Here is a 71,223-nt window from a genome sequence, read left to right as displayed (position 1 = left end):
CCCCCCTATCTTCCCTCTTCCCTTCCCACCCCCCTCCAAACCCATTAAACGTTCAACATATCCAATACAATAAACCCATTAAACCCACACAATGAAAATAAACAAGAAAATTGTGTCATCTACTTTTACACACTGGATCAAGTCATTTTGTCTTCTTATCATTTTATCATTTTAGGGGGTGGAGGTCCGAGGCAAGCCCTCTCTGTTATGTTCCATGAATGGTTCCCAAATTTGTTCAAATAATGTGACTTTATTTTTGTTATTTTTACCAATGGAATACATTTATTAATTTCTATGTACCATTGTTGCACTCTCAGGCTCTCTTCTGATTTCCAAGTTGACATTATACATTATTTTGCTACCGCTAAGGCTATCATAATAAATCTTTTTTGCGCTTCATCCAGTTTGAGGCCTAATGCTTTACTTCTTATATTACTTAGAAGAAAAATCTCTGGATTTTTTGGTATGTTGCTTTTTGTGATTTTATTTAATACCTGATTTAGATCTTCCCAAAACTTTTCCACTTTCTCACATGCCCAAATTGCATGTACTGTTGTTCCCATTTCCTTACAGTGAAAACATCTATCTGATAATGTTGAATCCCGTTTTTTTTAACTTTTGGGGCGTGATGTATAACGTGTGTAACCAATTATACTGTATCATGTGTAACCTTGTGTTTATTATATTCTTCATAGTTCCAGAGCATAACTTTTCACGTTTCATTTTTTATCTTTATGTTTAAATCTTTTTCCCACTTTTGTTTGGGTTTATAACTTATTTCATCATTTTCCTTCTCTTGCAGCTTGATGTACATGTTCGTTATAAATCTTTTTATTATCATTGTTTCTGTAATCACTTATTCAAAGCTGCTTCCTTCTGGTAATCTCAGTCTGTTCACCAATTTATCCTTTAAGTAGGCTTTCAGTTGATGGTATGCAAACATTGTTCTATGAGTTATTCCATATATGTACTTCATTAGTTCAAAAGTTAATAAATTATTTCCCAAAAAACAATTTTATATTCTTTTAATTCCTTTTCTCTCCCATTCTTTAAAGGAAAGGTTATCTATTGTGAAAGGGATTAGCTGATTTTGTGTCAATAATAATTTTGGTAGTTGGTAATTTGTTTTTTTTCCTTTCTAAGTGAATCTTCTTCCATATATTGAATAAATGATGCAGTACTGGAGAGCTTTTATATTGCACCAGCTTTTCATCCCATTTATAAAGTATATGTTCTGGTACCCTCTCTCCTATTTTATCTAGCTCTATCTTAGTCCAATCTGGTTTTTCCCTTGTCTAATAAAAATCTGATAAATACCTTAATTGTGCTGCTCTATAATAATTTTTAAAGTTTGGTAACTGCAAACCACCTTGTTTGTAGCACTCTGTTAATTTATGTAACGCTATCCTCGGTTTCCCCCCTTTCCATAAAAATTTCCTTATTATTCTCTTTAGTTCATTGAAGAATTTCTCTGTTAAGGGAATTGGTAACGATTGAAATAAGTATTGTATCCTTGGGAAGACATTCATTTTAATGCAATTTACCCTCCCTATCAACGTTAGTGGTAATTCTTTCCAATTTTCTAAGTCTTCCCGCAATTTCTTTATTAATGGCCGATAATTTAGATTGTACAGGTGCCTTAAGTTGTTATCTAAGCTAATACCTAGGTATCGGATTGCTTGTGTTTGCCATTTAAATGGTGATTCTTTTAAAAATTCTGAATAATCCGCGTTACTCATTGGCGTCACTTCAATTTTATTTGCATTGATCTTGTACCCCAATATTTCTCCATATCCCTTCAATTTCTTATGTAGTTCTTTTATTGATATTTCTGGTTCTGTTAAGTATACTATGATGTCATCTGCAAATAAACTGATTTTATACTCCTTCTCCTTTATTTTCATCCCTTTTTTAAAATTTTCTGTTCTTATCAGTTCTGCCAATGGTTCTATTGCTAAAGTGAACAGTGAGGGAGATAGTGGATATCCCTGCTTAGTTGATCTACTGAATTAAAATTGGTTTGATACATATCCATTTACTGTCACTTTCGCCAATGGTCCATTATATAATGCTTTAATCCAATTAATTTATTTTTCTGGTAGATTGAACCTCTGTAATACTTACATTAAATAATTCCATTCTACCCTGTCAAAGGCTTTTTCTGCATCTAAAGCAACAGCCATTGTTGGCATCTTATTTCCTTGAACTGCATGAATTAAATTAATAAATTTACAGACATTATCCGCTGTTCGTCTTTTCTTAATAAATCCAGTTTGATCTTGTTTTACTATTTTTGGTACACAGTCGGCCAATCTGTTTGCTAATAATTTTGCTATTATGTTATAATCTGAATTAAGTAGAGATATTGGTCTATATGATGCTGATGTTAGTGGATCTTTCCCCATCTTTGAAATTACTGTAAATATTGCTGTCTTGCACAAGTTTTGTGTTTCTTCTATCTGGTTCATTACTTCCAGGAGAGGAGAAATTAATAACTCTTTAAATGTTTTATAGAATTCTATTGGGAATCCATCTTCTCCAGGCGTTTTATTGTTCGGCAGCTTTTTTTAATATATCCTGTACTTCCTCTATTTCAAATGGTTTTATCAGCTAGTTTTGCTCCTCTTCTTGCAATTTTGGCATTTCAATTTTAGCTAAAATCTATTTTATCATCTTTCCTTTCATTCTCAGTTTGGTATAATTGTTCCTAAAATTCCTTAAAGTTCTCATTAATCTCCATTGGATTATATGTAATTTGTTTGTCCTTTTTCCTTGATGCCAATACAACTCTTTTAGCTTGTTCTGTTTTAAGTTGCCAGGCTAATATTTTGTGTGTTTTTTCTCCTAGCTCATAGTACTTTTGCTTTATTTTCATTATGTTCTTCTCCACCTTATACGTTTGTAATGTTTCGTGTTTTATTATTTGTCATCCAATTCTCTTCTTTTTGTTATATTGTCCCTTGTTGCTAGTTCTTTTTCTGTACTTACTATCTCCCTTTCCAACTGTTCTATTTCCCGATTGTAGTCTTTTTCATCTTGGTTACATAACTTATTATCTGCCCTCTAATGAAGGCTTTAATTGCATCCCATAATATAAATTTGTCTTTCACTGATTCCGTATTTAATTCAAAGTACATTTTAATTTGGCGTCCAATAAATTCTCTAAATTCCTGTCTTTTCAGTAGCATGGAGTTTAATCTCCATCTATATGTTCTTGGTGAGATGTCCTCCTGTTCGTTTGCTAATAACAGGGGTATGTGATCAGATAGCAATCTAGCTTTATATTCAGTTTTCCTAACTCTCCCTTTAATATGGGCTGACAACAAAAACATATCAATCCTTGAGTATGTTTTATGCCTACTTGAATAATATGAGTATTCCTTCTCCCTTGGGTGCTGCCTCCTCCATATATCCATAAGTTTCATTTCCTGCATTGATTTAACCATAAATTTGGCCACTTTATTCTTTTTGCTTCTCTTTTGTCCAGTTTTATCCAACATTGGATTCAAATTAAGGTTAAAATCCCCTCCTATCAATATATTCCCCTGCTTATCTACAATCTTAAAAGAAAAATATCTTGCATAAACTTTTGATCCTTTTCATTAGGTGCATATACATTGACCAAATTCCAGAATTGTTGATATCCTTCCTATAATTTGGAGACCAGAACTGCACACAGTACTTTAAATTTGGCCTCACCAATGCTTTGAACAGTTTCAACATCACCTCTCAACTCCTGTATTCTATGCTTTGATTTATAAAGGCCAGCACACTAAAACCTTCTTCACCACCCTATCCACATGAGATTCTGCCTTCAGGGAATAATGTACCATTATTCCTAGATCTTTCTGCTCCACTGCATTCCTCATTGCCCTCCCATTTACTATGTATGTCCTGTTTTGATTATTCCGACCAAAATGAAGCACTTCATACTTCTCAGCATTAAACTCCATCTGCCATCTTTCAGCCCACACTTCTACACAGTCCAAATCCTTTTGTGATCTTTGAAAACCCTCTTCATTATCCACAATTCCACTATTTTAGTAACATCTGCATATTTACTAATCCAATTTACTGCCCCATCCTCCAGATCATTAATGTATATGACAAACAACAATGGACCCAACACAGATTCCTGAGGCACACCATGTCACTGGCCTCTAGCCTGACAGGGACAGTTATCCACTATGACTCTTTGGCATTGCCCCTTCCAGCCACTGTTGAATCCATTTGACCTCTCAAAATTAATACCTAACGATTGAACCTTCCTAACTAATCTTCCATACGGAACCTTATCGAAAGCCTTACTGAAGTCCATATAGACAACATCCACTGCTCCACCCTCATCAACATTCCTAGTCACCTTTTCAAAAAATTCAACAAGATTGGTCATACATGAACTTCCACACACAAATCCGCGTTGAGTATTCCTGATCAAACCCTGTCTCTACGAACCCTTTCCATTTATTTACCTACCACAGACATCAAACTTACAGACTTATAACTGTGAGGCTTGCTCCTCAAACACTTTTTAAACAAAGGAACCACATGCGCCACACGCCAATCCTCCGGCACTATACCCGTCTCTAATGACATTTGAAAAATCACTGCCAGAGCCTCTGCTATTTCCTCACTAACTTCTCTCAAGGTCCTGGGGAAAATCCTGTCAGGACATGGAGAATTATCCACCTTTATATGCTTCAAAAGCTCCAGTACTTCTTCTTTCTTAATCACTATAGTCTCCATAATTACCCTCTTTGCTTCCTTTACCCTGCACAATTCAATATCCTCTCCTTAGTGAATACTGAAGAAAAGAAATTGTTCAAGAACTCCCCATCTCTTTTAGCTCCACACACAGTTGTCTGCTCTGATTCTCTAAAGGGCCAATTTTATCCTTCACTCTCCTTTTGCTATTAATATATTTGTTGAATCCCTTTGGATTTATTTTCACCCTGCTTGCTATAACTACCTCGTACCTTCTTTTAGCCTTTCTAATTTATTTCTTAAGATTCTTTTTGCATTCAATGTATTCTTGAAACATCTTTTTTCCTTGTTCCTTATATTTATTGTAGGTGTTGGGTATAAGCCTACCCTCTTCTGGACATCATGACGCCCATATCATGATGTCACCCTTCCATACATATAACCGTGTCTCAGTAGCCATGTTAGTCTAATAGAGGTAAAGAAGAGAAAGCATCACGTCTTTGAGTCTCAATTATGTGAGTGCATACACAACAGTGGTGAAGAGGAAAGAAACAACCCCTAGACATACTCCATGCATCAACCATGAGAAGGAAAACAGAAGGGGAGATTACCTAACAAGCCCAACAAATTCCCACAAAAAGTTCAAGGAGAAACTGCACCAAGATAGCAGAGGGAAAGTTTGGGGAATTGAACAAAGTAGAAGAAAGTTGTGATAACTATGTAGAATGGTTTAACTACTACTGCGTAGCCCATAATATTATAGAAGGTCCAGTAAATCACAAACGTGCCCTCTTCCTCAGTACTCAGTATAATGGGCAGCAAAACATTCGACCTGCTTTGTCCCTGGCCCCGGAGGATCCAGGGACAAAGACATTCAACAAATTATACACAGCTCTAAGGAACCATTTAAGACCCAAACCACCAGTTATGGCAGAAAGGCAATAATTCTATGAAAGGAGACAAGGACCAGGAGAAACAGTAACTGAATACCTGGCTTCATTGCCCAAACTGGTGGAGCACTGTCATTTCGAGCAGTTTCTAAATCAAGCACTGCGAGACAGATTGGGGCTGGAAAATCGCCAAACAAGACAAAAATTATTAGCAATGGATGAAGACATATGTTTCAAATTGCATACAGGACTGCCTGCAGTTCTGAAATGGCAGATAAAAACTTGGATGTAGGTCAACCAGACCTACTGGTCGGTAGGTCTTCCCGCCAGCAATGCTTCCGTTGTTGGAAATGATACCACCAACCAGAAAAATGTTTATTCAAAAATTCTAAATGCAACCATTGCAAAACAGACCAACAGCTGACCTTCAAGCTTCTGAAATTTCAGCTTCTTTCTTTCAAGTCACCACAGAGAGCCTTTTAGTTTCTCTTATTCCAAGAGAAATATTAGACAGCCAGTCCTCTCCTCTTGCATGAACCACACAAGGGCTTTGATCAGCTGAACTAAGCACTCACAACTGTAGAACTGATCTGTGTCTCTCTCTCTCTCTCTCTCTCTCTCTCTCTCTCTCTCTCTCTCTCTCTCTCTCTCTCTCTCTCTCTCTGTACATCGTAGATACCCAGGGAGCAGCACTTTTTGGAAGAAACTGGCTACTACATATTCCCCTAGACTGGCTGGAAATTGATTCAATACTCAAGCTGAGTGGGGGGGGGGGGGGGGGGGGGCGCAGAGATGGTTGCGGAGCCTTGGAGTCCAGTGAGTAGTCCAGTAACTAAGACACGCAGCCAGGAGTGCAACGAAGATGGGCAGTCGCCGCCAACACGACTGCCAACCCGATTATCTACGGGTCCTGAGCAAAAACCGGCAGAGCAAACCTGGCCGAGGTGGTCCAAAAGAGAAAGAAGACCACCTGACTGCTTTAAGGACTATGTGCCCTTATTATTATTCCCTTTTATAATTATAATTACTCATGAGATGTATTCTAATTCTTACTTGTAGTCTTGGGCCCAATGTAATCTTATTAGTTCGAAGGGGCCCAGTCAGTATTTAGCGAACGGGGGGAAGGGTGTTGGTATAAGCCTGACCTCTGCTGGACTTCATGACACCCACATCATGATATTACCCTTCCATAAATATAACCCTATGTCTCAGTAGCCATGTTAGTCTAATAGAAGTAAAGGATGAGAAACCATCACGTCTCCGAGTCTTAATTGTGTGAGTGCATACATAACAGTAGGTCTCCCTCTTTTTTCAAACCAAGTTTCTAACGTGCATTGAAAACCATGGTTCTCTCAAACTTTTGATCCTGTCTTTTAACCTATCAGGAACATAAAGATTTTGTACCCTCAGAATCTCACCTTCAAAATACCTCCATTTCTCTACTATATCCTGCCCATAAAACAAATGGTCCCAATCCACTCCTTGTAAATCCTTTTGCATCTCCTCAAATCTAGCTTTTCCTCAATCGAAAATCTCAACCCTAGGCCCTGGCCTATCCCTTTCCATAATTACATTGAAGCTAATGGCACTATGATCACTGGACCCGGAGTGCTCCCCAATATCATCTGATCTATCTCATTCCCCAACAGTAGATCCAACACTGCTCCTTCTTCAGTTGGTACCTCTACTTACTGCTGTAGAAACTATCCTGCACACATTTCCAAATTCTAATCCATCCAGCCCTTTCACAGAATGGGTTTCCCAATTGATATTTGGAAAATTAAAATCTCCCACAATCACAACCCTGTGCTTATTACAAATATCTGTTATCTCCCTACAAATTTGCTTCTTTATTTCTCATTCCCCATTAGGTGGTCTATAATATTATAACTTAAAGGTGTAATTTTAATTTTGCTAGTTCAGAATCAAGATTTATTGCCATGAACAAGTCATGAAATTCAGTCTTTTTGCAGCAGCGTCGTAGAGCAAATATTCATATTATAACCATCTTATGACATTAGTATAAAAATAAAATAATAATAACAATAATAGAGCATGAAAAATAGGGCAATGTCTTTGGTTCATTGATTATTCAGGAATCTGATGGCAGCGGGAAGAAGAAGCTGTCCTTGTGCCGCTGAGTGCTCGTCCTTAGCCTCCTGTACCTTTTCCCCAATGGTCACATGGCCTGGGTGGTGGGGGTCTTTGAGGATAGAAGCTGCTTTTTTCAGACACCGCCTCATGTAGATGTTCTCGATGGAGTGAAGTCTGGTGCCTGTGATGTCGCAGGCTGAGCTAACAACCCTTTGGAGTTTATTCTTGTCCTGAGAGTTGGTGCCTCCATACCAGACAGTGATACAACCAACTAGAATGCTCTCCACAGTACACCTGTAGAAGTTTACGAGAGTCTTCGGTGACATATCAAACCTCCTCAGACCCCTCTCAAAGTATAGACGCTGGTAAACCTTCTTTGTGATTGCATCAATGTGGAAGATCCTTGGAGATGTTGACACCCAGGAATTTGAAGTTCTTGACCCTCTCCACTACTGAGCCCTTGATGAGGACTGGGTCATGTTCCCCTGACTTCTTCCTGAAGTTCACAATCATCTCCTTGGTTTTGCAGACATTGAGCACAAAGTGGTTGTTGTCACACCATTCAACGAGCTGTAGTGTTTATCTCACAACTACTGCCATTACATTCAGTGATATATGGGAATTACAATTTACAAGTAACATTAGAACAAAAAACATTACTAGGATTCTATGTGGTCTGGTATGGATGGAGGTTTATGGGGGGTATGGGGTGGTTTGACACCATGAGTTACCACATTGGGTGACATCAACCCTAGTGACACCACTGTACCTATCCTTGTCCATTTATTATCTCCTTTCCTCTCTTAGGATATTATAACCATATAACAATTTACAGTACGGAAACAGGCCATTTCGCCCCTTCTAGTCTGCACCGATTTGTTGTGAGTCATGTATACTATAGTAGCTGGTGTATCCTACGTACTTGTTTGGCTGCATCAAGTTAGAATTTTAAATTAAATTATACATTAAATGTATGAATGTGACAACTTTAAGGATTAGAAATAAATTCCGTGTTTATTCCATTCTTGCCCCAACTGGATGTCATTTGATGCTCTGGAGTTGCCAACAAAATTTCAACATCTTTAAATGCCATCCATCCTTAGACAACATTTGCACAGCATCTGCACTGAGGGCATGACCAGACCTGCTTGGACTATCTAAAACAGCTTGGTTTAAGGCCAATATACTAATAGATTTAAAATATGACAGAAAATCATAAAAATAGGTTATATCTACAAAAAGGAACACAATAGGAATGTTTAAGGTGATTTTCATGATCAGCAGACCAAATTCCATAAAATACACCCAAAAGTGTTCAGAAAGCAAATTCTTGGTTGTGCAGTGTAATTTACTAACCAACCTTTTGGAAATTTCAGTTCATCAAGTGATGTTTACCATGCTCTCTTCCAAAGCACTGATGCCCTAGTTCTTCCACCTGGGCTTATCTTGGCTCTTCTGGTTCATTAACCAACAAAAGGGGAGGCCTTAATGGATCTCGTACTGGCTAATGAATTTGGTCAGGTGATAGACCTTTCAGTGCAGGAGCAATTCAGGGACAGTGACCACAACTCCCTGACCTTTAGTTAATACAAGCCCCACATTGTCCATAGGAGGCAAAGATATATAACAATATTTTAGGCCTGAGCCCTTTGTCAAGGTATGAGCAGAAAGCAGACAGGCACCTGAATGAAAAGGCGGTGGGAGGAGGGAAGAAAGGTCAGGGTGAGGAGCACAGACTAACAGCCAAGAGGCCAAAGGTTTTAGTAAGGCTCTGACAAGGTCCTCCATGGTAGACTCATTCAGAAAGTCATGAGGCACGGGATCCATGGAACCTGGGGTGTGTGGATTCAGAATTGGCTTGCCTATAGAAAGCAGAGGATAGAAGTAGATGCAGTGTATTCTGCCTGGAGTCCACTGACTAGTGGAATTCCACAGGGATCTGTTCTGGGACCCCTGCTCTTATCAATGACCTGAATGAAGAAGTGGAAGGATGGGTCAGTACGTTTGCAGATGGCACAAAGATTTGAGGGGTTGTGAATAGTGCAGAAGGTTGTTGTAGGTTACAACAGGATATAGACAGGATGCAAAGTTTGGCAGAGAAATAGCAGATGGAGTTCAATCCAGATATATGTACTTTGGAAGGTTGAACTTGAAAATGGGGTACATGGTTAATGGTTGGACTCTTAATAGTGTGGAAGAGCAGAGGAATCTTGGGGTCCAAATCTGTAGACCTCCCACCATTGTTGCACAAGTTGCTAGGATAGTTAAGAAGGCTTATAGTATGCTATCCTTCATTAGTTGGGGAAATGAATTCAAGAGCCGTGAAGTAATGTTTCAGCTCTATAAAACTGGTTAAACCCACTGGGAATATTATGTTTATTTTTGGTCACCTCATAACAGGAAGGATGTGGAAGCTTTGGCAAGGGAGCTGATGAGATTTACCAGGATGTTGCTTGGATTGGAAAATTTGTCTTATGAGGCAAAGGTAACAGAGCTAGGTCTTTTCTCTTTGGAGTGAAGAGGGATGAGAGGTGACTTAATAGAGGTCGACAAGATAATAAGAGGCACGGATAGAATGGGCAGATAGTACCTTTTTCCAGGGAGAAAGTAGCAAATACCAGAGGACATCTGTGTAAAGTGAGGGGAGAAGAGTTTAAGGGAGACATTGGGGGTGTTTTTACACCCAAAGTATAGTGGGTGCCTAGAATGCACTACCTGGAGTGGTGGTGGAGGCTGCTACACTGGGGAAAAATAGAGGGTTATGGGTGTGAGGGATGGAAGGTTTCGTTTGTTGAGTAGGTTTATATAGGTCGACACAACTTTGTGGGCTGAAAGGCCTGTACTGTGCTGTAATGTTCTATGTTTAATGCGCTCTACATTCTTTTGTTCTGAACAATGCTCAGATATTGTGGGAAAACTGCATCTGGAGTTTATTCTTGTCCTGAGAGTTGGTGCCTCCATACCAGACAGTGATACAACCAACTAGAATACTCTCCACAGTACACCTGTAGAAGTTTACGAGAGTCTTCGGTGACATATCAAACCTCCTCAGACCCCTCTCAAAGTATAGACGCTGGTAAACCTTCTTTGTGATTGCATCTATGTGGAAGATCCTTGGAGATGTTGACACCCAGGAATTTGAAGTTCTTGACCCTCTCCACTACTGAGCCCTTGATGAGGACTGGGTCATGTTCCCCTGACTTCTTCCTGAAGTTCACAATCATCTCCTTGGTTTTGCAGACATTGAGCACAAAGTGGTTGTTGTCACACCATTCAACGAGCTGTAGTGTTTATCTCACATCTGGAAGGAAAATTGAAAGGTATGAGTAAATCCTGGACTGCACCTGTTTTCAAGTTAAATTTCCTTTCACTGTTGTGTAATACACAAAAGGAAACTGTCATATATTTAATCTAAAAATACTGCTCTTGCTTGCACCAAAACATGCTGGCACCCTGCAGCAAAATGACTTTGGGTGAGGCCTTGCCATTTTGTTCAATCAAGAGTTTTGTTTCTTTGCATCCAGTGTTTTATTTGATTTTAAATGCTTTTTAACTTCCACTAATTTCTTCCTTCCAATTTCATTCTGCATTTTTCCTTTGAAGCATTTCCTCTGGCCTGAAACATTTGTTTTTGAATTTCCATTCTTTCCCTCAATGAACTGGAGACACAACTTCAACTATCCTATTTTTTCCCTATATTATCTCATGTTTCTACCCCTATTTATACTAAAATCTCCCTTGATGATAGGATGCAACAATTTTTACAAACCTGGGACATTTGATGTTTAGTTGAATTTGGAGGTTACAAATCAAATAGGCACATGCACAGTCCAGGGACGTACGAGCAATTCTGAGTGGGTGTGTGGGGAGAATTTTTTGACCCAGGGAAGGTCCTATTACTAACAATGCCTCAGAGATAATTTTGGAAAGTTAACAACTTTGACGTTTGTCACTGTTATGAAGCCCAAGTCACCGTGAGGTTTCGCTTTATCAACAAGCACCCATAAAACTGCACAAAAATCAAACTGCTGCTGCAAAGAGGCTCCTGAATGGGGTGCTTGAAGAGGTCCTTGTGGGAGATGTGCACAGAAGCAGAGGCTGGAATATTCTGAGGAGGAAAAGATCTTTCCAAAAATATAATTCAATAAAAGTTCTGGCATATTTTAAGCACCGTGTAAATTGGCAGAGAAGGCCTGTACATGTTCCATCATAAGAAATTAGTGCCCTTTGCAGCACATTGCAAGACTATGCTTTTCACCTGTACCCAAAGAGTAGGCAGAGTCTCCAGCCACATCCTCCACCCAACTTAGGATCCCATTCAAGATTACAGTCGAGGACACCAAAGCAAACAGTGCTACCTGCGTAATTTATGCCAAGTAAAAAGTGCTAAAATTGTTCTCCACCTATCTGCCCCCCCCCCACCTCCCCCTGCTCCGCAACAGCCTCTAAAAGTAAATCATTCTAATTCCGTCACTGTAAGTCAAATATTAATTAGGTTTAACATGACTTATTAACCCCCAGTTAGATTTTTTACCCATTTTACTCCAAAAAACTTTGAAATGATTTACATTAACGTCTTCATTGAATGGGAACTTGAAATTCAATTACGTAGAGCTGATTGATCAAGATCTTTTTATATTAATCTTGCTCGGAATTTGGGCCAGCGGTCTCCATCATTAGTGAACCCTATCAATTCCCAGCTACAGCAGTGCACCAAAACCCCACCCTAATCGCTCTTTGATTGCATTTTTAAAATCCCTCGAATCCAAGGTCCAGTCACCCTATCTGCTAATATTTAATGATACACTGGTGCTAAAAATTCCCCTCTGCCCCAGCCACAACGTCATCATTACTAGAAATCTCAATTAATCCCCTCTCTATCTATTAGTGGTGGAATCTCCCCTTCTCTACCTCTAACTATCCATCAGTGATGGAATCTAACACTTACTTGCTTATTCTCAGAAATTCAGCAGGTCAAACAGTGTACTTTATCTAGCAAAGATAAAGATACATCACCAATGATATGGGTTTGAGCCCTTCATCAAGGTATGGACCAAATGGGGGAAGGTGCCCAAACAAAATGGAGGGAGGGCAAGGGGAAGAACACAGTGCTACAGGCAGGAGGTAATAGGTGGATGAGGGAGGGAGGGAGGGAGAGCACACCAGCAAACAAGGTGAGGGGGATAGCTCTGTGAATGGAGAGGTAAGGAGATGGAGAGGGAGAATGGGGAGTGGGCCGGCAGAAACCAGAAAAGTCGATGTTAATGCCATCAGTTTGGAGAGTGCCCAGATGGAAAATTAGGTGTTGCTCCTCCAATTCACAGTGGTCTTGGTTTGACAGTACATGAAGCCATGGACAGACATGCCAGTGCAGAAGTGGAGCATAGAATTTAAATGGTTGGCCATTGGGAGATCCCTGTCACTGATGCAGATGGACCAAAGCAATCTCCTAGTCTGCATCCAGTCTCTCCAATGTAGAGAAGGCCACAACAGGAAACATGGAAACAGTTTCCTGATCCCTCAACATATTTTCAAGGAACTTTTATATTTCCATAATGGAGGCATGGGGGGTGGGGGGGGGGGCTGTTTGGGCACTGTCTGTATATGCATTATCTGCATCAGTAGGGTAAGTAGAGGTTTCCCTTCAGAAGCAACATCCTGTAATATTTCAAAAGGTAACGTTTATGTTTTTTAGATAGACTTTGCATAATTTTACTGATCTGAAGAATGTCTGACATCGTGGCATTAGTTGTTCACACATGAACGACCCAAACTCCAAATCTCCATTTCATTACACGAGTTTAGACAGCTTACTGGAAATGTGCTTTACGCATCATCACACATCATCATTCATCCTATTCACTAGCCCGCTGTTCACAGAAGCCCGCTGTTCACAGAAGCCCGCTGTTCACAGAAGCCTGCTGTTCACAGAAGCCCGCTGTTCACAGAATGCCTGAAGTTCACTTTAGACTGCAGGCATTCCAGGAAATTTACAACGGGGCTAGGGGGTAAAATGTCAGAGCGGGAATGGCACCCTTTTCCCAGTTACGAGCTTTTTACACAGCATGCATTCCATGAAAATGGGGATGATTTCCTGGAACAAAGCGGCCGTGTAAAAAACATACTTGAAATAGCTTACCTGGACTCAAAGTGTCCTTGGCTTTGAAATTGCAGCAATCCAAGAGAACATTATAATGAAAAATATGTGAGCTGCAGGAATGTCTTCCTCCACATTTTGCATTGTTACCCTGCTAATATTATGACAGACTGGTGATCCTCCTCGATTTGCAGCTATGGCAACAATGCATCCATGATCCATTCTCCCACTCAGCCTATTCCCCTGCCTTCTCCCCATAATCTTTGATATAATGATTAATCGTGTAACATACTCTTTAAGATGATAACAACACAGCAGCCATAAAGGAGCAGTAACCCTTACAGCTAGTTTCGCATTCTCATTTATTATGGTTATAATCTTGAAGAAAGAATTAGGCTAAATTCATTTAGCAGATATCAGAACTCCCTGCACTCAGCCTTCTAAAATGTGGATACATTGTAGTATCGTGATATGTATATATGTATATACTGCTGCTGCTCTGTACATAAGTGGCTGGCCTGCCCACTGATGACTTGACCCCATGTGACCTGGCCATAAAGGTCGACCTCCCTGCTCTCTTCTATTCATTTGAGCACTTGGAGTTGGGCCGGCTGAAATTTAATGTGTATTAAAGCCTATTCCTCACTCAGTCTTTAGAGTCATTTATAGTATGTATCATACATCAAGACTGTGAATGATAGATTTTATTGTTAAAGTTAACCAAGGATTTCCAGGAAAAGTGAGCGAATGAACTTGAAGCAGACACAAGTCAGGATCTATTTAAATTTAGAGAATTGTCTGCAGCTCAGTGGTCTTTCCTGCCTTTAATACCCTTTATTCCCATTTACTCCCATGTACTCTTGAAATCACATAAACTTTCTTCACAGTTAACCATGCTGCCTCTATTGTGGTGTCATATGCAAATTTTAATGCTGTGCCCTGTACCCAGTTTCAGGTCACTTTACAGATATTGAGTACGACTGTCTGGGCAGTGATTATTCAGGTACATTCCCATTATGTCTTTCGAATCTTGGGCAATGGTCCACCCACTTTCAAGTAGTTATTGGGGGTCACAGCTGAAATCAACAATCTAAGGGATATTAATGCTCTCTTGCAAATAGAACATTTGCATATTGCTGTGTTTACCTGATATTGATTTTAGGGGCAACTAAAATGTAATTTTTGAAAAGTAAAATAGTACATGTCAAGATATTAATTTGCCAGCAAGGCAATAAGGAAAGAAATTGTGTATCCATTGTATGTTGAGTTAAATGTGAGCTGAGGTGATATTTCCTCATTTCTACCTCCTGTATTTCAAAAGGCTTTTTCAGGTACATTCTACTCTAAGAATGCGCGCCTGAAGAAGCAGAAGCGGCCCTCTAAATTGCCATTCAGGTGGCAGAGTTTAAAGCGCAACGCTGGCTGCCTGAAGGACACAGCTGCACAGGATGCAGCTCTGAGCACACTCCAGCTCCTGTCCAGTGTGATCAGCAGCCTGACCCTTTAACATCCGCTTTCAGCCAGTTGCATTCAGGTGGCTGGGGGAGCCACTGAGCTGAGCTAATGATCCCTCTCAGAGGAGGGTACCGTAGCTCGCTTCAAGAGTGCCTCCTGCACATTCAGGTGGCCTCAAAACAGCCGCATATTGCCTAAACATGCGGGGCAATTGGCCACCTGAAAGTGCCTAAAGTTAATTCTGATCACTTTGCAAAATAAAGTGGTATTTGTTATCACTACATCAAGACCAGTATCTTTATTGATTCACTTTCTCTATTTGCAGCAGTATCTTCAAAGTTTGGGCCATGACATGTCAAACAGGCTAATTAAGAGATTTGAATACAACTCATGTCAGTCTTCTGGTTCAACCTGACTTCCAATTTTGTACACAATATAAATGGCATTTGCCCGCATGTGCAATAGACTCTCAATTGGTGGAGGTGTTCTTCTTATGAGTGGAGCCATTTGTTTTGCTTGGTGGAGTGATAAAGAATCACATCTTTCGACAAATCCAGGAACTTCATTCAACAAACAAGACAAGACTGACACCCATCAAATCTTCTTGAGGTCATTGTTGAGATTAATCAGTGTTCTGTTTGGCTTGATTGGAGGACTCTTGCTTCTTTTTGGCCTCCTATGGTCTGCAAAACTGAATAGACAAATGTCCAGCGAATGCATTCACCAGAATAGAACAACCTCATACATTAATATCACAGAAAGGAGAGCTAAATACAGACACAGGTAGGGTCAAAATTCAGAGTGGGGGGACTCTGATAATTTGATTAGCTATACTTTGTGAGGCACTTTTTTTCAACATAGTTAATGATAATTGAGTCAAATCATGTCAAGTTTATTGTCATCTGATTGCACAAGTACCACCTGATGAAACAGCTTGGTGCAAAACATGCAAACACACAACCAGACATAACACACAAACAGACAATACAAATACGTGACAAATATTCATATATATATAAATAAATAAATAGATGTTTTTTAAAAGCTATTTTGCTTTGTAAATATGAAAGTCTCAGGATGGTTAATGTGAGAGAATCGGGAAAGATGCTGTGTGTGGGGTGGAAAGAGTCCTCAACATTTGTGCACACACCCTTCATGCCGATGGAGTGGGGTGGGGGTGTGGGGTGGAAGACTCCAGGGATCCTCTCTGCCACTCTTATGCTCTGGTGCATTGACCTCCAATCTATTTATCTGCAGCAATCGTACCACACTGATGGAGCCAACCAGTACGCTCTCGATAGAGCTTACTGGAGAAGGTTGACATCATGGTGGCTGGTAGCCTCGCCCGCTTCAGTTTCAGGAAGTGCAGTCACTGTTGATCCTTCAAATGAGGAGATATTGAGTGTCAACAACAGGTCACTTGTTAAATGAAATCCAAGGAGCTTGGTGCTCTCCATTCTCTCCTCTACAGGGTTGTTGTGTAGTGGAGGGCGGTCATTGCAGGTCCTTCTGAAGTCCGTGATCATCTCATTCGTCTTGTCCACATTGAGGCTCAGGTTGCTACTCTCACATTATATCATGAGATTTTCCACCACTTCTCTATAGTGCAACTCATCGTTATTACTGATGAGGCCGACTACTGTTGTGTCATCTGCAGGCTTGATGACTCTGTTGGGGTCAGATGCGTGAACAGGATCAGGCTGAACATACAACTCTGATGTGCACAGAGCCAGTGTGATGGTGCTCAGTGTTTTGCTACCAACCCAGACAGTCTGTGGTCTTTCCATTAGCAAGTCCAGAATCCAGTTACAGAGAGGGGTGTTGAGTCCCAGCGAGGACAGCTTCTCCACCAGCTTCTGGATAATGATTGTATTAAATGCCAAGCTGAAGTTGAACAGCAGCCTGGCATATGAGGTGTCATTCTTTAGGTCGGTGAGGACGGAGTGAAGGAACAAGGCTGCAGCATTGTTTGTGGAATGGTTTCTTCTATGAGCAGTGTCTCCGGGAGGTGAGCTTTGATGCGTTCTATCACCAGATGCTTGAAGCATTCCATAATGGTGGAGGTCAGTGCCACAGGGCTGTAGTCATTGAGGCCTATTTTTGTTGCCCTATTAGGTACTGGGATGATGATGGGTGTCTTAAACTGTGTGGGGTTAGAGATGATAAATAAAAATTGCCCTCAAAGAAATACCTAAAACCTGTACTTAAATTTTTTTTTACAATATAATGATGATATTTAAAGAATAATTGCTCAAATTATAAAATAGATATTTAGAAAGAGAAGGAAATCTGAACTCTTCATTAATTATGGAGAAATAGTGATAAATATGCAAAAAATGTCTACAAGCCCTAATAAGGTTTCCTGAGCTGGGAATGTTCAGCATTTGTCATGGTAATGGGTGCAATGCTCACTTCACTTCCATGGATCAACGCTTTCAACACAATTATGCTTTTCTGCAAGTTTCAGGTATGCTTCAAAGATAAGTATCCTAATGTTTAGATCTTACCGCAGTATAAAAGATGGAAAAGTAATTATTGTATGTATTTGATATCACAAAATTTTAAAATGAATAACATTGTGACATTTGTACTATAGATAGTTTTTGAACTAGTAGTTTTAAAACAGAGTAAACATTCGTCCAACACACGGCAGAATAATACACTTAATCACTGTATACGTATAATTTGTCTAAACTTGTAGGCCCACACCATTTCTCCATGCTGTCTATATCTGCATTTTTTTTTGGACACTAACACTGTCAATCAATTTTCGCGTGGACACAGATTAGACAGGGCAACAAATTTTTTCCAAAATTTTTCTTCCTCAAAAAAAATTTGGGACTTCAAGCTGAACACAGATAATTTTAGATTTGGTGAAGGAAGTTGGAGAAACATTAAATTAACTTTTATTGAATTTAGCCTGTTTAATTGCATTTTCCGCAGTCGCACTTGGACTTTTCCCTGCCGATCTCGATGCAGTCAGTGACGAAAACGGTGAAAGGTGTAGCATATAACGCATAGCATATAACCATTACAGTACGGAAACAGGCCATATCAGCTCTTCTAGTCCGCACCGATTTAAGAGAACTCCATTAGTTCCACCTACCTGCTCCCTCTTGACCAGGACATTGCGACCATGGCAAAGTGATATCTAGGTAAGTGGAATCCATCAACGCTGTCACATTGCATTAAATCAACTGACCTAAAAAAGTCTAGCTGCTGATTTTCATTTGTACTCAGCCTCTGGTGTCAATGTCCAACAATAGATGGCCAGCATTGATGGATTCCAGTTGTCTAGATATCACTTTGCCATGGTCGCAATGTCCTGGTGAAACCTTTCACCGTGTTCGTCACTGACGGCATCAAAATCAGCAGGGAAGAGGTCCAAGAGTGAAGGCAGAAAATGTATTTTCAATGACATATTGCACTTAATGGTTTGTTTACGCTTGAAGCTTGTTGTCGATCAATGGATGTAGTTTGGTGCTCCATAGTTGCCAAAAGAGTACGTAACAGGAACATTTTAAGGTGATTTTCCTGATCAGCAGTCCAAACTCCATAAAATACACCCAAAAGAGTTCAGGAAACAAAATCTTAATTGTCTAGAGTTATTATATTACCAAATTATCAATACATAACAAAAATAATTAATTTACCAACATTATTATTACCACTTATGTATTTCAAGAGAAATTTCTATTTTTGTCTTAAACATTTGTTGTTCTTCCTTTTCTAGTGGTCCCGATCATTTACAAGCCCCTTTGTATGACGAGGCACTCGACTCAAGATCAATGATGATGGTGCAATCCAATAATCTTCTGATTCCAGTGGCACCCAAGGACTCAAATCTTCCGCCATCATATGAAACACTGGCAAACCTCAGCAGGGTTCAGCTTCTACCCTGCAGGCCTAGTCTGTCCGATAGCGCAATTGCTCAGAAGGAGCTAACTCAGACGTGGCAGAAGGAAGAAAGTATGCCAGACTCACTGTCATCAAGCACCAACATTACCCCTCCACCCAGTTACGAGAATCTCCATTTGCATGTTTGTTGATATCTGGAAGGACAAAATTCTCAGTAACCATAAATACACCATTTCAAGGTTCTTAGAGGGTCATTTTTGTTTATTTTGAAACTCAATGGGTATTCTTTTTATTTCCTAGGGTGACATGGTTAGCTTAGCTTTTAGCACAATGCTGTAATACTGCCATTTATCTGGGTTCGAATCTGACACTGGCTATGATGTTATGAGCCCTAAGGACTCAAAAACCCAGCAGCAACAAGTCAAAGGGTACTTAAACAAAATTGGTTTTAGGAGAGGCATGTGGTTTGGCAAGCAGAGAGAGCCAAACAGGCTTTTTCTCTGTGTGTGTGTGTGTGTGTGTGTGTGTGTGTGTGTGTGTGTGTGTGTGTGTGTGTGTGTGTGTGTGTGTGTGTGTGTGTGTGTGTGTGTGTGTGTGTGTGTGTGTGCGCGCGCGTGCGTGTGTGTGTGTTCAAGATGGTTCTTCTTCACTCTCCAGTCATTTACTGTTCACTTTTCCAAGTTTACTGGTATTAGGCAGTTTCCTGTACTGGGCACAGAATTAAACAGTCATTACATTCAACTGGCTCTGGTGCCTTAATTTAAGTTGTTACATATCAGGATGGAGTTTGGTGGGTGCATAGAGATGCTCATTGTTTGTTGGACATGCAAACTGATTTCTTTCAATCGTTCCAAAGAAACGTGTCTTCTTCCAGGTTACCACAAAGAGATCTTCTTTTCCCCTATTTCCGGAGTACCAGAACCACCAGCCACTACAGAGATTTCGAATAGGCTGAACTCCGAACTCAAAACCCATCTTGAAATGGGGTCTTTCGCAGGCTTTTTCATTTTTCCAGCCTTTTATCTACCCCCCCCACCCTTTTCTGCTTCTCTTTCTGTTTTTGAAATGTGATGTTTGATGGTAAAAAGTGACCTAAATTACCTAATCTTATTTCCCCTTTTTAAACATATATTTTGTTACCTTATTGCATTACATTAAGGACTTTGTTCGTTCTCCCCGTGTCTGCATGGGTTTCCTTCAGGTGCTCCAGTTTCTTCCCATCCTTCAAAACGTATGACTGTTGTAGATATATTTGGGGGGCATGGACTCAAGGACCAGAAAGACTTGTTACTGTGCTGAAGGTCTAATTTAAAATGTAAGTTAGACTTTCATAATTCCATCTTGTATATGTATTTTTTACAGATAATGCTGAAACATCAATTTTAGGTAGTTAGTCTTCACAATGTTTCTGTTAAGCAATGGAAAATACCATTGCCAACACAAACATGGCTTGTTTTCTGGATCAAAGTAGGTACTGAGCTAGGTTGTTAGATCATAAGAATTTGAATTCTACTCATGTGTAGAATTATAGTTATACAGCACCAACAAAAATGGCCCATTGCATTAACCCACCCATGCCAACCATGTTGTCACTCTGGGCTAGTCCTATTTGCCTCCATTTGATCCATATCCTTCTCAGCTATTCCTCTCCATAAATCTGTCCAAATGGCTTTTGATTGTCAAAATAGTATCCCATTCTACAACTTCTCTGGTAACTTGCTCCTCAGGTCTTTGTTAAACCTATCCTCTCTCATCTTGAAACCTATTCTCTCTAGTTCAAGAATCACTTACCCTGGGGAAAAGACCATAAGCATTCAAGTTATCCAAGCCCCTGATGAACAACAAGATCACCCGTCAACGTTCAGTATCCTGAAGAATAATCTCGTGTATCTAGCTTCTCCCTTTAACTCAATCCTTCTAGTTTTGAAAGACACTGGTGAAACTTCTTTGCATGCCTTCCCATAGCGAGGTGTCCAGAACTGCTCACAATACCCCAAGTATGGTCTGCTCAACACCTCGTGCAGATGAATCACAAGGACCTATTTTTTGTACACTATCCCCTGCCCAATAAATGCCAGCTTACCAAATACCTTCTTTACTACCTTCTCTTCAGCTGTCACTTTCAGGGAACTATGCATATGGTATGCTAGGTACAGTTCAACAACAGGATCTAACTCCCTACCTTTCACTGTGCATGTCCGAATATGACATCTCACACATGTTAGAGTTAAATTCCATTAGCCATACCTGGCCCACCATCAGTTATAAATATAGATATCCTTCCTTGCTGTTCATGATACCACCAATTTAGGTGTCATCTGCAAATTTGATAATTATGTCAACAACATTGCCATCCAAATTAATAGCAGCACATCACTGGTCACAGGCCTCCAATCAGAACAAGATCCCTCCACTACTACCCTCTGCTCTCTGACTCTTTCCACTAAGCTAATCTTGAATACAATGAGCCAGCTCCCCTTGGATCCCAAGTAGTCTAAACTTCCAGACTAGTTTGCCATGCGGGACCTTGTCAAAAGTCTTGCTGAATTCAATATATATAACATCACTTGCTCTGCTCTTATCAATCCTCTTTGTCACCTCTTAAAAAGAAACTCTATCAGATTAACATGACTCAAACTCCAACATACAAAAGTCACTCTGATGACCTCCAATCTCTACCTATCCAAATGCTGGTAGATCTTGTCCCTCAGAATCCCCTCCAAGATTCTCCAATCACTGGTGTCAAGCTCACTGACCTGTAGATTCCTGGCCTGTCCTTGCTGTCCTTTTTTATGATGGAGGTACATGATACACCCTCTGGACTTCCAGCACTTCTCCAAAGATGGTGTGTAATGAAGTAGTATTTATTTATGTTGTTCCAATAACTAGTTTTGTTTTAATTTAATTTAAATTCACTTTACAATATTTTAACCAAACCTCGGGATTATTCCATACCAGAATCTCTTGGTTATATCACTTCAAAAAAATCTCCTCTCATGTTTGACTTGAACGATTGGCTAAAGTATTAAATGCTGTCTCAGAAAAAAAAAAGTATTTCCTGATTACCTGCCTCTATTTTCTGTATATTCTGATCTAATCTTAGAACCATAGAACACTATAGCACAGAAACAGGGCCCTTCTGTGACAAACCATTTTTTTGTACCATCCATGTACCTGTCCAAAGGGTTCTGAAATGTTAAAAATGAGCCTGCATTCACCACTTCAGCTGGCAGCTCATTCCATACTCCCACCACTCTGTGTGAAGAACTTCCCCCTCGTGTTTCCCCTAAACTTTTCCCCTTTCACTCTTAACACATGTCCTCTGGTTTCCATCTCAATACATTTACTCAGTCTATCCCCCTCTCATACTTTTAAATACCTCTATCAAGTAAATCTCCCCTCATTCTTCTTCATTCTAGGGAATAAAGTTTAACATGTTTAACCTTTCCCTGTAACTCAGTTCCTGAAGTCCAGACAGCATCCTAGTAAATCTTCTCTGCACTCTTCCTATTGATATCCTTCCTGCATTTAGCTGACCAAAACTGCATACAATACTCCAAATTTGGCCTCACAAATGTTTTTTACAACTTTACCATAACATCCCAGCTCCTCTACTCAATACTTTGATTTATGAAGGCCATTATGTCAAAAGCTCTCTTTACAACCCTATCCACTGTGATGTCACTTTCAGAGAATTATCTATCTGTATTCCCAGGTCCCTCAGTTCTACTGGACTCCTCAGTGCCCTACCATTCACTGTGTATGTCCTTTCTTGATTTATTCCTTCCAAAATGCAACACCTCACATTTGTCTGCATTAAATTCCATCTGCCATTTTTCAGCCCATTTTTCCAGCTGGTTCAGATCCCTCTGCAAACTTTGAAAACCATCTTTGCTGTCGGCAACTTCCTCCAGTCTTAGTGTAAGATGCAAACTTGCTGATCTTATTTTCCACATTATCATCCAGATCATTCATAAAGATGACAAGTAACAGGAAAGAGGCACACCACTAGTCACAGGACTTCAGTCAGAAAAGCAATCATCCACCACTACTTTCTGGCTTCTCCCATCCTGTCATTGTCAAATTGAGTTCACTACCTCACCATGAATACTTAGCATCTGAACCTACCTGAATAACCTCCCATTTGGGACCTTGTCAAAAGCCTTACTGAAGTCCATGTAGATAACATCCACAGACTTTCCTTTGTCAACTTTCCTGATAACCTCCTCGAAACACTCTATAAAATTGCTTAAACACAGCCTACTTCGCACAAAGTCATGTTGACTATCCCTAATCAGTTTCTGGCTATCTAAATAATTATATACTCAATCTCTTAGAACACCTTCCAATAATTTACCTACTACTGACATCGAGCTCATCGGGCTATAATTTACAGGGTTACTTTTGGAATTTTTAAAAAAAATAATGGAACAACATGAGCTACCCTCCAATCTTCTGGCACCACACCTGTGGCTAAGGGCATTTTAAATATTTCTGCCAGAGTCCCTGAAATTTCTACACTAGCCTCCCTCAAGGTCTGAGGGAATATCCTGTTAGACCCTGGGGATTTGCTTTATGACTGCAAGCATCTCATCCTCTTTAATCTGTATAGGTTCCATGTCCTCACTGCTTGTTTTCCATACTTCCAATGACTCAGAGCCTGTTTCCTGAGTGAATACTGATGAAAAAAAACATCATTTCAGATCTCCCCCTTCTCTTTTGGCTCCATACAAAGCCGACGACTCTGATCTGCAAGGGGACTAAATTTGTCCATTACTGTCCTTTTGCTTTTACTATTCCTGTAGAAACACTTAGGATCTTCCTTCACATTGTCTGCCAAAGCAACCTCATGTTTTCTTTTAGCCTTCCTGATTCTTTCTTGAGGTTTTTCTTGTATTTTTTATACTCCTCAAGTGCCTCATTTGCTCCATGTTGGCTATACCTGTTATACAGCTCTCTCATTTTCTGAACAAGATCCCCAATATCCCTTGAAAAACCAATGTTCCCTATGTCTGCTAACCTTGCCTTTAATCCTGACAGGAACATACAAACTCTATACTCTCAAAATTTCACCTTTCAAGGTCCTCCACTTACCTCGCACATCCTTTCCTAGAAACAACTTATCTGAACCCACGTATCTAGATCCTTTCTCATTTCCTCAAATTTATCCTTTCTCCAATTTAGAATCTCAGCCCAAGTCCAAGACCTATCCTTTTCCATCATTAATGAAACTAATGGCATTGTGATCACTGGATCCAAAATGTTCCCCTACACATACTTCTGTCACCTGCTCTGTCTCATTCCCTAAAGGAGATCCAGTATTGCACTCTCTCGAGTTGTTACCTCTATGTATTGATTTAGAAAACTTTCCTGAACACACCTGATAAACTCCAATCCATCCAGTCCTTTTACAGTGTGGGAGTCCCAGTCAATATGTAGAAAATTTAAATCCCCTACTATCACAACCTTATGTTTCCTGAAGCTGTCTGCTATCTCTCTACAGATTTGCTCCTCCAATGCACATTGACTATTAGGCGGGCTATAATACAACCCTATGAGCATGGTCATACTTTTCCTGTTCCTCAGCTCCACCCATTTAGCCTCAGTAGTCTAGCCTTTGGTTGTCCTGCATAAGCACAGGTACGATATTTTCTCTGATGTACAATGCGACTCCTCCCCCTTTCATTCCCCCCTAACTCTCCTGTTCTATTGCATCTAAAGCAATGGAAGCCCTGAACATTGAGCTGCCAATCCTGCCCCTCCTGCAACAGTTTCACTAATGGCCATAATGTTGTAATTTCACATACCTTTCCGACAATTCTTCTTGCATTGAAATAGATGCACTTTTGAAAATTTCCACCTTGTTCAACCCGTTGACTTCTAATAGTGCATGTAATTTTCACATCATATATTCCATTCTCCACTCTATCAGCTCTGGCACTCTGGTTCCCATCTGCTGCAAATCAAATTTAAACCCATTAGAGCAGAACTAGCAAACCTTCCCGCAAGGATATTAGTCCCCCTCCCTTTGGAACATGTCCCAACTTCCCAGGAAGGGAATGCAATGATCCACAAACCTGAAGCCCTCCCTCCTGCACTGTGTCTTTAGCCATGTGTTAATCCTCCTATTTCTAACCTCACTAGCTCATGGCACAGGTAGCAATCCTGAGATCATAGTCCTGCAGATTGTGTCCTTCAACATGATGCCTAACTCCATGAACTCTTCTTGCAGGACCCCCTCACATTTCCTATCCACATATTTGTTCCTATATGGACCACGATATCTGGCTGTCCACCCTCCCTCCTGAGCATGCAGTGAACCATGGAGGTAATATACCATCTGGGATACTCAATCTCTTTCACAGAACCTCCTATCTGTCCCCCTAACTATGGAATCCCCTATCACTAAAATGTGCTTCTTGTCTTCCCATCCCTTCTTCATCATAGGACCAGACTCTATGCCAGAGACCTAATCGTGTGGCTTAATCTTGACATTACCTTAACCAATTAAACTTCTTTATATTGTTATGAGCCCAGAGAACTCCAAATCCCAACAGCAATAGATATTCACCAAGGCAAATGGTTACTTAAATAAAAGTTGCTTTTAATTATCTTTAAACATGAAAATAAAATCAAACTTAAGCTTATCAGTATTGATTTACTTAACCTAACTTAACCCCCTTCTAATTCTAAGCGCACGTATATTGTAATGTGTGTGTAAGTTCAGAAAGGTTCTTTGGTTTACAGTCCAATTTGACTTCTCATTCCTCCAAGTTCACTGGTTGCAGACAATTCTTGTACTGCGCATAGAATTTAACATTAATAAAGTTCACCAGGCTTTGATGCTTGAAAAGTAAATGGTTACCACTCAGGAAGGTTCTTGTTGGTTTTTAGAGAGAGATTTGTCGTTCCAGGACATCCACAACTGATGTACTTCCATCAGTCATCTCAGTGTCTTGCTGATGAAACTTGCCCCTTCAGGGATCTCCAGCTGATAACCTCTTTCTTTCAGGTCACCACAGAGTTCCTTTTTGTTTCCCTTATTCCAAGTGAAACATTAGACAGCATGAACCACAAGGGCTTTGACCAGGCTGAACTAAGAATACTTAACCTGTCTTCCAAATGGGGTTTTCCACAAGCTTGCCAGCTTGTCCTGTTCCAGTCCCAGCTGCTGTTGCTGAACTGTAGAACTGTGGAACATTCTCTCTCTCTCTCTCTCTCTCTCTCTCTCTCTTTCTCTCTCTCTCTCTCTCTCTCTCTCACACACACACACACACACACTCACACACACACACACACACACACACACACACACACACACACACACACACACACACACACACACACACACACACATATATACAGAAAAAACCTGTCTGACTCTCTCTGCTTGCCAAATCACATGCCTTTCCTAGAACATCTCCAGACAGAAGAGGGTCTGACAAGCTCTTTCATCTGTTGCCTTTTTGTAAACAACAATCCATTAGTGTGGTCTCTTTGGCACTCTCCAAAGCTCTTGCAAAGACTGTGAGGCCCCAACATGTCTAGCATTATCAGAGCTCCAGTATTTCAAATAAGATCTGTTTTAAAGTGCTTGTATGTGATCTACTCTAACAAACCTTTCCCAATTTATCACCTAAAAACATATCTATATACTCTGTCACAACATGCTTGAAAAAAGTGTGAAAATGAAGTTTTTCTCTATTCTTAATGGCATGATGTCCAAAATAAAATAAGATCATCTGATCAGATCACTGTGATGTTTTAAATATATATATTATATATATATATATATATATATATATATATATATATATATATATATATATAAATATCTATATTGTTTTCAAGCTCCAATAGACTGTATTTTATATATTCTGCTTTATTATCTCCAAGCCCCTGTTCTAGACTCCTTGGGATATATTTCACACAATATTTACTTTCAACCCATATGTATTCAAATTACACTAATACTTTGCAAAGGCTCAGCTGTATAATAACTCTGAACAACGAAGATTTTGCTTACTGAACACCTTTGGGAGTATTGTATGGATTTTGGGTGGCTGATCACAAAAATCACCTTAAAAAATTTCTTTCACGTACCGTTTTTTAGATATAGCCTATTTTTGTGATTTCTTGTCATATTTTAAGCCTGCTTCAAGCAGACAAAACATGAAGCACAGCACGTCCTTGAAAATTAATTTTCAGCATTTGCACTTGGACTTCTTCTCTGCTGATCTTGGTGCCGTCAGTGACAAACATGGTGAAAGGTTTCACCAGGACATTGTGACCATCAAAAAGCAGTAGCTGGGCAACAGGAATCCATCAGTGCTGGCCGACTATTGTTGGACACTGAATCGGGAGGCATCAAATGCTGAGTACAAATGAAAATCAGCGGCAAAACCTTTTTTAGGTCCATTGAAATAACGCAATGTGTCAACATCATTCTATGATTAATCAAGCTAAATTCAATAAAAGTTAATTTAATGTTTCTCCAACTTCCTACATGGTACAGCAAATTGGAAATTATCTTTGTGTTCAGCTTGAAGTTGTCTATCATAATCCCAATTTATTTTCAGGAAGCAACCCTTTTGGAAAAAACTTTGTTGTCTAGTGTATTCAAAGGGCCTGAAATTTTGGAATGCTGGTCTTTAATTTTTCATTCTGGGTGTTCTTACTTGTGAGTTAGGAGATCATTGTTATAAACCCAGAAGAGCCCAAAACCAAGCAGTAACAGAAATTCACCAAGACAAATAGTTAAACAAAAATTGCTTTTAATTATCTTTAAACATGAAAACAGGATCAAACTTCATCTTATTGCTATTAACTTAACAACCTAAATTAACCCCCTTCTAATTCTAAGCACATGTGTTTGTAATGTATATGTAAGTTCAGAAAAGTTCTTTGATTCACAGTCCAATCTCACTTCTCGTTCCTCAAAGTTCACTGGTTGTAGGCAATTCTTACACTGTGCACAGAATTTAACATTGATGAAGGTCACCAGGCTTTCGTGTTTGAAAAGTAAATGGTTACCACTCAGGAAGGTTATTGTCAGTTTTCAGAGAGGGATTTGTTGTTGGCTCGACACAAACTGATTCCTTCTAATCAACCATGTCAGTGTCTTGCCTAAGAAACTTGCCCTATCAGGATTTTCTAGATGATAACCACTTTCTTTCAGGTCACCACGGAGTTCCTTTTTGTTTCCCTTATTTCAAGTGAAATATTAGGCAGCCAGTCCTCTCCTCTTGTATGGACCACAAGGACTTTGAACAGGCTGAACTAAAAACTCACAACCCATCTTCAAAATGAGGTTTTTCCACAAGCTCGCTGGCTTGTCCTGTTCCAGTCCCAGCTGCTGTTGCTGAACTGTAGAACTGTGGAACATTCTCTCTCTCTCTCTCTCTCTCTCTCTCTCTCTCTCTCTCTCTCTCTCTCTCTCTCTCTCTCTCTCAGAGAAAAATGTCGTTTGTCTCTCTCTGGTTGCAAAACCACATGACCCTCTTAGAACACCAACTGTACTCAGACAACCTAATCCTCTGAATTCTTTCATTTGTTGCTTTTCAAAACAACAATCCGTTTGTGAAGTCCCTATATGACCTCCCCAAAGCTTTTGCAAAGACCCTCAGAGCCGGAATGTCTGACTTGAGCAGAGCTTCAGTATTTTAAATGAGATTTGTTTTGAAATGTTTGTATGTGACCTACACTAAAAGAAAACCTGCCACAATTTTTCTCCTTTAAAACACATTCTATACACGATATAAAATACAACATAATCTGTCACCTCATGTGTTCACATCCCACTCGATAGCTGAGCCCAATTCCAATTGGAGTGATTCACCGAAGTCTACAGGCACTATGATTGTAGAAAGTACGCAGAGAAATGCTGGAGTAAGTTCAGTATTCATGTGGGTGTTGGTACTATTTTTTCAGATGAATCTTCAAACTTAGTTTGAAGTCGATGTAGAAGATCTATTGAAGGTGAACAATGGAGTTGCCAACATGTATCTCTCAACTACTAAAATGATTTTATCATTGTTTACATTGCTATTTGTGAGACAGTTCTCTGTACTCTATGTATTTTTCCTTTAGAAGAGTGGCAACACATACAATATTAATTGTTCAGAGCTTTGTGAAACGTGATGTATAACTAAGTTTTTATTGCACACTCAAGTGGTTTGGAGTAAATCTCCTGGTCACAAGTTTATGTTGCCTTTACATCGGAGAGAGTGGGCATAGATCTCTTTGTTGAGCACTTTGGCTCTGTCCGCCATAATAGCATGGATCTCGTAGTGCCACCCATTTAATTTCCCAATCCCATTCCCTTGTTCACATGACAGCCCATGGACTCATGCACTGCCAGACTGAGACCACCTGCAAATTGGGGGAGCAACGCCTCAACCTCTGATCAGGCACTCTCCAACCTGATGGCAAAATCAACTTCTCTGGTTTCTGTTAAACCCTCCCCCTATCGCCTTTCCTCCAGCTCTGTATCTATCTCTCTCTGTCCTCCTCTCTTTTTTTTCCATGAAGCAAAATCAATTCTTACCTTTCCTCTTATCATATCCAATTACAGTAAAATCTGCATTAATCAGAAATTTAAAGAACTGGCAAATTCTTTTTGGGGAGGAAATAAATAAATAAAATTCCAATTGTTAAGACTGGGCAGACGTACTCTGTGGGAGAGTGTTGAAATTTCATTGGACACTCACAGGTTTGCCCTGCTGAACAAGCAAAGTCTCTTAATGCTCACGCATTCTTTTTGCTGTTGATACTTGAGTGGAGGTGAGTCGGGTTGTCAGTGCGAGGAAGGTGACCCGAGGACCTGAACGGTACTCATGTGGAGGTGAGTCAGGTTGTCAGCACGAGGATGGTGCATCAAAGCCTGACTGGGACACTGGTATAGCGGTGAGTCGGGTTGCGCCAAGAGCCCATCCGGGACATTTGCCCGGAGGTGAGCTGGGTTGTGCCAATGGCCTGACCTGGACACTTAAGTGGAGGTAAGTTGGGTTGCACCAATAGTCTGACCTGGACACTTAATTGGAGGTGAGTCAGGGGCACAGGGCCTTACCAGGACGCTGGCGTGGGAGTGAATCAGGTTGTCAGTGCAAGAAAGGGGCACTATGGGCTTGACCAGGACACTTGCATGAAGGTGAGTTGGGTTGCCCCGAAGGCCAAGTAAAAGTTTGTTAATTGTTTCAAATTTAAATTTTGTAAGTTACAGGAATTACTGGATTAAAGTTAAACATGTAATATAAGTAAGAATAAATTAAAATTTAAATAAAATTTCAAATTTGATGCCACTTGCTGCCGAGCTGCCTCCCTACCCCTGTCTAGTAACGGTCTTTATTTTTATTAATATTAGGTACATTAGTATGGCTTTATCTGCAAACTTGGTGGTGGGGGGGAGGTTAATTATGATGGTGGCAAGGTTAGCTGAACACTGTTACAGCTCCAGACACCGGGGTTCAAATTTTAATTTAACTTTTGTAAGTTATGGGAATAACTTGATTAAAGTGAACTTTACATAATTAAAAACTACAAAACTGATTTTTTTCAACCACTTTGCATTTTTCCCTGTCTTTTTCCTTTTAAATGGTGTTTTCTTAATGCAGATTTATTAGTTAGGCATTGGATGAGTGAGCTTCATTCAACCAGAGAATTTGTATATCCGGCATCCGCCATCCCTATGGGTGCTGGATAATGGGGATTTTACTGTAACACGTTTTGTTGTCCTGGACTCCTTCCCCTGCCATTCTTCAGCTTTTATTCTGATGCCTTCCTGTTCTTTGCTTATACCTTGAAGAAGAATCCAGGCCCAAGACGTCGGTAAATGGACACTGTGAGACTGGCTGAACTTCTCCAGCATTTCTGTGTGTTTTCTCTACAATCACAGTGCCTGCAGACCTTTTTTATTTCACCATCTTATTTATGTCCTGATTGAAGCAAATGGCCTGTATTGATAAGAAAGAAAGAGAGGGAGCATTCAGAACCATTGACCGATGACTCCCTCAGTTTGTAGACAGACAAGGAGTTCTGGCAGGATAAATGAAAAATGTGATATAGAGAATTTAGGTTAAAAAGACTTAAGTTAAAATGTGATGATTAATCATAAACAGGGAAGCCAGAACGGACAGAGAGTTTACTAGCAGTCAAGGACAGAAGGAGCTGCTGAATATGTTTTTTTAAACCTATCTTTTCATGGTCATAGTGAGAGACATGCAGGAGACAAAGGATTGATAAGAAGTGTGAGAAACAGAATTCAGTGAATGTAGAGTTCACAGCGTATGTAACGAACGTGATAATTAATAATGCAGTTATACTTAGAATGTTTTTGTAATACTAACCAATTAAAACAGTATTAATAAGAAGGGGAAGGGCAAATAATAAAGGTATAAAAATCAATGCACTGTATGTATCGGGGCTTAACTGGTGAGAAACCAGTTGAGTCCAACTCTGCAGACTTGTAAATAAAGCTTGTCGTGTCATCAGTTTTAAAGAGACTCATGTGTGAGAAGTTTTATTTCTGACAAAAAAGGAACCACAAAGTGAATGTTAACAGATCCTTAAAGGTGACAGGAAAGAGCAATAAGATGATTAAGCAAATCAATCCTTATTACAAGTTATTGAATTGAAGAGCAGGGAGCTAATGTTTGAACTATGTTTAACATGAGGGAGGCCATAGCTTTAAATGCTGCGTACAGTCTGATCACTCCATTACAGGAAAGATGGGGTGGTATTAATAAAGGTGTACAAATGACTAACAAAGTTGTTCTTCAGAAGCAGGTAAGAAGGAAAACATTAATGTTTTTTTCTCATTGAAACAGAGCAGCTGAGGAATAATTTAATTGGGATGTATAATTTGTGAAAGGCCCAGTCATAGTAAATTATTTACCTTAGTCGAAGTCTCAAAAACCAGGGGTACAGACATTAGTTTAAGTGCTGGAGCGATATGAGGAAAATACTTTGCCCAAATGATGTTAGGAGTTTGGAACTCATTAAGATTCAAGAAGAACTTCTTAATATACAACTGAAGAGTTGAGATCTGCAGGGATACCAGGTGCAAATGCTGGAAGGTGAGATTAAGCTGGAAGTTCTTTGAAATTAAAACGCAGGCACTATGGACCAAATGGCATCATTCTGTAACACAAATTTTCTATAACGCTATGAACAAATGAAATATTCACATGAGCCTCCTCTTTTATGTTTTATTTAGATTTCCTCTGTGATTGGCGAAGTGTTCCTTTAAAAATTAAAAGGGCACGTAATATTGCAAGTCTAAATAGGGATTCATGTTGTTTTTGGTGCAAGAACAGTACGCTGTTTGCACTTATTATGCAGCATCACTCAATGTTACATTACATTCTGTGGAGTAAACACGTCGAACAGCATAGACTTTGTCACCTGAAAATAATACAAGTTAAACGGTAGCTTTCAGTCTCAAAGTGCAATTTGGAACGTGACATAAAAATGTGTTGCAATCAATCTTTCAAGCAGGATAGATTTTTGAGAACTTGCTTTTGATGCTAATGTGTGCTTGTCTCAAGTGTCAGTCAGCAGTTATTTTCTTCCCAATTCCCAATACTGCAACTGGAAGGTTGCAGAGCTTATGTTCTGAGATGATCGACTTGGAAGAAGAGAAAAGACTATAAGAAATTCTACCCAGGAGATGTTGTTTGCTGTTCTGTTGGCACCCACATGTCACATTGATATAATTTCATCTCAGCAGATATAATTTGGATCCAAGATCCTTTTCCAATAGGAATCAGCACATACCATTTCCCTACAGCATTGCTAAATATATGAACAATGTGAAAATTCCATCACAGTCTGATCACCCTGCAGTGAACTGGAATTCACTGTCTATGTATTGTCCAGATGGCCAGCTCCTCCCCTGACTCCACCCTCACCTACCCTGCCTTACCTCAAATTCACCTGAGGATTATTGTGTCTACCGGCCATTGATTGTAAGCTGTTAAAAGCGAGTTTGTACTCCTCACTTGTCTCTGAGTGGATTCAGTCGTGTTACACGCTCAATCTGCTAAGATGCTCTCAACTACTTCTGAAATCTTGCTCCAGCTATCTGATTTTACTGCTGCAAGGTCTTTACTGAGGCATACAGCACGGTAACAGGTCATTTTGGCCCATGAGCGCATGCCGCCCAATTACACCCAATTAACCTACAACATACATTTCAAACAGTGGGGCGAAACTGGAGCCCATGGAGGAAACCTGCGCACACATGGGGAGTACACACAAACCCCTTACAGACAGTGTGGATTCAAACCCCAGTCCCGATCGCTGGTGTTGTAATGGCGTTGCGCTAATCACTACACCAACCATGCCGTCTCGCACATAATTTGTCCATAACAGTTCAGTCATCTGAGACCTGGCTATGTTTGCCTGCCTGGTGCCTGAGCTAATGACAATGAAAGCACAAAATATTTCAGTGGATGATCATCAGTACAAGCTCCTTATTCTACCCTCTTCAACAACTCTTCACCCTAAAAGTGAGTCTTTTTCTCTGTTATCTCTCAACTCACTGTGGTTCACAACTTTTAATGTTGAAATCACCACCAATGGCTTTCTCCTTATTATGATGCTTTATATCCTCCCAAAGACCTCTAAGTTCTCTTACATGGAATTTTCCATTCCCTTTCGATCTATTAAATTCTAAACCTAGTGCTGTGAATGATTTAATTTACATTGTCCCTATTTAAAATTAATTGACTTAAATTTAAAGACAAAGTTCAGCAGCATTTTCTTTTTAGTTTTGATTTCAATGTAAGCAAGTAACAGGCATTTCTTTTTATCTGCATGTAATTATTTGACTAGGAACTGCATCAGGCTATGAACAGATATTTAATCCCCGTGTTCAATCTGATTGCCACAATCTGCACCACTGACCCTGAGGGAAGTTCTGGAAATACTACATAGTATTCTATTGCATGCTGGAACTGCAATTGCAGTAGTTTACCAGTGGAAAAATAAAGTAATTAGAAATAGCCTTAAATTTTTGATGCTCATGTTATTTCATAAAGTGAAAAAGAAACTGGTCACAATAGCATAATCTCTGATTATGTAAAACTAAAATGGTTTTAACACCAATATTTATGAGAACACTAGCCAAAGCAATTAAAGCCATTTTCTTTAAAATTAAGTGTTTAGTTTGGTTAAGCCTGAAATAACCAATTATTAGCCCTTAAATAGGATTAAGTAAAATACATTTATGATTAACTCAACTATGTTTTCAGAACAACTTTTAATAATCCTGTAATCATTTGGATTGAATGAAGAAAAGATTAAATGAATTGGTTCATACATAGGCCAAGACCAAGAAGAGCTAAACAATACAGAAATGTTCAGTCTTCCAATGCTTTTAGTGTTTGCTACAATGGCAGGGGAACTTACAAAATACACTAAAAAAAAATCTGGCTGTATAATCAACCATAATGGAAATTATTTAGAGCACTGAAGGTCATGGAAATAAATAACTGTGCATTCTCAATGCAGCCCATTATTAAAATACTAGACATACTTCACAAATGCTCTTTGACCCATTGAGTATTTCCAGCATTTTCTTTTTATTTTTGATTTCCAGCAAGTACAGGTTTGAGTTTCATTAAAAATCGGCTGCTTTGACATTCAGTTGAGACTCTGGGGAACTTGTATTGTACAGTGTTCTGCTGACATTTCTATAGTTTAATCCAAAAATGAGAGAGCAATCAGTGGATAAGGAAATTCCTGAGAAGTACATCTCTTTGCTGATTCCAAAGCTGATCTTGATAATACTCAGCATACTCCCTCGAATCATATAGCACAGGCCAATTTTCCCAGCTTGTTTAGGCTGGACCAAGTTGGCATTTCGTGGTTAGTCCTATTTGCATCTGGTCCAGATCCTGAGCCTTTCCTATCCACAAATTTGACCAAATGACCTTTGAACATCAAAATTGTACCATTTATAGAGTTTCCTCTAATACCTTGTTCTGGATACAGACCATCCTAAGTGAAAATCTTGCCCCCGAGGTCTCTCTTAAAACTCTTCCCTCTTAAACCTATGCCCTATCATTCTAGAATCTAGAAGCAGACTGGGAACATTGACTTTATTAACCTCTATAAGATCATGGCTCAACCTCCTATGCTTCCAGAAATAAAGACCAAACCTGTCTTACCTCTTCCTTATAACTCAGGCCCTCTTATCCCAGCAACATCTGAGTGAATCCTTCCAGTCGCTGGGGCAATCAGAATTGCACATAGAACTCTGGGTGATTTCACCAACACCTTGTCCAACTGTATCATGACGTCCCAACCTTTGTACTCAGTATCCCACGCAATGAAGGCAAGCATGTCAAGTGTATTCTTTACCACCCTACTCCAGGTCAAGTGTTTACCAATAGGACCAGGCAACTTATGTTTGAGTTGATATCCCAATTGATGGTCAGGGCTAGCATTTATATGTTATTGAAAAATCTTCTATTAAAGCTACAGGCACATCATCTTTAAGACGGAGCCATATCAATACCCTTAGCATTTCCAAAATCTTGCAAGCTTTGTGTTTAGCATAAGCAGACAAAAGCATTACAGAAGATTGTATTGAAACTTAATATGGATGCTGGGGTGTAGCTACATTTATGTTCAAAAGGGGAAAAATACAAGAAAACAAAAAGAATTACTGTTTACCCCTTACATGCATAAAGATACCACCTTGAGGCCAAGCTGCGTTGGAAGCAAAGAATTATTCATGACATAGATACTTGCAAAGCACAACCAATCAAACAGAAATTAATGAGATGGTACGATATATCAGAATTATTGGCAATGCCAAGAAGCATTAGCTGAACAATGTAGTGGTTTGATATAATTGAGTGGCTAGCCATGAAATCCTGAAGGGGTGTTTAGATTCCACTTCTGTTCAGAAGGCAGATTGGGTAAGCACATAGCTCACCTCTTATACAGGATATCAGTAAATTAATTTGTTTCTTAAATTACATTGGAATTTTCTGGTCACTTTTACACAAGTTCATTTTAGAGAAGCTGTTCTCACTGGGACTCAACACCCCTCTCTGCAACTGGATTCTGGACTTACTGCCCGGGTCAGTAGGACAATGCCGAGCACCGTCACGTTGAGCACAGGAACACTTCAGAGCTGAGTGCTCAGCCTGATTCTGTTAACGCTACTGACCCATGACTGCATCACCAGATCCAGCTCCAACAGTGTCATCAAGTTTGCAAATGACACAACTGTAGTTGGTTTCATCAGCAACGAGGATGAGTTGCACTACAGAGAAGAGGTGGAAAATCTTGTTAAATAGTGCGAGAGTAACAGCCTGAATTTCAACATGGACAAGATAGAGAAGATGATCGTGGACTTCAGCAGGACCAGGAACGACCACCTCGACTACACATCAACAACTCTGTGGTGGAGAGAGTGGAGAGCACCAAGTTCCTTGGAGTTCACTTATCTAGTGACCTATCGTGGACACTCAACCTCTCTCACTTGTCAGGAAGGTGCAACAACAGGCAAGGCTACAGGCCACCATTATATCAACCTTCTACAGAAGCTCTATTGAGAGCATCCCAGCTAGCTGCATCTCAGTGTGGTATGGTTGCTGCAGAGAAATGGATTGGAGGCAATGTTCCCTCTAATTTTTAGTAGTCAGTGTGCACAAAAATCTTATTTTGTGCAATTTTTTTTCCTGTGACAGAAGTATGTGTGCACTGAATGCTTTTGCAAATGTAAACTTGAAATTGTTTCAAGATAATTTTGGCATAGGCTTTCTCTCATGGCTAATAAAACTGTATTGGCATGGTTTAATGTAATACAATTATGATTGCATTCTCCCAAGTAATATATTTAGTTAAGATTATTTTTAATAAGTATAATTATTAATTACTGCATATTTTAGGTAACTAACCTTTTGTGCACACATTAATTTCCTCTATGAGCTGGTTCCAAAATGTGAGCACGCGCACAAGTGCACAGCTTAGAGGGAACAGAGATTGAATATTAATCCGCAGGACATAAGAGCAACGGAGAGGATCACTGGAGTTTCATATCCCCCCCACACCCCTTCGGCAGGATCTACCAAGATCATTGTCTGAAGAAGGCACGCAAAATCACTGAGGACCCCTTCTGCCCCACACACAACATCCTTCTGCTGCTCCTATTGGGAAAGAGATTCAGGAATATCAGCGCCAGCACCACCAGATTGAGCCACAGCTTCTTCCCACAGGCAGCGAGAACACTGAACGACCAAAGGAACTGCTCACACTAACCATCTGAGACTCATATTTATGAAACAATATGCATTTATTTGAATAGATGAATACTTGTCTTGCATATTATTTGTCTATATATGTGTTATGCCTGGTTGTACGTCTGTGTGTTTTGCACCGAGGACCGGAGGACACTGTATCCTCAGGATGTACTTGTACAATTAGATGTCAAAAAACTTGACTTTACAATATTTTTAAACTGAATTTGGACTCAAATTCTTATTGACTGAATTGCATTCACGCTTCTAGACTATTGCTGAAACTATAATTTAATTATTTAATAACTATGTCTGTTATTTTGATGGAATTCATTCAATTTCACAATAACTGACATGACCCTTTTAAGAAAGTAGAAATTTGTACAGTATTTATATTGCCAGATTCTGGAAAATCCACAGTACATCAGAGCAAATGAATTGCTTTTGATGTATATTGTAATTGAGGGAAATCTATTTTCTACATAGCATGCTCCAACATACAGCAAATGAATAAATGAGAAAAAATGTTTTGGTCTTGTTGAATAATAGATAAATATGCAGGAGAACTCTGAATTATTGGTTTAACAACATCTAACTGATGCTACTTTCGACAGAGCAAGCTCCAAATAGCATAAATTATTCATTCAAGTCTTTGATATTTGGTTAGACCAGAAATAGGCTACTCAGCCCATTGAGCCTGCCCTGCCATTTAATCATGAGTTGATCCATTTTCTCACACAGCACTACTGCCTGGCCTTCTCCCCATAACCTTTGATCCCCTAGCTAATCAAGAATCTATCAATCTCTGTCTTAAATTTGCCCAATGGCCATATTTAGATTGCTGTGTTTAGTTTTGGTCGCCGCATTACAGGAAGGATATGGTGACTTTGGAGAGGGTACAGAAGAGGTTCTGCCAGAATTGGAGAGAATGAGCAAGGTTGGATAAATGGATAGGAGCAGACAAAATTATGAGAGACGTAGTGAGAGCAGATGGTCTTGCTTGAAAATGTTAAATACGAGAGGATTTAGGTTTAAGGAATGAAGAGGAAAGTTTAAAGGAGATTTATGAGGGAAGCATTTTTCTTCACAATGGGGGTGTTGCCTGTAATGCATTGCCAGGAAAAGTGGAAACAGATATGATAGCAACATTTAAAAAGCATATGGACAGGAGCATTAACAGGCAGGGAATAGAGGGATATAGACCTTGTGCAAGCAGATGTGATTAATTCAGATCGGCAGATATTGTGGGCTGAAGATCCTATTTGTCTTCTGCACTGCTCAGTGATCTTTGTGCTATCTGCAACTTGAATTCATAACCCTTCTCTTGATAATTTTAAATGGATAAAATGTTTAAAAATGCTTTTCTGCTCCACATCACACCCTTAAAAACAATGAAATGGTCTAATAAACATGAGGCAGCTTTATTGTTATTATAAATAACCAGTAACGGAAAAAAACTAAAATAAACTAATTAATGTTGGCACATAATTAATCTTCATCAAACTTAACAGTAAATCAGGCAGTTACATGGTTATTTTTCTGTCAGATTGTTGTGCATGTAGTATGTACATTAAAATCAGGTGTTTGAAAGGTTAAATATTTTGAATGCAAAGCTAATTATTGACATCAGGGCATTTATGCTCCTATAATCCTAGGCATTACAAGTCTTTTCCTTTCAATACTTCACTCATTCTTGAAAAGTAAATATTCATAAAACTGTGTAAAAATTCTACACATTTGTAAAATCTAATTTTTTCATTTGATTGGTACTTTTTTAAAAATCTTGAAATATTGAGAGTTATTGGAAAGATTTCTAATTGGCGAAAGCCCAGAGGGAAGGTTATAGCTATGAGCAATAAAACTCCAGTGGGACGTGAGCTGAGAGAAGTGTTTGTTTTCATTGCATTCATTGGAACTGACTGGATTAAACCTGAGAGGAAATGAGTCGCTTAGCCTCAACTTGTAACCCTGACCAAGTTAAAGGAGGCAAAATCATCCACACGAGCCTATTGCCGATATTGGACTAAGCCAGATATTGCTACTGATTTGTAACCACAGACCAGCAGAGGTCTGCTTGTGAGGGTGAAGAAAAGCTACGCTTTGTTGAACTGCTTCCAATCGCCTACCCACTGGCCAACTGAAATGGCAGAAGACAAGACACTTTTCTTCGGTCTCGTTATCCTGGGATTCTTCCTGATAATCGTTGGAATGTTCATTATGAATCTGGAAAAGCCAGAGGTCTATGCTACCTTCTGTTCCATTGGGATCTTGATGATTATCGTGGGGATTATCTGGAGTGTTTGCCGGTATTATCCTAAGGTATGAAAAGGATCTAATTCTTCAAGAACAGTGTTAAATGTTTGGAGGGAAGACCAGGAGCCAGCTGGTGCATTTCTATCAAGAATGAAGATCATTTTTTGAGGAATTAAATAGAATTGATGCAAAATATTGTATTGTACTAATCTAATAATTTTACATAACATTCTCCAATCATTTTTATCTATTCTTCTATCTAAATTGATTTCCCATCTTAATCTTGATTTATGAATATCTGATTTGGACATTTTCCTTTGAAGCAACTTATAGCACCCAAATTTGAACAGGAATTGGGTGGCACTGAGACCCTTGATCTTACTTCTATCAGGAGTGAAAGGTGAATATTTGAAGTAGAGTATCGGTTCACAGTCTTTTATTTTTGACTTGCTGATGGTCTGCCTTCTTTTGTAGATGAAGCTCATCACATCAGATAAGGAACATCTGTTCCAGCCAAAGCATCAAACTTCAGCCTCCATGTCGGAGTGTGAGGCACCTCTCAAATCAAGGTAACTCCTTCCGAATGCTGTGCCTTTTATCAATAGGCTGCTTCAAGTCCTTTTGCTAAAAACACGGCCTCTCGATTGTAAACTGCAACTGCTGTGTTTCTCTTTATTTTATCAAAAGGCTTCAGGATATTAGATATCCAGTTCTACCATCTCTTAACTTCCTCTGCTTTAAAAACCATCTTAATTGTTTGGGATTAGCCACATAATTGTAATCTCCTGACAGTCTGATAGATCTGCAGTACACAGAAGTGCTGGAGAAACGCAGCAGGTCATGCAGCATCTATGGGTAAACAAAGTTTCAAGCCTGAGTCACGGTGTGGGCAAAAAGCAGGCAGGTGCCTGAACAAAAAGGTGGGGGGAAGAGAGGAGAGGAGAGGAGGGAGGAAGGGGTACGGGAAGGAGCACAGGCTAACAGGTGGATACAGGTGGGAGTGTAGAAGAGGAAAAAGCTGAGATGTGATAGGGCTCTCTGAATGGAGAGGGAAGGGTTCAGGGAGCTGAAGGAAAGGAGCCAGAGGGATAGGAAAAGAGATAGAGAGAGGGGAGGGGTTTAACAGAAACTGGTAAAGTCCATGTTAATGCTGTCTAGTTGGAGAGTCCCCAGACGAAACGATGGGTGCTGTTCCTCCAATATGCGGGTAGCCTTGGTTTGGCAGGGCAAGACGCTATGGAGCAACATGTCAGTGTGAGAATGGTGTGTGGAATTAAAATGTTTGGCGACTGAGAGGTCCCTGTTATTTCAGTGGATTGAGCAAAATTTCTCAACAAAATGATCTCCCAGACAGAGTCTCTCTGATGAAGAGCAGGCCACAAAGGGAGCACTGGTGTTGCTTCAATTAGAAGGACTTTTTGGGGCCCTGAAGTCAGATAGATCTCTTCTGTACCTCCTTCAAAGCCTTCAGATACTTCCTGCACTCAACTGGTAAAAATGCTCCAGCTAGTCTCAACTAATACCTTACAACTGAAGCTCAGCCATAATAAGTCCTGATCTTAGATGTGGTATTTAGTGTTTCATGAGTGGACATATCCATGGTGTACTAATACCTTATATTTGGTCAATCCTTTTTCTATGATAAAAAATTAAAACCTGGGGTTAGGATTTGTTTGGTAAGGCTGGTGAATTTGTTGGATGCATTATCACTAGAGTTGTAGAGACCAAGTCAATGATTTTTATTAAGAAGAGATAGATGTATTTAAGGAGACGAAGGGGTATGGGGAGAAGCTGGGCATATGGTATTAATCTTAAAGATCAGCCATGATCATGTAGAATGGTAGAGCAGGCTCAAGGGCCAGATACTACACTCCTGCCTTTATTTTCAAGAATTTTATAAAATGAAGCATTAACAACCAAGCATTCCATAAAAGTCTCATTACCCTTCCTTAAATAATTCAAGGATTTTGCTTAATGGTTATCTAGGTCGGGTGAACTGACTGTCTGGGTATCATTGTTAATTATGCTTTTTCTTGTTTTGAGTTGTATCTCTTTGTTCTCCTATTGTGGCTTAGACCAATGTATACTTTTGTCATTTTTTTAGCTTTTTCTTTTAAAGCCTAATTGCCTTGTTTCCTCTAAGTGATTTGACCTTCTCCAGCAGTCAGCAGTCCCTGCATTAGTTCCAAGTTTTTTTTAAAAATTCTGCATCTTTACAGGACTCTAGATAATTAGTATTTACTCTCTTAGTTACCAAACACTGGCCTCACTAGGGGGATGTGGTGGTGGGGGGGGGGGGGGGGGTGCGAACCACACCAGGTGACACCATCAGAGGGGGTGACACCAAAATTACTGTCTATACATTTTTGTGCAGTGGTTCAGCAGAAATGTATAATTTCTTATTTAAAAAATCCCTGTCGTTAGTTATAACAACAAAAACGTTTTTTGAAAGCCCAGCTTACATGTATAAATATACCTACAAGGCTAAAACTCAATACTAATTTACTTTTTGAACCTTCTAATGTGCTCCGCTCAGGGCTGTCATTATTATCCAATCACAATGACACTTCAAATTACGTGGTTTCTTCTGCACGTGCTACCAGCACGCGCTGTTGTTTTCGTTGCTGCTAATATTTTTATAGTCGCTGCTTTTGTCAGATTTTCTGGTGTTTTAGCTACAATATTGTGGTAATTAGTATTTGTGTACCCTGTATCAATAACTTTTTTGAGAATGAAGTAGTAATTTAATTTTGCTAGTTGTTAATCTCATTACTATTGTCATTACATTCAGTGATATATGGGAATTATAAATTACGAATAAAATTAGTTCAAAAAACATCGCTAAGGATTCTGTACAGTTTGATATGGGAGGAAGTCCATGAGGGGTGGTGGGGGGATGATGTTTAATACCATGAGTTACCACACTGGGTGACACCATCCCTAGTGATGCCACTTTTACCAGAGAAACACAAATAATTTAAACCACAAACAGAAGTTCTTCATTTAAATTGCTCTTCTTGCTGTACTTAAATATGAGTTAACTTGTTAGCACATTTTAAAAAAAGCTTTTCACTTTATTACTTTACAAAAAGTAATCCAATTCAATCAATGAAAGAACTTGGATTGAGCAAAGAAACATTTCTTCGAGTGGCTTTTTTCTGCAGGAACAAAAAAACTGCAATAAGTATCTACACCGAAACAATTAATCATCAGCTCAGGGCAGTAGAGTTCATAACATTGTTCTAATATCAAGTTATGGTATATATTGCTGAGTCCTGATTAAATATATTTTTCTTTCAGTTCCCAGAGCCCATTTACCTCCTGTGAAGCATCTACACAGTGTGAGCAAACTCATCTCATTCACGAGAAGGGCTATCTAAAAGTGAGCATTGATCACCCTAATGTTCAGTCCCCTCCTGCCTTGTTCCAACCAAAACACTTGGATATGGAAGGTCACTCGTCCCTCCAGGCAGAAGTTCTGGTCCACAAAGATTCCGAGAAGGAGAGGGAAACTTGTTCCAGTTGGAAGGACATAACATTATCTGATGGAAAGTGAGATCTCCTTTTTCATTGAATTTTACATGGCACGTCCCTTTTCACTTGATTGTTCCCTTTACTAAATACTCACTGTCCAAATCTGAACTTGTTGACAAATTCGTCTGTGTTGACCATGATGCCCAAATTAAACTAAAGCTGTGCTCCTTGCATGTGATCTATTTCCCTCTATCCCCTGCATATTAATTTGTCCATGTAGAAACCTCTTAAATGTTAATATTGTATCTCCCTACACTGCTACTCCTGGCAGAACATTCCAAGCACCTACACATGTTGTAAAGAAAGATGCCCACACATCTCCTTTCAACCCCCCTTCCCTGCCCCCCCCCCCCCCAACACACACCCATTCACTTTGAATCAGTTCCTAACTTCCTTACTTTTATCCTCAAGGTCCTACCCATGAAGGCAAGCCTTCCTTACTATTCTATGTACTTGTGCGGCCACTTTCAAAGATTTATAGATCTGAACCACCAGATCCCTCTGCACATCAATGCTTTTGAGACCTGCCATTAAAAGTATTCCTTCCCCATTACATTTGCTATCCCAAAATGTAACATCTAAAAAATTGCAATGTCTTTATAGTAGCTTCAGCAGTGTTACCGTTGGTGTGGGCTTGCGGAGAGCAAGGAGACACAGTACTCCCCCACAGGATCCCACTGGCCAGTGCTACTCCTAATGGCTCTATATAGGTTTTAAACAGCCTGTTAAAGGAGCCAGCAGAGGTTTATTTTAAAATCCTGTGACCTCAGGGTCTAGGCCCAACACAATGGCACCTGTGCTCGACAGCAGCCTCGAGGGTTGCAGACTCTGGGGAAGCAGAGGACTAATGCAGGGAACCAGAAAATGGGGATACCATCCACCCTGTTTGAGAAGGAGAAGCAGAGGAGATGACCCAAAGGACTGTGACCACAGCGAGGTGCTCTGATGCTGAAGGTCACATAGGCAGCAGGCTGTTGGTGACGCGAAGCGAGGAACCCGCTCAGGATGAGCGTCAGGCTGCTAGAGACTGGTTTGAGACTGGCTGAAGGGGTACCAGGTATCAGAACTGAGGTGTGAAAGAGTGCCAAGGGTGCTGAGGACTTCCTGATCATGTCAGAGGTCTGGATCTGGAGCTCGGTTTGCTGATGGTTTGGACTGAAGGGCATATGGCAGCACAGGCTGCGGGAGAGCTGGAGCCGAATCTATGGACACTCAATGACTCTGGGGGGACTCACTTTAGCTTCTCTTTCTCGGACTATAAGGGACTCCAGGCAATTTCTGCTGATGCCAATCTTTGTTTGCCTTGTGGTAGACTAATGAAATTTTGTGTAACATTACATTTTCTGTTTTATTACATGACAATAAAAGAATCTTGAACCTCACACTTGTCCAGATTAAATTCCATCTGACTTCTTTCTGCCCATAGCTGAAACTGATAGACCTCTACCTTGTCCAAAAACTCCACCAATCTTTGTGCCACAGGTAAACTTACTAGCCCACCCACCTACTTTTTCATCCATATCACACATAGTATATCACAAACAATAGAGGTCCCAAAACCAACCTCTGAGGAATGCCACTGGTCACTGATCTTCAGCCAGTATAACACCCTTCTACCACTACCCACTGTCTTCTATGGGCCAGCCAATTCCAAATCAAAACTATTCCTTCATTGTGGAGCCCATGCATCTGTACCTTCTGCATCAGCTTATCTTAGAAACATTGAACCACAGAACATTACAGAACAGAAACAGGCTCCTTCACCCCTTCTAACCTGTGCTGAACCATTTTTTTCTGTCTAGTCCCACTGACCTGCACTCAATCCATAGTCCTCCATACCTCTCTTCCAGTACCTGTCCAAATTCTTCTTAAATGTTAAATTGAACCTGCATTAATCACTTCAGCTGGCAGTTCATTCCATACCCCCACCACTCTTTGTGTGAAGAAATTCCCCCTCATGTTCCCTTTAAACTTTTTCCCTTAAACCATGTCCTCTGGTTTGTATCCCACCTACCCTCAGTAGAAAAAAACTATCTACATTTATTTAACCCTCTCATAATTTAAAATAGAACTATTCAAATCTCTCACCATTCTTCTGTACTTCAGGGAATAAAGTCCTAACCTGGTTAACCCTTCCCTCTAACTCTGTTCCTGAAGTCCGGGCAACATCCTAGTAAATCTTCTCTGCACTCCTTCTATCTTATTGATATCTTTCAATGAGGGTGCTCATCAAATCCCACAGTAAAGTCCATGTAGACAACATCCTCTGCCCTATCTTCATCTACCACATTTGCCACATCCTAAAAACTCAATCTAATTTCTAAGACATGGCCTTCCCTGCACAAAGTCATGCAGACTGTCCCTAATCTGACCATGACTTTCCAAATGTACTATATGCAAATCTTATCCCTAGGTATCCTCTCCAATAGCTTCCCTAACACTGATGTGAGGCCCAGCAGCCGATGACTTCTGGTTTGTTATCACTTTCAAAAGCAAAAAGATTATATAGTGCAGTGAATTAGAATTTACTGGTAGGGTGTTGTGCCAATGGCTGGCCCCACCTTCAAGCTCCACCCCTATCTGCCCACATATAACCCTGGTTGAACCCTACCCTTAGTTATAAGCTAATAAAAGCATTTGTTCTCCCTCCAATCATGAGAGCTTTTATTCATGCTACAATTTTATTAGCTTATTCCCTAATAATGGAAGCGCTATTCAAGCCAGGTACGCTACTGATAGATTCTCTATCCCCCAACGTGGCTGAGAAGTTCACGTACTGGCTAGACTTCTTCTAGGCCTACCTGAACACAACCAGATTCGTCTTCCACACTGATGAACTCAGGAGGTCATCACTCATTTTGAGGGTAGGAACAAAAGGGTATGCTGTCATCAGGGACTGCTCTATGTATGATGTTGCTATCTAGGCGTTGAAGGCTAGGTACATGAAGTCACAGAACGAGGTCCTAGCAATGCATTGATTCGCTCTACATCACCAGCGGCCTGGAGAGACCATCAATGACTACCTGCTGGATCTGTGGATGCTTGCCAAGAAGTGCAGATACGAAGCAGCTATGAGCCGCATTCATGAGGAAGAACAGATCCGGGGCACTCTAGTCATGGGGGTCCACTTGAGGCAGCGACTGTTCAAGTCAGGAAAGAAGGACCTGGCTATCCATGTCGAGCTGGCCAAATCGCTGGAACAGGCCAAGCTCAAGAATGACGACTGCAAAGCCTGCGAGTTCGCCCACCCAGGTGAGCCCTTCCAAGGACCGGCTGCTCTTGCTACCCCTGCCCTAACAGCTGTCGCTTCCCATCCAGGGACTGCTTTTTCTGTGGCAAGAGCCAGCGTCCCCAATCTCGTTGCCAGCAAAAGACTCAATGTGTTCCACCTGTGGCAAGAAAGGACAATGGGCGAGAGTTTGCCACGTGAGAGGAAGCCCGGGAAAGTCTGCAAACTTGGTGCCATCTTCATGGGAGGAAGGAGGGCGGCCATCTTGCCATTCCACGAGGCTGATACCATCTTACCCACTCAGGGCAACCCAGGACGGTGGGGGCCACTCAAGTGAGGAGCATGGAGTCTCCGGGGACTTAGCCTCGATGGTCCTAGATCTGGACAGACCTCACCAGCTCAGCAACTCCATAGTGACTGTGAAGGGAAACAGACATCCCATTAAATGTCTAATCAACATGGGCTCTACTGAAAGCTTCATCGACTCACGGACTTTGCAAAAATACAACCTGAAGGTGTATCCTTCCAATTACCGCATATTCCTCACATCTCATTCGCATTCTACTCGTGTTCAACAACATTGTATAGTACATCTGTCATTTGGAGGGGGGGAATTCTGTAAATTTTGCTTGTATATTCTTAATGAACTGTATGCTCTGGTGTTGTTGGGTCTGGACTTCCTGTGTCACCTTAAAAGCGTGACCTTGGAGTATTCTGGTTCCCTCCCCCATAACAGTTTGGAACGGAGGGCCCCTAAAATCAGATCCCACTTGCAGCCTCTCCACACTGAATATCGACCATGTTACGAGCCCAGAAAACTCCAAAACCCAACGGCAATAGATATTCACCAAGGCAAATGGTTACTTAAACAAAAGTTGCTTTTAATTATCTTTAAACATGAAAACAGAATCAAACTTTAACTCATCACGATTGACTTAACCCCCTTCTAATTCTAAGCGCACATGTATGTAATGTGTGTGTGTAAGTTCAGAAAAGTTCTTTGAATCACAGTCCAGTCTCACTTCTCATTCCTCCAAGTTCACTGGTTGCAGGCAATTCTTATACTGTGCATGGAATTTAAAATTTATAAAATTCAACAGGCTTTGGTGCATGAAAGGTAAATGGTTACTGCTAAGGAAGGTTCTTGTCAGTTTTCAGAGAGAGAGATTTGTTGAACGCTGACATCCACAACTGATTCCTTTTTAAATCAGCCATTTCAGTGTCTTGCCCCCTTGGGGTTCTCCAGATGATAACTTCTTTCTTTCAAGTCACCACAGAGAGCCTTTTAGTTTCTCTTATTCCAAGAGAAATATTAGACAGCCAGTCCTCTCCTCTTGCATGAACCACACAAGGGCTTTGATCAGCTGAACTAAACACTCACAACTGTAGAACTGATCTGTGTCTCTCTCTCTCTCTCTCTCTCTCTCTCTCTCTCTCTCTCTCTCTCTCTCTGAGAAAAAGTCTGTTTTACTCTCTCTGACCCTCTTAGAACAGCAAGTTCCACTCCAGACAGAATGCAGCTCCAACAAGCTCTTTCATCTGTTGCCTTTTGTAAACAACAATCCATTAATGAAGTCTCTTGGGCACTCTCCAAAGCTTTTGCAAAGACTGTTGGCCCCCCACATGTCTAGCATGAGCAGAGCTCCAGTATTTTAAATAAGATCTGTTTTAAATTATTTTTATGTGGCCTACCCTAAATTCTATAGGAAGGGGTGAATGCAGTATACTGGGATTCACTGGTCGTGTGTGGTGCTGATGGCTGGCCCCGGCTCCCGGTTCTGCCCCCATCTGCCCACATATAACCCTGATTTCCCACCTAAACCCAGAACCCTCCTGAAGATTACTGTGAGCCCCTACCCTTAGTTATAAGCTAATAAAAGTATTTGTTCTCCCTCCAGTCATGAGAGCTTTTATTCACTCTACATAACAGACTTAATCACTTCAGATTTGGGGAATGTTACATGTGACACTGAGAATAATATTTAGAGAGATAATCTGGTCAAAGCTTACTCAGAATCCATTTCGAATTTAGAGACTGAAAACTTTGGCAATTATCATTGTCAAATTTAGAGTTAGAGATGCATCTTCACAGTTCAGAAGCATCAGTTATTCCTATAGATAATTTGAGTACTATTATGAAGGTTGACTAATACTAACTACAAATATACTTGTACGCATAGTGTTATAATTGAGAATGTAATACCCTCTTAAGACCAAAGCACACATTTATATCCATCACTCATATTTATTCAATTCAAGTACCAATTGACAAATTCTAAGTTCACGTCATGTTTCATCAACTTCTTTTCTCTGTCCATTTGCAGCATGGCAGGAGGAGACACAATAATGGCTCCTCTTGCCACCTTCCAAGAGGGCAACAATCCACCTTCCTTACAGAACCTGCCTCTCCTCAAGGCAGTGCTCCCATCTTGTTCCAGCAACAAAGGACTGAGCCATCCAACTAGGAGTGAAAGTATTGTCTTCATTGATGCTGTGTCCAGTGATAGCCCAGGTCTGCTTAACCAGTCAGCTACCAGTACTTCTGAGAGTGTTGTAAGCATTGAAATGCCACTGCCATTTAAGCTTGAACAATCGATGTCCAAGGACAGTCAGAAGAGAGAGGACCACATGGAAGATGAAATGTTTTATGGAATAAATGATGAAAGGAATCATAATTTTGAAGAATCTGAAAAAGAATACAGCTCTAAATGAAATTCCCATTTAAAGTGTGCATAACCTTCAGTGTTTTATTAAACAATGGCAAATACTGAAGATCAGCATATTCTCATCACCATTGAAAATATGGCTTGAAGTTTTACATTTTATAAAATCTTCCCTCAACTCAAATAATACTTAGGAAAATTCCGTGTTTTTTTTAAACCACAAAATTCTCTGTTGGCAATACATCTTATAATGTTAATCATATTGTCTGTGTTAAGAATTTACTCTGAAAAGTGTTGGCACTGCACTGACCAATAACATTTGTTTGCAGATATGTTCTATTACCGATTCACATCATGTCTGCCTCAGCAAGCGAAAGATACAGTTAAACATGGGTGGAAAAGATCAGCATTGAATGTCATTGTCATGAGTAATCTGGTTGCAATTTATTATAGAAACTGAAAGTTGGTATATTAGCCTGTTTTTTTTTTAATTTAATCGATTGCCCTCAATATTGCAAACAATTATTATCTAAAATAACATCACAGAACTGAAGCAAAGCTAAAAACTAATTCAAGCTGCAATTAAAATTAGCCTACAAAGTAACAAGTTATTTTTAATTATTCATACCCGGAGATCTCAAAGGCTCATTTATATTGTACATCCTAAACACCCTCTATTGAGCAATCACTTCTGAGAGCATTTATGAATAATCCACATTGGTGGTTCTGGAGTTATGTGTAGGCGAGACAAGGCAAGACTGGCAGATTTCCTCCTCAATGTACATTAACGTATGAATTTCTTTTTAATGTCAATCAATCCTTTTTGAGATTATCATTATCAATGGTAATTTTTATTTCCTTCAAACATTTTTACAAAGCTGCAGAAATGGTTTTCTCCAGTCTTGAAATTATTATTGGATCACTTTAGAATGTTCATTCACAGACAAACATTGTAAAATGAATTGTTAAATTTCCCCCTTTCCCCTTCATTTTCATGGGAGGCCCTAGAAGAAACTTTCCATTGCTGCAAATACAATGTGACTTCTGACACCATTTGAATTGGAATATTGATTTATTCTTTAATAAGGCAGAAAATGCTGGAAATATTTAGCTGGCCTGACACTATCTGGGGAGAGGGAAACACAGTAAATGTATGAGGATGATCTCTTCTTCTGTGATAGGAAAATTAAATATATACATAAATAGGTGTGTGTGTGTGTGTGTGTGTGTGTGTGTGTGTGTGTGTGTGTGTGTGTGTGTGTGTGTGTGTGTGTGTGTGTGTGTGTGTGCGCGCGCGTGTGTGCGTGTGTGTGTGTGTGTGTGTGTGTGTGTGTGTGTGTGTGTGTGTGTGCGCGCGCGCGTGTGTGCGTGTGTGTGTGTGTAAATTTGCAGAGCAGAGGGAGGGAATTAAGAGAATAAAGAGATCTCTGAAAGGTCTGCTGAATATTTCCACAGTTGTTTTTTTAATTTCAGGTGACCAGCATTTGGAATTTTTAGATACCAATTCTCTCCCAGTCACAATTAGCTGTAAATCAGATGGAACTGTAATAGTTAATCCTAATTCATTTTTATTTTATGTTTATTTCTATTTCTTAAGCAGTTCCCATTGATATGTTGCATTTAACTTAATGCATTCATTTCTGACCAAAGTCAAGGGACTAAATGAAATTTAAATACAAGTATGTTATATATTTTTAGAGAGTTATGTTGAAGAGATTGAAAGCACCTGCACACAAATAAAAATTAATCAGGAGAGCGTGATGCAAGATAAAATGCATCTAAATTTCTGCTAAATTTTCTGATAGTCACTCATGAGCTAAGCTTTCATGTGACTGAAAAGATAGCTGAAGTCAACATGGTTTCCTTGAAGGAAAATCATGCCTGACAAACCTATTGCAATTTTTTTAAGAGATCACAAGTGGATACACAGGGGAGATGCAGGGGGCATTGTTTATTTGTAATTTCAAAAGGCCTTCAACAAGATGCCACACTTGAGACTGCTAAACAAGTTAAGAGCCCATGGAATTACAGGAAGGATACTAGCATTGGCCGATCAGCAGGAATCAGAGAGTAGGAATAAATGGATCCTATTCTGGTTGGCTTTCAGTTAACAGTGGTATTCACAGGAGTTGGAGTTATAACCACTTTTTGCATTGTACATGAATGATATGGAATATGGAATATATGGTTTTCTGACTAAATTTGGAGATGATTCCAAAATAGGTAGTAGGACAGGTGGTGGGGAGGATACAGAAAGGCTTCAGAGAGACTTGGATAAATTAGGAGAATGAGCAAAGAGGTAGTAGGTGAAATACAATGTCGGAAAATGTACAGTCATGCATTTTGGTAGAAGAAATAGATGGGCAGAGTATTATTTAGATGGGAGAAACTTCAAAATTCAGAGGTGCAAAGGGACATGGGACTCCTTGTGCAGGGTATCCTAAAGGTTAACTTCCAAGAGGGGGGCATGGCAAGATGGCGTAGAGTCTAGACGTGTAATCTCGACCTCTCTGGCCAGACATTTAAGTACCCATTTTTTAACCCTTTGTTTTCAAGTTTAAACTTTTTAAATTTTAGTTTAAAGTATTAAGGAACTATTATGGCCATTAATGGTAAAAAGATTAAACCTCAAGTGCAAAAGAAGTTATATTTTCGAAGTGCTGAAGATTTGGGGCCTAGACGACTTGATACAGCCTCAGGCTTAATCTCTTCAGTGTCTAAACCTCAAAGACTCCCTGTGGGAGCTGAAAAAAATTGTCTATTACTCACCAAGTGAAGGATGGTGCTGGAATTACCCGTTCTCTGGAAGAAGGTGCGTGTTCCCAAGAAGTGGATCCCAATTTGGAAAGCCTTTCGATTTCAACGAGGGAGCATGCAGGAAGACGACTCCATTGTTTGAAATGCATCAGGAAGGATTTCAACCTGAAGATAACGCTTTCCTTCGTGATTTTGTGAAAAAACAATGAGATGCGGGGGGAGTCCAGCGGCGACCCCCTGAGGAAGTCGGGGTGCCATCATTGGGAGTCCAGACCCACAGTAAAACTTTTAAAATGCCTTCTGTTGAGTTGCAGCAGGAGCTGCAGTTACCTTGTTCTGCCACTACGTCAGAGAGAGCAGGGCTGAGCTTTTCTGATCTACAGTGTATGCAACTAAATGCAGTTATTCAGCCTCTAATGAATGAGATGGTTCAAATGATAAGTTCAGAATTGAATATAGTTAAAGCACGTGTGGATGCATCTGATGAAGAATTTAAAAAATTTCCGACTGCTTTTTTAGACTGTAAAAAACAAGTGGCTTCTAACACAGAAAAAGCATTGAAGGCTGAAAAAACAGTCGTAGAATTGGCAGAACGCGAGAAGGAGTTAGAGAGGAAAATAGACTACTTGGAGAATCAAAGCAGAAGGAATAATGTGAAAATTGTTGGTTTGCCAGAATGTATAGAAGGACAAGATCCTCTTTGTTTCTTTAAAGACTGGATTCAACAAGTATTAGGGCAAGAATTTTTTTCTGGAGGATTGGTACTGGAAAGAGCCCATAGAGCTCTAAGAAGGACACCCTCAGCTGGTCAACCACCGAGACCGGTAACAATTCGATGTTTGAATTATTTGGACAGAGAAGCAATACTACGACTAGCAGTGCAAAATGCGAGACAATAACAAACGTCGTTATTGATTAAGAATAGCAGAGTTTTTTTTTATCCTGATTTGAGTCCAGTTTTTAATCCAGTTAAAGAAGCTTTGTGGCGCAAAGGTTATAAGTCTACTTTTTGCTACCCGGGAGTGTTGAAGGTGTTTTATGGAGACTATAAATTTTGGTTTTTTGAGAATGATCGTGAAGCAATGATTTTTGCTGATTCATTGCCAGATATAAGAGGACAAAGATGTAGTCCACCAATGTCTCCTAAAGAATAATCTGGTTGTTCTGGAAATGGAAGAAATGGCAGAAATGGGAAAAACGGAAATGGAAAGAGTCCAACTTCTTCTGAAATGGGATCTTCGAGATTGGAATCTCTTGGATGAAAAGAAGAATTTTCTTTTTCTTACTTTGTTTTTTTGTTATTATGATATTTTGATATTATTCATTGTTTGGCTGGGGAGGGAGAGATTTGCTCTAAGTTCTTTACTACTCATCAGCCACTGATGGGTGACCCACATCCAATTTTTGTTTAGGGATTACTACCTTTTGGTAGTTTTTTTTTGGGGGCGGGGATTTTCTTTTTTTAATTATTTTTAAAATTTTTATTTTAGTTAGCTTTTAATTAGTGATTTTTTTTTCCTATTGGAGGGCCTATATATGTTGATATTATTGGTATTTAGTAATAATAGTAGATATGTCAAAGTTGAGGTTTGCTACTTTTAATGTTCGAGGATTAAACAGTCGATTAAGTGTAAGTGAGTCTTGGCGTATATTAAGAAAATGAAAATTGATATTGCGTTTTTACAAGAAACACATTTGAATGTGAAGGAAAGTATGAAATTAAAGAGGGACTGGGTAGGGCATGTATATTCTTCTTCATTTAATTCAAGGGCTAAAGGCGTAGCAATTTTGATACATAAAAATTTATCTTTTGAATTACAATCAATGGAGGAAAAGGCAGGATGATTCTTAAACTGAATTGTAAGATTTTTAGTGAATTTTGGACTTTACTTAATATTTATCCCCAAATGCAGATAATGAAATATTTATTTCAGATGCATTTTAATGTTTGGGTCAGGCTAATGATAATATTTTAGTTGGTGGTGATTTTAATTGTGTTTTGGAACCTTTATTAGATAAATCTCCGAAGAAAGTTAAGAAATCTAAGATGGCAGTTCAGGTTCAAGCGTTGATGAAAGATCTTAATTTAATGGATATTTGGAGACGACTTAATCCAACAGAGAAAGATTTTTCCTTTTATTCATCTAGACATGAATCGTTTTCAAGGATTGACTTTTTTTTAGTATCGGCACATTTACAAGGGAAAATACAACAAGCGGAATATAAAAGTAGGGTGATTTCAGATCATTCTTTGTTATATTTTACATATGCAACTTCTGAGAAAATTCAAGTGGCCTATCGTTGGAGGGTTAATACAATGTTGTTAAAAAATATGGAATTTATTGATTTTTTGAAAAAACAAATTAATTTTTTTTGAAAGAAAATTCCAAATCTGTTCAAAGTAAGTTTGTTATGAAAGCTTATTTGAGAGGACAAATAATTATTTATACTTCTAAAATAAAAATGAATCGATTAAATCAGAGTCTTGAATTAGAGAGACAGATTGATGAGTTAGAAAAGGAATTCCAGAAAGATGCTACAGAAGATCAGAAAATAGAATTATCTAGGTTGAAATTGGAATATAATACTTTGCAATCTTATCAACTTGAATGTGTGATTAATAGGACTAAACAACGGTATTATGAATAGGGAGAGAAAGCACATAAGTTATTGGCGTGGCAATTGAAGAAAGAACAGATTTCGAGGACTATTAATGCTGTTAGATGGAATTCTTTTATTACTTATAAACCTCGTGAGATTAATGATGAATTTTGTTCATTTTATAAAAAGTTATATACATCTGAAGGAAAACAAGAAACTGGATCGATTAATCTTTTTTTTATCACAGTTGAATTTACCGATATTAGAGGATGCAGATATACAGAAGTTAGAAGAACCATTTACTGATTCGGAAATTAAAATGGCTTTGATGGAAATGCCGAACAGTAAATCACCTGGTGATGATGGATTTTTGGTTGAATTTTATAAAATTTTTTATGATGAATTATCTACAGTGTTTGGGGATGTATTACGTCAAGTTGGAGAACATTATGAATTACCTGAGTCTTGTTCTAGTGCTTTAATTACAGTAATCCCAAAAAAAAGATAGAGATCCTTTGAAAGTATCTTCATATAGACCAATTTCGTTGTTAAATGTAGATTATAAAATAATAGCTAAAATATTAGCGAATAGATTGGCTAAATTTTTACCTAAGTTGATTCATATGGCTCAAACAGGTTTTATAAAGAATAGATATGCTTCAGATAATATTTTGCGCATGATTAGTTTGATTAATAGTTTTTGACAATCTTCAGATCACCCGATGGTGATATCTTTAGATGCAGAAAAAGCATTTGATAGAGTTGAATGGAATTTTTTGTTTAAAGTTTTGGAGAAATTTAAGTTTGGTCCTTTCTTTATTGGTTGGATTAGGGCTCTATATAGTAAACCGGTAGCTAGGGTATTGACGAGTGGTTTGATTTCGGAACCTTTTAAATTGACTCGATCAACTCGTCAAGGTTGTCCTTTATCACCAGCTTTTGTTTGCGTTAGTGATTGAACCTTTAGCACAGCTGATAAGACAAAATACACAGATACAAGGTATGAAAGTTTTAGATGAGGAGTATAAAATTAATTTATTTGCTGATGATGTATTGGTGTATTTAATAAACCCAGCTCAGTCACTTTTGCACTTGAAGGAGTGTTTAATACAATATGGATATCTTTCTGGATATAAAGTTAATTGGGAAAAAAAGTGAAATATTACAGGTAAGTGAAGGAGATTATTCAGTTTATAAGAATATTATTAATTTGAAATGGACTGATCGAATTAAATATTTCGGTATAATTTTGAATGTTAATTGTCAATCTTTATATAAATTAAATTATGTTCCGTTAATTAAAAAAATTAAAACTAATTTGATTAAATGGAAAGATTTACCTATTAATTTATTGGGTAGGAAAAATACAATTAAGATTAATATTTTTCCGCATATCCAATATTTGTTTCAATCTATTCTGTATTTACTTGATAATATTTTTTTTCGAGACTTGATTAAAATGGTTAGGGAGTTTTTATGGAGAGGTAAATTTTCAAGAGTAGCTTTGAATAAATTAACTTGGAAATATGAGTTAGGGGGATTACATTTACCACATTTTCAAAATTATTATGAAGCAGCCCAACTTAAATTTATTAGTTCATTGATGGATTTGGTATTGCCTCCTTGTTGGGCCAAAATTGAGATGGGAAATACTTCTGAATTTGAAAAACATCAGTTTTTGTTTAGATGGAATATAAATTTGTTACAACAATATAATGTGCCTATACTAAAACATTTAATGAAGTTATGGATAAAGAAAAATAAAATGATAGGCTTTAGGAGTAAATTATTGGCTTTGACTCTGTTGTATAATAATCAACTTATTTCTTTTTCAATACATAATTGAAGTTTATTGCATTGGAGATTTAAAGGTGTGAAAAATTTGGGAGATTGTTTTAAAGAGGGTAAATTTTTATCTTTTAATCAGATGAGGGACAGTTTTGGTATTGATAAGAACTCTGTTTCTCTATTATCAAATTCGATCTTTGGTAAAACGTATGTTTCGTAGAGATATGATTTTACCTGAAATGACTAAATTTAATACTTTTCTTATGAAGGTACCAGAGAAGGGTTATATTTCATCTGTGTATCAAATATTACAGGATGGTATGGATAAAAAGGGTTGGGATAGATCTAAAAGTAAATGGGAAGCGGATATTGGTTTTATTTTTTCTGAGGATGATTGGTTAGATATTTGTTATGATAGTGTAACTAGATTGATAAATGCTCGTTATGCAATGATTAACTATAAGTTTTACATCAATTATACTTAACACCTGAAAAATTTAAAAAGTATGGTTTTCATGAATCAGATTTGTGTTTTAGATGTGATAATACAGTTGGAACTTTTTTTCATGCTGTTTGGTCATGTATACATATACAATCTTTTTGGAAAAAAATTCAGTTGTTTTTAGAATACCTGTATAAGATTAAAATACTTTTAGATCTGACAGTATTTTTATTGGGTAGTTTGCAACCTCTGAAAGGCTTGGGATTAGATAAGTTTCAGCTTGCTTTTGTATATTTAGCTTTATATGTAGCAAAAAAATGTATTGCCAGTACGTGGAAAGATACAAATATGATTGATATTAATAGATGGCATAATGAGATGAGATATTGTTTAATAATGGAAAAAATTATGTATGTTTCGCGTGCTAATTATAATTTTTTTATTAATAAGTGGTTGTTATATTCAGAATATTTACATTTCAATTTACATTGATTAGATCTTAATATGTATATTTAATTTTTCTTTCTTTATGGCTCTCCTCAGGAGAGTTGGCTGGGGGGGGGGTCTTTTCTTTTCTTTTTTCCTATATATAAAAAATAACATTCATGTTTATGGTTAATTGTTGGATATGTCATATACTATTTGTTTTTTGAACGAATAAATAAAGTTTTTTAAAAAAGGTTAACTTCCAAGTTGAGTCAGTAGTGAAGAAAGCGAAAGCAATGTTGGCATTTATATCCAGAGGAATAACATATAACACCAGAGATGTAATATTGAGGCTCTAAAAAGCACTGGTGAGACCTCAGTTGGAGCACTGTGTACAGTTTTGTGTGACCTATTTGAGGAAAGATGTGCTGGAGTTGGAGAGGCTTCAGAGAAGATTTACTAGAATGATACCAGGAATGAAAGGGTTAGCATATGAAGAATGTTTGTCTACTCTTGAACTGTACTCATTAGAGCACAGAAGGATGAGGGGGGAACCTCATAGAGACATTTCAAATGCTGAAAAGCCTGAACTGAGTATAAGTGGCAAGGATGCTTCCCATGGTAGGGTAGTGCAGGACAAAACTTTAAGATAAAAGGGAATCAATTTAAAATAGAGATGCAGAAAAACTTCTTAAGTCTAAGCGTCATGCTTAAGGCAGAGATTGATAGGTATTTGATTAGTCAGGGCATTAAGGATTATGGGGAGAAAGTCAGGGAGTGGGACTGAGTGGGTGGATGGATGAGCTCATGGTTATAAAGGCAGAGCAAGCTCAGTGGGCCAAAGGCCAACTTCTGCTCTTACATCTTGTGATCTTGAGATTGGAATGTGAGGCTACCTGATACAAAACCAATAGATTTATAGAAGACCAGGGAAATATTATTGGGTATGCAATTTAGAAGGATGTATGAAAGAAAATAAAATCACATAAAGAGCTGCTTTCAAAGAGATAGGAGAAGGGCAAATTATTCAACCAGCTTCACTCATTGAGAGTTGGTGAAATGTGGACTGCTTTCTCCTCTTTTGAAAACTCCATCAGTGGCTTCTTCCCATTGACCTTTTGCCTGTGTGAAGCACCTCAGTCTGCAGAGCTCTATTAAAGGCCTAATGATATGAAAATTATTAATGTTTTTGCCTGTTATATTGATGTATTTGAAAATCCTCTTAAGTCTCACATAGTTCACTGCTTCATTAATCTCATCTTCTCTTAGAATTTTAAACTTTTCTCTTTGGAAATCAACATTTTTTCAAAGACAAGAAACCAATAGATCCAGGTCTCTCACCTGGTAGCAAAGAGAACTGGGACAAGTCATCATTCTGATCAGTTGTCTGTCTTTCTCATGCTCTGTAATATCCCTCACCACATGTAGACATGAAAACTGGATGCAGCATTGCGCACACACTAGAATGGTATAACAAAGGTATATTTTGAAGACTTATATTAAACTGTTTTTGCTGTACCCTAATGTAGGACATTTGATACAGCCTTGTATCAATATCTACGAGGAACAGGAAAAAAAGGGAACTGGGTAGAGCAGGAAGCAGGGCTATGACCTCTCAGCACACATCCCTAGGAAGCTCCATGCAGGTTTCAAATTGTCCATTGAACAGGTCCAGTGGCAATTTTTTTCACAATGAACATCCTCGGAGGTTTGTTCCCAAGATGGGACATCCATGTTCAGCAGCCCTGATTGCAAGGGTTGTGGGCTCCAAGGAAGTCCGCAACTCCTGAAATCAGGGCTGCTGAAGAGTGCAGGGTATCAAAGCAGGAGAACACACCCCATCACTCAGGTGAAGCCTTGGTGAGGACCCTTCAGAGGAGGAAGCCACAGCAGTGGACCAGGCTTCAGCTCAAGGCTTGGTAGCCGATGGCCTCACACCAAGTTGCAGGCTGCTGGTGACCAGCTTCTGGGAACCAGGTATCACATACAGGAATCATGCAGGTGGCCTTGGCAAGTAAGGCTTCTGAAGGACCTTTGATGCTGATGGCTTCCTAATACTTTGGGGCTTCAGAACCAGCTGTTGAGGAGACATGACTTTGATGCTCCAAGCTCGGGCTCACCACTGGACGGAACAGGAGCCTGTGAGGTCATGGAGGTTATGAGGGCCAGGACATGCCAGGATCGCAGGAGGTGGTGGGTTTGACGGACACTTGATGTAGGTTCTCTCTTTTGCCTCTCTTTTTTGTCTTTATAGTGGCTTTGTATGAATAGCTCATCATGGTGGTTAACAAAGGAGATTTTCATGTAGATAATCATCAACAGAAGGTTAAATCTTATTGATCTATTATAACTTAAAGCTTTGCTTCATGATCTTACATCAGTAACCCAGAATGGCAAATGCCAGGAGCAGAACTCAAGGAAATGGAAGAGACAAAACGTGAAAAAAGATGTCTCTCAGTTAAGGTAAAAGGATCACTGACACATATTCAGAACAGATATGATGGAGATATAGAAACTGGGAGAAGAGGGTGGAGATTTTCCAGGAAATAGAACCACAGAACATTACAGCACAGAAAGAGACCCTTTTGGTCCTTCTAGTTTGTGCTGAACCATTTCTCTTCCTAGTCCCATTGATCTGGATCCAGTCCACAACCCTCCATACCTCTCCCATCCATGTACCTGCTAAATTCTTCTTAAATGTTAAAATTGACCACATATTCATCTCTTCAGCTGGGAGTTCTTTCTTATCTACCACCTCTAAATGTGTAAAGAAGATCCCCCTAACTTTTTCACCTTTCACCCTTAACTATGTCCTCTGGTTTGTATCTCACCTACCCTCAGTGGAGAAAGTCTTTCTCAGAATCTCATAAAGCCTGTCACCCTCATAATTTTAAATACCTCTATCAAATCTCCCCTCATTCTTCTATGCTCCAGGGAATAAAGTCCTATCCTGTTTAACCTTTCCTATAACCTGTTTAACCTATAACTCAGTTACTGAAGTCCGGAGATATATGATAATTTTGGGAACACATTATTCCAATCAGGAGAATGAGTTTACCACTATTTTCTTCCTCACCACTGTTCCGCCCTTGGCTTCCTACTAGGAACGGCACGGTTGGTGTAGCGGTCAGCATGATGCCTTTATATCGCCAGCGATTGGGACTTGACCTAGGTTGGAATCCCACGCTGTCTGTAAGGAGTTTGTACTTTCTTCCTGTGTCTGCGTGGGTTTTCTCTGGGGGCTGCGGTTTCCTCCAATCCTTCCAAAAACGTACCAAGGGTGTAGGTTAATGGAGTGTAAATTGGGCGGCATGGACTCGTAAGGCCAAAATCGCCTGTTATCATGCTGCATGTCTAAATATTTTTTTTAAATCAGTGCAAGTTTGATGAAGAGCACCTCACCTGATGACCAGGTACATCTGTGACACAAATTTCATTTTTCTCTTCTCTTTTACCATTCATTTACATTCTCTTTTTGGTTTTGTTTCCATTATCATCTTTTTTTTTACATTTCTCTGTCTTTTGATATTTATTAAACCTCTCCATCTGCCATTCTATCACAGATCTTGCTTCTTTCTTTCCTTTTCTCCTTTCTCCTCAAGTTAGAACTTATTTGATCTCAAACTTTTTCATTCTGGCAAAAATGTTATCATCCTGAAACATTAATGCTTGTTCTCTCTATGCAAATGCTGCCTAACTTGTTCAGTTTTTTATTGCATTATCTCTGTAATAAAAAGGCACTTTTACCTGTCGACTGAAACTTGCATTTGTAAAGTAGTAAAATGTCTCCATTTTGAAATATATTGTATCTGCATCAAATCTAAGGGATATCCTTGTGCTTTGTCATAGACGCTATTTGTTTAGATAAGAGATTGCTGAGATTTTGTTTACCTGATTGTTCATTAAAATCCCACAAGGGTCCAGAAAGACATAGGATTCATTTTGATGGCCTGACAAGAAACACTATATCCACGTACATGTGGAATTAAAGATAGCTTTGTTAAAGGTTATTTAGACATTTAGTTGTCATAGTTATGACCCTGTGCTTTTCTCAGAGATTGTTAATGTGTAGACCTCAGGACATATGAAAATAGTTTTGGTTCTTCTGACCTGAACCTATACTGGAGCCCAGAATGATCCACCTCTAAGGAAAAGGGAGGAGCCTCCAGCAAAGCAGCTCTAATGTATTCACTGCAGCTTGCAATGGAACCTACATGATACTTTTTCTGTTTGTGGAGATTTTTCTTTAATTGGAGTTGGGAGGGTTACCTATTTTTCTTGCAAGGCCTAGCAACAACTATTCTATCTTTTCTTCCTTAAATAGTGGCATGAGAAAAATTATTGGTCAGACAATTTGCACAACCTTGATGTACATTATGTGTCCTTATGTCAGGACGTTCGTGTGAGTGAGTTGTGTAAATTTTTCCTCATTTAACGCAACACAACTCCAGGCTGTGTTGTAACATTTATGCACCAAAAGTACTCAAAAATATGACAAAGTGTCCATCAAGTTTAACATGGTAATATGTTTTATTTTTAAATAAAATATATATCCTCCAAAGCTTTGAGTTAAACCCACAGAGCTCAAGACGAAATAGTCTTGGTGTCATTACCCAATCTTGAAATCCACATTTCACAACATAGTCTCCTCTAAAATGGAGAAACCAAATGTATATTAGGTGAGTGCTTTGCAGAACATCTACATTAAGTGCACACGGAGAGGTGAAGTTTGGGGATCCTGAACTTTCTATTAAATGCCACTTTTATTTTCCATCCCACCTTGAGCTTCTATCTGTGGCCTCCTTCACTGTTTCAACAAGACCCAACGCAAACTTGGGCAGCATCCATAGAGAGAGGTCGTCAGTTAACATTTCAGGTTGACGCTCTTTAATGAGACTAATGTGCAGAGGGGAAATATTCAGTATCAAGATTCCATCATCTGTAATTTTTGTGCACCAAAAACTCACCTTCCATTTGGTTATATTGCTGCTATCCAGATTCACTATCAAATACTATAACCTCAGGTCTTTATCAGAGGTGACCAGTCCATCTATGATATTGGTTCAGTTGTACTCTCTGCATTACTATAACCTGGATATGTCGACTTTTTTGTATATTCCTTCTTTGTATCTTTATCCCTCTTTAACTGCTCCTATTAACTGTCATCTAGAAGATCTCATTTATGATGTAGGTCGGTTTCACTGTATCATAGATATAACCACTGTCCCATCCATTCTTCTTTACTGTCCATGTATCTTAAAACCAACCTATTCTCTCCTTCCCAGTCTGTTTAAAGGGCCTTCCATCCAAATATTCTTTCCCCAGCTGCTGCCAGCTTAAATGCTTCCAACATTGTCACTTTCATTTCAAATTTCCAGCATCTGCTGTTTGGATTTTAACTCACCCTCTGAACCACCAACTTTTTATTTCACTAAAAACTCCTCAATGTCCCAATGACATTCAGGCAATTTACATTGATCTCTGCGCTGCTCTGTGTCTCCCCACTCTTCCAGTGGCCTCCAGCCATCTCCAGGCCACTGATGCTGCAGGGTGTCTCCCTCCACTCCCCCCACCCCCAAGATTCTGAAGCTGCAGGGGGGCAGGTCGTCTCACCTGACATCTCCCAGCCGCTGCTTCTATCCACCTCTTTCCCTCCCCATCTGGCTCCACCTGCCCAACAACCTGGATCCATCTCCTGTTTTGCCTTTTTCTACTGGCTGTTGCCCCTCCACATTCTCAGTCCCGACGCAGATGCTCGATCCAAAACGTCGACTATCTCTTTCTCTCCATAGGTGCTCCCTGACCTATTTTCTCTAGCATTTTTTTTCAAATTCAGTTCATTCTGTCACAAGAAACTCAGTGCAATTTACATAGCATTGTTATTTCTGCAAACCCAAACAAAAAGAGTGGAAAGTTTCAACAGTGGAATGAGAACTACAACACAGTTTTATTAGCAGAAAATATCAAAGTGATAATATTTCTACTTGGCAAATCCATCACAAAACCAGCTGAATGTCATACATCAACCTGATTATTTACCAATTTTGCCAGATAAATGAATCAACTTCCACCGTGTTTACTCACCTGCAATCTGCACCACAAACAGTGCTGTTAACCTGAGCAAATATTCCATGTGATTAAGAAACTCAGCAAGTCACGTGGCATCCATGGAAGTAAAAGGTTTCGTGCCTGAGCACTCTGTCAGGTACAAGATAAAAACAGGCAGGGTTCTGAAAAAAAATGTGTGGTGGGGGGTGGGGTAGGATATAAGCATAGGGAATGAGTGGGAAGAGCACTGGCTAACAGGTAAGAGGTCATAGGTATATACAGGTTGGAGGTAGAAGAGAAAACAAAGATGAGATGGGGATGGCAGCTCTCTAATAGAAGAAAGGGGATGGGAGCTGGAAGAAAGGAGACAGAGAGATAGAGAAAGAGAGACTCGGCAGAGGGATTTAACAGAAACTAGAGAAGTCTACGTTAATGCTGTTTGGTTGGAGGCTGCCAAGATGAAATATAAGGTGTGGCTTTTCCAAATTGTGGGTCGCCTCAATTTGGCAGAGCCTGAGGCCATGGACAGACATGTCGATGCAGCATTGATGTCAAGATTTAAAATGATTGGCAAACTATTAACTCAGAAGATGCGGAATCTATATGGGTAGAACTGAGGAATAGCAAGGGGCGGAAAACGTTAGTGGGGGTGGTATATAGGCCTCCAAATAGTAGTGTAGAGGTGAGGGAAGGCATTAAAAGAGAAATTAGAAAAGCATGCAATAAGGGAACAGCTGTCATCATGGGAGACTTTAATTTGCATATAGATTGGACTAGTCAAATTGGTAAAAATACAGAGGAGGAGGAATTCCTTGAATGTTTACGGGACGGTTATCTAGGCCAATATGTCGAGGAACCAACTCGGGAGCAGGCCATTTTAGATTGGGTATTATGCAATGATAAGGGGCTAATCAGCAATCTTGTTGTGCGAGGCCCTTTGGGTAGGAGCGATCACAATATGATCGAATTCTCACTCGACATGGAGAGTGATGAAATTAAAACTGAGACTAAGGTCCTGAATTTAAATAAAGGGAATTATGATGGTATGAGACGGGAGTTGAGTAAGGTTGATTGGGTGGTGTTTATGGGGGAGTTGACTGTGGATAGACAATGGAAAGCATTCACAGATCTAATGGAGAAATTGCAAAAATCGTTTATACCGGTTTGGCATAAAAATAAACCAAAAAAGGTGACTCAACCGTGGATAACAAGGGAAATTAGAGACAGCATTGGGTCCAAAGAGAGAGCATATCAATTGGCCAAAAAAAGTACCGCAACCGAAGACTGGGAGCAGTTCAAGATGCAGCAAAGGAGGACAAAGGGATTAATCAAGAGAGCAAAAATAAATTACGAAAGTAAGCTTGCGGCAAATATAAAAACTGACTGCAAAAGCTTTTATAAATATGTCAAGAGGAAAAGATTGGTGAAATCCAGAGTAGGTCCTTTGCAGTCGGAATCAGGGGAATATATAATGGGGAATAAGGAAATGGCAGAGCAATTAAATTCTTACTTTAGTTCTGTTTTTACAAGAGAGGATACAAATAACCTCCCAAGGATGTTGGGAAACATAGAGACTAATGCAAGGGAGGAACTGAAAGAAATCAGTATCTCTAAGGACATGGTCTTGGAGAAATTGATGGGATTGAAGGCAGATAAATCCCAAGGGCCTGATAATCTACATCCTAGGATACTCAAGGAAGTGGCCATTCAGATAGCAGATGCTTTAAGAATTATTTTCCAGAACTCGATAGACTCAGGATCAGTACCCATGGATTGGAGGGTAGCTAATGTTACCCCACTATTTAAAAAAGGGGGGGTAGAGAAAAAGCGGGGAATTATCGGCCTGTGAGCCTTACATCAGTAGTGGGCAAAATGATGGAATCCATTATTAAGGATGTAATAGCGGAGCATATGACTAGCAGAGAAGGGATCAGACGAAGTCAACATGGATTTACAAAAGGTAAATCGTGCTTGACAAATCTATTGGAATTCTTTGAGATGGTGACAGGTAAAATAGATGGGGGAGAGCCAGTGGATGTGGTGTACCTGGACTTTCAAAAGGCCTTCGATAAGGTCCCGCATAAACGACTGGCTTCCAAAATCAAGGCTCATGGGATTGGGGGAAAAGTATTGATGTGGATTGAGAACTGGCTGGCAGGTAGAAGACAGAGAGTTGGGATAAATGGCTCATTTTCTGAGTGGCAGGCGGTGACAAGTGGGGTACCACAGGGATCTGTACTGGGACCCCAGCTGTTCACAATTTACATTAATGATCTGGATGAGGGGATTGGATGTAATATCTCCAAATTTGCAGATGACACTAAGCTAGGAGGGGTTGTGTGCACGGAAGAGAGGGTCAGGAAGCTCCAGTGTGATTTGGATAAATTGAGGGACTGGGCAGATACATGGCAAATGCACTACAATGTGGATATCCACTTTGGTAATACAAACCGGAGGGCAGATTACTATTTGAATGGCAATAGATTAAGAGATGGGGAAGTGCAGAGAGACCTAGGGGTACTTGTACATCAGTCTCTGAAGGCGAGCATGCAGGTACAGCAGGCGGTTAAAAAGGCAAATGGTATGTTGGCCTTCATATCAAGAGGGTTTGAGTATAGGAACAAGGATACCTTACTGCACCTGTACAGGGCCTTGGTGAGACCACACCTGGAGTATTGTGTGCAGTTTTGGTCACCTTATCTAAGGAAGGATGTTCTTGCAATGGAGGGAGTGCAGAGGCGATTCACCAGGCAGGATACCTGGAATGGCAGGAATGACTTATGAGGAAAGATTGCGCAAATTAGGATTGTACTCGCTGGAGTTTAGAAGATTGAGAGGGGATCTCATAGAGACCTATAAAATTCTGGCAGGACTGGACAGAGTGGATGCAGATGGGATGTTTCCAATGATGGGAAAATCCAGAACCCGGGGCCATGGTTCGAGGATAATAGGCAAACCATTTAAGACCGAGATGAGGAGGAATTTCTTGACCCAGAGGGTGGTGAATCTGTGGAATTCATTGCCACAGAGGAGAGTAGAGGCAGGTTCATTAAATATATTTAAGAGGGAATTAGATCTATTTCTTCAGTATAAGGGTATTAAAGGTTACGGAGAGAAGGCGGGGACGGGATACTGAACTTTAAGATCAGCCATGATCTCGTTGAATGGCGGAACAGGCTCGAAGGGTCGAATGACCTACTCCTGCTCCTATCTTCTATGTTTCTATGTTTCTATGTAAACTGATAAGTCCACTTGCAGCAGACAGAGTTAGGTTGCTCAATGAAACAATCTCCCAGTCTATGTCCAGTCTCAAAGATGTAGAGGAGACCACAACAGTAGCACCAGGTGCAGTAGATGGCCTCTGTGGATTCACAAGCTTCACTTGGAAGGACTGCTTGGGCACCAAATGGTGGTGATGGATGGATGTAGGTAAAAGTGCAGCATTTCTTGCAATCACAGGGTCAGCTACCAAGGGGGAGATTAGTGGGAAGAGATGAGGGAGCTTTAAAGGGAGCACTCCCTACAGAAAGTGGAGAAGGGAGGGGAAGGTATGTTTGATGGCGGCCTTCGAGGCAGTTAGTGGAAATTACAGAAGTCAGTGCACATAAGAGGTATAATAAGAATCCAATCTACTAGTTATTGAATTCTAACAGCTTAAATTATTTTAAATTAGACATAGAGCACTGTAACAGGCCAATTCGGCCCTACGAATCCGTGTTGCCATTTTACACCCTATTACTCTACACCCCGGTATGTTTTTGAAGTGTGGGAGAAAACTGGTGCCCCCAAAGAAAACCATGCAGTCACAGGGAGAATGTATAAGCTCCTTATGGATAGCATAGAATTCAAACCTAGGTCCGGTCCCAATCACTGGTGCTGTAAAGGTGTTACGCCTACTGTGCCACCCTTGTGGTTTGAGACAATAGAAGTGACTTGTTGTCTGTCATTGGCATAAGGAGTAATAAAAGAAAATTACTGGCTCCAACATCCATGGAGATTGTAGATATCTCATTGCCTTCTCCATTCCAACAATAGCTCACACTTCCAATCATTTAACAGGGAAGGGTGAATGTAATGATATGGATTGTATATGCTAATCGGCTTGGGCTGACCCACCCCCTGATGTTACTCTTACCTGGATTCCTCCCCTGGGACCCAGATCCAGGCCATAAAGGTCGGGCCACCTTTCCCTTCCCTGCACTTCCCTAGTTTGGATTTGGGCCAGCTCAAGTCTTCTGTGTAATAAAGCCTGTCGTTCCCCTCAAGTCTTTATCATTGCGATTATTGGGGCAACTGATAGTGCCCAATAACAGTGAGGAAAATGGAAGAATCCACAAGATCCCATGGACCTTGAAGCTTTGCAGAGAGCCATGTGTTGACTGATCTGGATTTGCCCATTCAAGCTGCACTTACTCAAAACAGAAGGGCAATGAATCATGACCTCTTGTTTACTATCAGGGCCATGACAGTCTGAGTTCTTCTTGAGATTAAGTCTGAATTTAGTGTTGACTATGTGTGTATATGAAAAAAAAACTGTTCCTTTTATTTTATTGTTTTCACCATTCACACTCCCCCAAGTTATCGGAGGTGCTATGAATCTTGCCCATTACCAGACTTCCCATTCACTTGGTTCAGCCAACTGGAAGAGCTCCTAACTATACTCAGTGAAGTTTATGCAGTAAAGGACCAAATTAAGTGAAGCTACATTATTAAATGTAGTGAAGACATTAAAAAGGTAAGTTAATGTTGGCAAAAATACCTTTGCATTTAAGTGTTTGTTAAAGCACAATTTAAAAAACTGAGGGAAAAATTGCACAAAATTAAATAACAATTACATCAGAGAAATGGATTGTTTGGCTCAAGTGGTGCACGTTGTATATGTGCAATCAGATGGTATAAATTTGAATTTGAACTTGTTCCCATCTGTGCTCCATGCACAATAACCTTCATCCCTCGACAAGCTGTAAACTACCTCCAGTATTAAAGCTTTGGTTAATCAACTACCTAATAGGCAGTACAATTAGTGTAGCTGCTGGTGCAGTGGTTCTCAACCTTTTTCTTTCCACTCACATACCACTTTAAGTAATCCCTATGCTATCATTGCTTAAGGTGCTAGGTGAGTAGGAAGGGAAGGTTGAGAGCCACTGATCTAGACCCAATTGTTACTGAAATATTTTACTTGAGAAAAATTCTCATTGGCCCATTTCCTTTGAAGTTATGAAACTATGCACATAATGAGTCAATTAGGTATGATTAAACAGTGATTTTCAAACCTTTTCTTTCCATCCACATACCACCTTAAGCAATCCCTTATTAATCACAGAGCACCTATGGCGTAAGGAGTAATTAAAATGGTATGCAAGTGGAAAGAAAAGAGTTGAGAACCACTGAGCTACCGTAATACCATTACAGCTCCAAATCTGCCGCTGTCTGTATGGAGATTGGACATTCTCCCTGAGGGGTTCTTCCCGGTGTTTTGGTTTATTTCCACATTCCAATAGACGTGTATATATAGTAGTGTTAAAGTCAAGTTTTGTAGACCATTTTTTAATGTTTTAATTTATGTGGTCGACCATTGCATGGATACTACTTTTGCCCGCAGTAAGTACTTGCGTCGTTCGAGGCATTAGGTGCCCCGATGGGTGGACTGCCAGGACCAGTCGAACTGTTGGGAGCTCCAATGGACAGGGCACCCCGCTCCAACATGTCTCCCCCCCCCCCAACTCAAAACCAAAATATCAGTCTGGCCTGCCATTCAACCACTAACTCACCATCTGCTATGTGCCGTGGCACGTTTTTCAGTTGCTCATTCCCCTTAACATTAGAACCTGGCTATGCTACTGCTCCTACCAATTCTTGTTGCACACCTCAACCGCTCCAAACATGAAGAAGTAGTCAGATCAAACTGTGAAGGGGATGGTGGAACTGTCAGGCCAGTTACCAAAGAGCATTGCCTCACTCTGCTTCTTGTTTACCCTGGCACCTGGTGCAGACTCAAAATGGTCACAAATGTTGGTCAGTCTCTGGACTGATTGTGTATCTGAGCAGAAGACAACCACGTTGCCCATATCCAGGGAGGCCTTGACCTGAGTCCCTTCACTGCCTGGCAACATCACTCTTCTTATGCCCTCATCCTTCCTGATGGATTTGACAAAGGACTCTATGCAGCACACAATAAGACTGCAGACAGAGGGCAGCCTTGCCTAACTCCAGACTTGATGGGGCAGCTATCTGTTTCCCACCCATTGGTTCAGACTGCACTCTGGATGTCTGTGTAGAGCAGTTTAATCCAATTCTGGATTCACTCCCCAATTCCCATTTTGGAGAGCACATCCATCATGTATGGGTGTGATTTCCAATCAAAATGCTTCTCCTGGTCTACGCTGACCAGGCAGGTCCACCCTCCCCCCCCCTTCCCCCCACATCCTGCACATAAGCGATGGTGTCCCTGATCAGTTCAAGGCTGTTAGAGATCTTTCTGCCCAGGGCAGACTTGACTTGATTAGCAATGGCCTTCCTCAGGATTTTATAGTCAACATTTAGCAATGAAATGCATCTCCAATTCCTGAGATCCTCCTTCTCCCCTTCTGTTTGAAGATGAGGGTGATGATGCCCTTACTCATGGAGTCTGACATGCTACCTTCCAGAGGCATATACTTCCAGCAGGTCTGGCCCCACCCAATTCCACAGTGCCATGTACAATTTAGCCAGTAGGTCATTGCTTCTATGTCTTACTGAACGCAAAGGAATGGATGGAGTCCGCCTGCTCCCCAGACCAATTGGCTGATCCAGACACTCCCTTGTGCTGTCATCTAAGACCTCCACGATAGGGGACAGGAAGTTTTGAGAGGCCATTCTGTCTGTAACCTTAGTGCCATACAGACCGGCATTAAAGGATTTTCCAATCTGCTGAATGCACATCTGTGAGGAAGTGACTGAGCCGTCCTTCTCCTTAAGGCTGTAGATCACAGAGCTCCTTCTGTGAACCTTTGGAAAGAAGAAACATGAGTGTGTCTCATCCCACTCCACTGTGCGGGCTCTGGATTGGAAATTATCTTGGAGGTGAATAGCAAGGCTTGCTGGCTCTTCACCTCTTGGAGTTCCTCCCTCACATCCAGCCTCCTCGTCTGCTGAAGGAGGAGTTGCTGCAGGTCAAGGATGAAGAGTCAAGGGCCTCTTTTAAACTGCAGCACCTGGGTAGCCCTCCTGGGACCTGGGTGCAATTACTGGGGCAAAGGTGCTGGAAGCACCTTTCAAATTGCAGAGGATCTACCCATTAAATCCCCAACTTGGCAATTTAAGGGGGATTCCACCCCCACAATGACATGGTAAGTGTCGGACTCTCGGGAACTATCGGTAGTCAGTCTCCCCTGCCCCCCCCCCCACCACCCCCCAGTCAGTCACCCTCCCCCCGTCAGTCACCACCTCCACTGTCAATCAACACCCACCCTGTCAATTGCGCGCACTTCCCCCCTCAGCAATATCCCGCTGCTGAAAATGTTGAGCCATCACTGCGACCTGGAGTGGCGTTCATGGGGTTCAAAGTAGCAAGAGTTCTTAGCCCTCCACTTTACAACCCCCCCCTCCGCGACAGCAACCTCTCTCTCCCCCCCGTGGAGCGACCTCTCTACCCCCCATGGCACCGACCTCCTCCCCACCAACAGCAGTAACCTCTCCCCTTCCACCCTGGGCCCCGCGGCAGCGGCCCCTCTCTTGCACAACATAAGATTTTTGTACACACTACTAAAAATTAGCGGGAGCATTGCTGCTAAGTTTATCCACATATTTGCATAGGACACACAACCCCAACATCTGCAGACTTCTTTAATCTGTTCTTCCACCACACTGAAGTAAGCTTTTGACAACTTTCATGGCATCATATTAGCAAAGACACATATCATTCTGACAACCATCCAGCACCAATTTAAACTAATCCTACTCTTTGCAGACGATGCCGCTTTAGTTGCCCATTCAGAGCCAGCTCTCCAGCGCATGACGTCCTGTTTTGCGCAAACTGCCAAAATGTTTGGCCTGGAAGTCAGCCTGAAGAAAACTGAGGTCCTCCATCACCCAGCTCCCCACCATGATTACCAGCCTCCCTAGATCTCCATCAGGCACACAGAACTCAAAACG

General features: G+C 39.9%; 2 protein-coding genes across 3 annotated transcripts; both read left to right on the top strand.

Annotated features, from left to right (window-relative positions):
• The first annotated feature begins 14,693 nt into the window (after window positions 1-14,693).
• LOC138762789 (transmembrane protein 61-like) lies at window positions 14,694-19,340 on the top strand. 2 transcript variants are annotated; one of them, XM_069936347.1, is made up of 3 exons: window positions 14,694-14,788; window positions 15,566-16,023; window positions 18,974-19,340. In XM_069936347.1, the coding sequence occupies exons 2-3, from the start codon at window positions 15,680-15,682 to the stop codon at window positions 19,287-19,289; spliced, it is 660 nt and encodes a 219-aa protein (XP_069792448.1). In that variant the 5' UTR covers window positions 14,694-14,788; window positions 15,566-15,679; the 3' UTR covers window positions 19,290-19,340. The 2 variants fall into 2 exon arrangements, with proteins under 2 accessions (XP_069792448.1, XP_069792449.1); XM_069936348.1 differs by having other exon boundaries at window positions 14,713-14,788; window positions 15,569-16,023.
• A 20,151-nt stretch (window positions 19,341-39,491) lies between these two features.
• bsnd (barttin CLCNK type accessory subunit beta) lies at window positions 39,492-49,077 on the top strand. Its single transcript, XM_069942371.1, has 4 exons — window positions 39,492-39,668; window positions 40,077-40,171; window positions 42,903-43,154; window positions 48,690-49,077. The coding sequence occupies exons 1-4, from the start codon at window positions 39,492-39,494 to the stop codon at window positions 49,075-49,077; spliced, it is 912 nt and encodes a 303-aa protein (XP_069798472.1).
• Window positions 49,078-71,223: the final 22,146 nt, after the last annotated feature.

Source organism: Narcine bancroftii, chromosome 5, assembly GCF_036971445.1.
Source record: "Narcine bancroftii isolate sNarBan1 chromosome 5, sNarBan1.hap1, whole genome shotgun sequence".
NCBI lineage: Eukaryota > Metazoa > Chordata > Chondrichthyes > Torpediniformes > Narcinidae > Narcine > Narcine bancroftii.
The sequence above is the reverse complement of the archived record's forward strand: the minus strand, read 5'-3'. Positions and strand labels throughout refer to the sequence as shown.

Bases quoted from the DNA above. Each gene is read 5' to 3' on its own strand.
- LOC138762789 (XM_069936347.1), top strand. From the start codon at position 15,680: ATGGCATTTGCCCGCATGTGCAATAGACTCTCAATTGGTGGAGGTGTT. The intron at 16,024-18,973 runs GTAGGGTCAAAA...TTCCTTTTCTAG, and splicing joins AGAGCTAAATACAGACACAG to TGGTCCCGATCATTTACAAG.
- bsnd (XM_069942371.1), top strand. From the start codon at position 39,492: ATGGCAGAAGACAAGACACTTTTCTTCGGTCTCGTTATCCTGGGATTC. The intron at 40,172-42,902 runs GTAACTCCTTCC...TTTTTCTTTCAG, and splicing joins GAGGCACCTCTCAAATCAAG to TTCCCAGAGCCCATTTACCT. The intron at 43,155-48,689 runs GTGAGATCTCCT...GTCCATTTGCAG, and splicing joins ATAACATTATCTGATGGAAA to CATGGCAGGAGGAGACACAA.